This window comes from Lytechinus pictus, chromosome 7, assembly GCF_037042905.1.
Source record: "Lytechinus pictus isolate F3 Inbred chromosome 7, Lp3.0, whole genome shotgun sequence".
NCBI classification, from domain to species: domain Eukaryota; kingdom Metazoa; phylum Echinodermata; class Echinoidea; order Temnopleuroida; family Toxopneustidae; genus Lytechinus; species Lytechinus pictus.
In genome coordinates, this window is record NC_087251.1 from 12,651,046 (window position 1) to 12,723,134 (window position 72,089).

Consider the following 72,089-nt stretch of genomic DNA (forward strand, 5'->3'; position numbering starts at 1 on the left):
AGATCCTCGATGATATACTGACAATTAAGCCTGGTTTTACAGACTTTCTCATGAAATCAGTGTTTACTGCAACTACTGGAATTTCTCTTTAAAGACTTCCTCTAAAAGAATGCCTTCAAAGAAAATGAAAAAACAGAGGCAAGTAAAAAGATATCTGATCAGTCAACAAACCTCATGGTCATAATAAAGTGTAAAATTCTAATTAGTTGCAATAAGATGACTATCAAAATGGAAACATGATGGACTTTATTAATGCACAGAGAAATGAATGACCCAGGGCTTTTCTTCAAAATAAATCATGGCATAATGAAAATAAAGAGATCAACAACAAAATTGCAAAAGCTAGCCAATACAGTTTTAGAAAGAGTAAATTTTCCAAATGCTAAAAATAAACAGAAAATGAAAAAAAAAGAGAAAAGCTTAACTCTGCATAATTTAGACTTGTCATCCCAGCACACTGAAGATTATTAGTATTAAAAAATTTCTGTGCATATATTATTTTAAATACATAATAGTTTTTCAAGCAATATTGCTACTACTATTGATATCGCATTTGTAATATGATATATTCATACATTGTTGATTAAAATTAAAGTTCAATTATATACAGTACATAAATATAAAAAAGTTACATTGTATTCACTTCTCAGCAATCAAAATGTGAACTTTTCAAAGTTATAAAACCAACATGATGTGGTTCAGGGCCTGTTTAACAAACCTCACAGAACAATTTCCATTTCTATAACACATGTTTCTCCATGTATAGTAAACCATGATGATAGACTCCTAAAGAAATCATGGCCTAAGTCTAATAAGCACACATAAGGAGCTTTAACCTTTCCAAAATAAATCAAATCATGCCATCTTCAACATGATGACCTAACTTCTAAATCTGATTGTATGAAAGTATGATATTGACGTTTGTTTTGATTCTCATCTACAAGATGATAAATGCTTTGCTTTGACTCCCAGTGAGCATGACAAAAGGAAGACAGCACTCAGAGCTTTCACATGATAAAGCCTCATTCTGGTGCAGAGAATTAGATTTAAACTGATGCAGAATGGCTTCTGTCTGCTACTGGGTGTCCTACAGGTTCAAATACTGAACTGAAAAAAAAAATAATTCAGTAAAAATCAAAGGCATGAGTGCTGATACTTCATCAGTGGAATGTACAAGTACAGTAGTTGCAAAAGGCTCCATCCAAGAAAATGATACATCGTGATTTTACATTTTTCACACAAAGATCCTGTGGCATAATTAGAAAGTTGTATGAACTAGAAAATACCTCCAGAACATCACTTCCTATTGTCAATTCATTGTTATAGTATGTTTTCACAGAAACTAAATTCTACACATAAATACTGATGTCCAATGACTTTGCTCTAATGCTGTCAAATTATTTATAAAAAAAAAAACTCTTTACCCCAAGACCAGAAAGTCCTTGTAATATTATTTCCGAATGCTGTACTGATTCATTCATTCAGTCATTTAAATCGTTTCAATGTAGGACATACAATTTTTTTTTAAAGATGATTTGAGAATGTTTCATCTGAATGCAGATCTTTGCAAAGATATGCATTTGCATGTAAATGGTTGCTGTCAATCTGCCATACACCTATACATCATATCAATGCAGGATAAGTTGGTACACACCCTAAAACACTCGTGTGAAAAGGTTCGTTATGAACATCTCAGGGATAAGTGTAGCATCCAACCTCTTGTCACCTCCATTCTGTTGGCTTGATTGATGATAGTTCAAGAGCTTGCTCAGAAAGTGTTTGCATAGTGCTTTGGTGTCTGGAAAGTATATACTCCCTTCCAAAGAAAGTCGGCAATGACTAGGGTACACTGACAAGTACTTAGACAGAGTTGTTCAAACAAGAACTTAAACATTGACTTTAAAACATGTTTATTCACCTCAGAAAGATATGAAGGCCAGATACATGTATGAAGGACAGCAAAATGATATGCTTTCCAAATATTAATCATCCAAATAATTCAGGCTAAATAGATTTAAAATTAAGAGTACAGTTACATCTATGAGACCATAAATAGACTTAAAATTATATAAATTTAAAAAAACAAATTGAGCTTCTCCAAATTCAGACACTCTGTCCAAAAAATATTTTGAAATAGGCCTATACAGAACAGACTGCACTGACTGTATAGAATTCATCCTCAGATAATCCAATATTTAATAAAGAAATATCATTGCTCATTCATGAATGAGCTATCATATGGCATCAAAATAAAATGATGAAGTCTTCTCAATATATGTGGATAAGAACCAGACATATGGCTACTGAGATAACTAATCAGAGATTACTTCATTAACCGATAATAACTGGATTTATTGTAATATCAGATGGATTAAAAAGGATAAGCAATGATCCTCTTACTTGAGACAGTTTTTCTCAACCAGATTCTCCATGCCATATGGCAAGTGGCCACATGGATAACTCCCATTAAATCAAAATACAAATTGGTCTGGCAAAATATAACAAAAATGTATCTTGGGGAGGAGATTAAAAAAGATTTTTCTTTCATTCATAATACAAGTATATCAGACAAAGTATAATATAGACTGTATCTTTGAATCCCGGGGGGCCACTTACATTGACGAGTGGATACCATGCGCGACCAAAAAAACACGTAAAAAGGATGTCCTTTTCACGATATGGCACGTTACGTACGTAACGTGATAAGGGTGTCAAAAACACAAAAATAATGAAAAAAGGGTGTCTATTTCGCTAGGAAAATTACGTGTTTAGGGTCGAATTTGCGGGAATGTTAAAACAAAATTAAAATGTTTTATAAAGGATGTTCATTTTGCCCCAACACTTCGTGTTTAGAGTCCGATTTGCGCGAGGTGAAGAAGGTGGGGTCGTACTAAACCAAATAAGGTAAAGCCGACGACCGAAGGACCCGTAACAATAAAACATTCCTGTACTTGTTTAGGGGTTCATTTCAGGGAATATTTGCCAAGAGTATCGTTTTGTTTCCAATACTTGTTAAGGGTAGGGTTTCACACGCCATTACTTGTTAAGGGGTGCATTTTCAGAATATGGAAATTACGTGTTTAGGGTGCTTTTCGAGACCCCATAGTCGCGCATGGTATCCACTCGTGAATGGAAGTGGCCCCCCCGGGCTTTGAATAAAAAGTAATAAATTTACATGGGCAAGTATCTCATAGAAGATTGTCTTTTTTTTATCTATACATATATCATAGGAAAAAAAAGAAGAACATTCGTACACAAATGTTAAACCCTTTCCTACATTGTAAGTGTTGGTTAAAAATCAATAATATGTACATGTATTGTGTGAAGTATTTTTACTTTCTCTTTAACTTTCAAATTATGTTAAAAATGTTGTAGCTCTAGTACATTTTTATTGACTTATTCTATTTGAACACTAGATTCTAAATGAAATTTAGATTTGCAAGAAACCAATTTTGGTTTTAATGGAGTATTCTAGCTATCTTCCTTTTGCTTTTAAGTGAGGATATGATACAAGATTCCTTGCATGAATCAATTATAAAAAATTCAGCCATTTTGTGGAAGATTGATTATGTTTGGAGGGAGTATCTTTACCTCACTGCTTTTGATTACTCCAACAGACTCTTTTCAACCAGAACTCTTCTAACAAATTACCTCCACCTTACTTAGGCCTCCCAGTCAAGTTCAAATATAGACTATTAAGTGACCTCTTTCAAGCAAATTAAAACACCATCCTCCTCCCTACAGCATCTACAGACATGCTAGCCCTGTTCCATCCTTCATTCATTTTCAATTTTGTCCTTTTTTCGAGCAACGTTATTCCTTTCCAAAGATACAAACAGAAAAAAATAGATTTGGGTCAAGTTTCTATGTGGATTGTGTATATCAACTCTGAGTGCAATATTATTGGTGAAAATGAGAAAGAAAAATGTAATAATCTTAGAAGCAAGGCTAATAAGGAATCCAAGCACACCCAATCATTGCAACCTCCTAGCCTAGGGGCCATTGTTGTACTTAAACTCTGCTCCCTGCTCGGCACCACATTTGCAAATATGATTAGTTTACCGTCGTGTATTTTTGCCTAATGCCCGGGACAGATGATTTAATTTTCAGATCATAATACGTGATTGGATTTCCACACACTTGAGGTTTCGGTTGGACTGACGGTCGGTCGGTCAAACGATGGCTTGGTTGTGGGGGGGAAATGATAGCCTGCTTGGCTAAATGAATGGTGGATGGTCAGAACTGGAGTCTGAAGATGGGAATAATTGTTTTGGTGACAACTAACTCATTTTGAAATGAAAATCATTTGTTTCTGTTATTCTTACTCATCAGTGCTATCTATATCTTCTCGTTTACAGATATTTGTCACATGCTTTTTTTTCTCTGTCTCCATGTCTTCATCTTCCTTCCTTCTTCCTTCCTCTCTTCCTCCTCCCCCCCCCCCCCCGATTCTCTCTCTCTCTCTCTCTCTCTCTCTCTATTATATATCTGTCTATATATCTGCCTATCTCTACCCCTCTACATCTATACCTACTTCCCTCCTCCCATCCCCCTCTCTATCTCTCTCTTTCTGTCTTTCTCTGTCTCTCTCACTTACAGCCACCCCCCCCTCACTCATATCAAGACTGCCTACCATCCTTATTTTTTATATAGTAGATCTCTATCTTATATTCTATCCCAATCTCTATCTCTCGCCCATCCATTTGTATTTTCTGTACTATCAAATTCAATTAAGAAGAGGACAACAAACATGGCAAATATCTATCTCATCATCACCTACAGAGAAAAAAAGTTTCATGGCTCATCGGCTACGTAGCTCACATAACATGCAGAGAGGCAGATGGGTGGACAGATGGATGGTGGCAAATAACTGATTTTCCTTCCAGTCTGCATGTGGGGGAGATGTATTTACATGAAAACTAACTGATATGAAACTTAAATCATACTAGAGGTTTACAATTGGGTTACCTGATTACCACTGCTCAGTGCCCACACAAAAACTTTCAAGTTCGCTGCTGAAACTGAGAGTTCAACCTCTTGATATTTCTAACTGATGATTTCATTAGTCAAATTTGGAAGAAGAAATCATGGAGAGGGTTCTAAATTAGGCAGCTATTTTTATTTTAAAACTCAAAGAAGTCCTCACAACTTGAGCAGCTATATTCCATACTTACATGTAAGCCTTTAAAACCTGAAAGTTTTTTTTACTAATGCAGGTTTTAATTTTCTTGTCATCCATGTATGTTTACATACTAGGTAAAGATGTTTCATGATTTCTATAAAACATTGCTCACCAAATGAAAGCAATACATTGGAACATACTTTGATATAAATACAATATAATAATTATCTCATTTCCAACATGCCTTAAGTCTTTTTAAGGAATATAATTTCTATATCCACCAGTTTCATACCAATCCTTGAACTCATCTCATCCACCCACGTTTAAGTATTCTTCTTATAATACATGTAGTTGGTCCTTATTATCACATTAGTTTGTGTTTGCTAAATTCAAGCAACACGAAACAATGTGATTTTTAATAAGTCATATTAAAGAGTACATTAGTAACATTTTCAGACTTAAAGGTAAAAGAATGTAGTTGCAGCAAACAATTATTTCATGAGAAAGTCTTTGAAATTAAGTGTAAATTGTCACCAATATATCATATATCTAGATCTGGTATCTTAATGTAAACTTATCTTTGTGAAATTAAGATAATGTTGATGAACACTAACACAGAAAAGCATATGTGGGACAGTGTATTAATATTGCTTGGAAATAGTACACTGTCCCACATTTGATGGAATTCCGTGCTTATTTTACACATTTCTCAGCAATTACACATTTTCTTTCAGAGCCATGTGCCACATATTCTTTATTTATACATACAAACACTTAGGACTAATTTTCTTGGATTCTGTTCAAACTCATTTTAAGATTGTTTCAACAACTGGTATTTATCTTCAAGTAATTGTTTTGTCAAGTGTGTTGATTATATAAATTACATGTATAATGGATGGTATATGATGTGGTTTAATAGAAAAAGACACATAAAATAATAAGTATTAATGACTTTAGAGTTATAGTTTCACTTTCACGTTTTCTATCACATGTCATACATGTACCTGTCATCTAGATAATTCTGTCCTCTGTAACTTGACAACTTAGTCTTAAATTATGTCATTTAGCATCTGGCAGAGTGCAAAGGTGGTTAGTGGGTAATTTATCCAGATTTGTGTCATACTCTTGACAATGCTACAAGGATTTTCAATTCTTGTTTCATTTCGTTTATTGTTTCTGCAACTTTTTTTATAAAATATTCAACAACGATAAAAAAAAATGAGAACAAGGTTGTATTTTCTATAACAAAAATATTTCAAAATGTTGCAGGGGTTGCCACTTTATGACAAAGTCTGACCAAATTCCATTCCAAAACAAAATGATGAAGACTAACTACAGTATATGGGAAAAAAGAAGAAGGAAAGAATGCATGTTACTTAACTTCAAGTTTACATACATGTATAGAGAAAGTTTACCATTTTTTTTATTTGAATTTGGGGCAGTTCCACGGTTATGGAGTGACATTCAGAAACAAGTTTTTAGCATTCAAACAAAGATATCACCCATATTTAAAAAGTTATTTGCAAAGAAATGGTACCTGACAGGAGTTGCTTAAACCCACTTTTCAAATAATAATATTTTTTATTTTGATCCACTGAATTAATGAGATATGAATATTCATAATCATGGTTACGGAGTGACGTAAAATGGACATGCATATTTGAGGAGAAAACTTATTGCTCAAACTCTGTGAACTTTAAATGGCTATCACAATGTTGAGTTATTGATTGGATTCTATGTTGTTCTAGCTTTAATATGCTGCATTACATTAAAAAATTTGTGTATTTTTTCATTAATTACAACTTAAAAACATAAACCAATACCCGGTTACGGAGTGACGGTTACGGAATGACATCTGAAATATTCACACACAGGCAACGTAAAATGAACTTATATTTTAAAATTTTCTTTTTGATGTGATGTAAAATGATGACCTTCAGATTATCCAAAAGAAAACTTGACAAAAAAAGCAAAAGTTTTCCGTTAAATTAAAATAAAGTAAAAAACAATATATGTAGTCCCATGTATAGAATTTTTTGTATTGTTTGGATTCACCTATAAGGAGATGCATAAGAAAAAAATTGTGGCTAACTATGTTTCCCTTTTGTATCTATGAAAACACATATGGGTTTTAAGAGAAAATTTTGATCCAGATTTAAAATAGAGCCAATATAAATTTTTGGAAAATGTCCACTTTTGCTTGGAATTGCCCTTTGCCTATTCCTAAATCCAACAATACCAGAGGTATCCAAAGATTTAAAGTAGCAAAATTTGTATACTAAAGTCAGGACCTACAGGTAAGCCTGTAAAGGTCTTGCCTATGTACCTATCTGATTGGATCTTGGAGTTGTGGTAGTCCATGACATGGTTGGAAGAAATCTCAATACAAGTACTGTTCCAATCAAAATTACTAAATATTGAAAAGAAGGCAAATGGCAATTATCTCTACTGGACTTGCAGCATCCTTATCTGCAGTGTACTTAATAACCCTTGTCCAAGAGAGCCTTTGAACTTGAAGAGGACTGGGTCAGAGACACTTGTACCTGTGAAAGAATAAAAATTGCATGAGAGCAAGAAATGCTACATGCAATTTTTCATTTTTTTTTTATTTGAGTGTAAGAGATACCAAAGGTCTTACCTTTCCAAGTAGACTGGCCTTGCTGCATCTTTGCCTGTTCCCCGATCCAAGCGGGTCTTGGAACTATTGGAGTGCCACAGGCATTCTATGATGTGCGGGTGAAAGCGTTTAGACTGAAGCCGTGAGAGAGTCAGGGCCTCGGTCTTCCACTGCTGGTAGTGGTCCGGATGGAACGTCTGCAGGAGACCTCTGCGAGGGGATCCGTTACTGGTCTGCCATTCTACTATGCCAAAGTTCTAAAAAACAAACAAATTTGTAAATATTAAGCTACAGTAGGATGAATAGAAACAAGCAGCAAGATAACAGATATATGTCATTCTGATAATGGTGGAAGCAGAGGGAAGACTGAGGAGAAGAGGATAGGGAGAGACAAGGTGGATGAAAAGAATATGAAGAAAAGAGGAGCAAGGGGAACAAAATGTTGATGATAATGAGGAGGAGGATTATAATAATGATGATGATGTTGATGATTATGATGATGATGATGATGATGATGACGATAATGATGATGATTATGATGATGATGATGATGTTGACGAAAGAAAAAAAAGGAGAGGAGAATAAGGAAAAGGGGAAAAGAGAAGAACAAATGAGGACAATGAAGGCAAGAAGTAGAAAAATCTGAAATTTAAGAAAAATAAGAAGTAGAAAAAAATATACCGGGGGAATGACTTATGTTGACATGCAAAAAATTTACTTGGGATTAAGATAGCAAAACCTAATTCCTGCATGTATTGGGAACATGGTCTAGTTTTACTTCCACTGGGTAATCACAAAACAGATGTAAATCTACCTTAGCAACCCACTTGTTGTCCTTGACAACAGGAAAGTGGAAAATTGTTGGCAAATCATGTGGCAACATCCTGCAGGAAACCTAGATACAGAGAATTATCACTGTTGAAAGAATTAACTAAAAAAATCAGGAGCACTTAGGACCCAGCAAATTGGCATACTGAGAGGTAATTCTTTCTTCAACATTACCAATAACATGAGCACATAAACATAGAAATTCATTAATAAAAAAAAAGACAGAAACAGAGAGAAATTGTTTAAGACCTGCTCAGAGATCGGTCCTCCAAGCAAAGTGAGGGATTACAAGAATATTATCACATTATGGTTAAAATTGAGAAAGGAAGCAAATAAAATTAGAAAAGGAAATCAAGAAAAGAAAAGGAACAAAAATTTTAAAAAAGGCAAGCAAAAAAGTTTGAAGACTATAGACTTAGATAAAAGAGATAGTGAGGAAATAACAAGGAAAAAAGCATAAAAATATAATTTAATATAAAAAAGTTTTACAAACATTTCATATCAAAGAAATACAAATGCTATTATTAGCAGAGAAGAAAAATGAAAAACTTTAATGTAAAAAAAAAAACAATTAGACACATGGAAATACTTTTGATAAGACTTAAAAAATTAAATATAAGAGTATGAGAACCAACATTTGTATTCCTGTAAATAAATTAGTCTTTTGAATAAAGAAAAAAGGTCGGACTAATATCAAATATTATTACTCCTAGGGCTCTCATCATAGGAATAAGTTGTCTGGCCTATATGCATGATGTATTATGCAATCATTATTAAACCAATTAGCCCAATCAATTATCGGTACTGATGACATACATAATGCACACAGAATGTAACCAAAGTACATTTTGCTCAACATTACCATGTACATGTACATGAACAGTTAAAACCCAAAAGGGATTATTGTGTAAATCATTATCCTCAAAAGGTCCAAATGCCATTTATGTAATTTTCAGGAAAGTATTTGTTGGTGGTTTCAATTAAATTGGCTGAAAGGCTGATATTTTTTTTCACATAAAACAAATAAGAGAAGGGTTTCTAAAATACATGTTTATCATGGATAAGTCGATTTGAAATTCATGAATACAATTTCCAACTGTCAAAATATCTAACTGTAAAGTTATTGAACTTTCATCAGTCATCATTCTCTTTTTCTAGCATGCAATGGATGCCAATGTATCAGACTGCTCCTCCTATTTTTTTTTAATGAGAAAAATTCCTTACCTCTGGTCTTGCTTGCATGAGGACATGCTCTACCCACGATGCTTCACCCGGGGCGCGGTTGCTACCCCTCGGCAAGGTATCATGAGTATGCGGCCCCATCCCGTTGGCTAGGGCTCCCTCTAAGTCTGTTCCCTTTCCATGGCCAGAAGCTCTAGAGGGTGGGACTGTACGAGCAAGCTGACCAAGCCCGACACGTAAAGCACTGCCACCTTTCACAGCTGAAAATAAAAAAGTAGTAACTGAAAATGAGCTGAAATTTGTGAAAACTGATGAGCACTGGTGAAGTGTAATATATTCCAAGATCATTCTTAACTACTTTCATGAGGACTTTACAAATAGGAAATCATGAAGGAATTTTCTTAAAACTTTCATTTAATTTCAGATCTGAACTAAATACAGGCCTTAAATTCCATTGCAACACAAGTGCATGATTCAAAAGGAACACGATCCTAAAATTCATTTCAGATTTTGAAATGAAAAAAGTCATCTTTCAGCTTAAATCTTTTGAAATTTAACCTGTGAAACTATGAAATCCCTCTGAGGTCAAAAGGCTTTCCATTCAGAGTTGACAGTGAGAACATTCCAAGACCTTTAGGTCATTCAACCACCCCATTAAATTTTGATGTTGTTCCACTTTTTCTTTCATTCTTGATGTTTTGTAGACACCCATTCTTGACAAACTCTTTGGGTGATCATTTTACACTTTGGTTTCCATTCCTACAACATGTCTGATATAAGTGATAATATTTCAATCCCATGAAAATCATAGAGGGGCGTACATGATTGTAAGAAGAAGCACATGCTGTTTACGTGAAGTTAAAATACATTTGGAGATGTACTGTACGGTCATTCATTTTTCATAACAGTGAACATCTTTCTAAAAAGACATGAAAGAGCAAATTCTTTCTTTTTTAGATTATCTTTCATGAACATGTACAGGTCTGCTACTGATTTTCTTTGAATCTCTTTTTAACATGACTTTTTTTTTATTCATTTTCATTTTATGATATAAATTAAGCCTATACTAGTATTATATAGTTCCAGGGATGGTGCCAGAGTTTTTTTAGAGTGGGGAGGGAGCATGACGTGAAAGTATAGGGAGTAAGCCTATAGTTCTACAACACTTCCTATAATTTTCAATTATTTGTCTTCTCAATCCCCCAATTTATGCACACTGAAAATCATAGCTCAGTCACCCCCCCCCCCCCCCAACAAACCCACTTTGTGGTGCCACTTACATGTATGTAGTTCACTTTGCTTTATGGAATATTTACTATACATGGAATGATTAAAATATCCACACCTGAAACATTTCTACAGGTTTTATTCATGTTTAAAAGCAATTCTAAGGATTGGTGATTTGGTATGCCAACTGATTTGTTCTGTTTTCTCTTAAACAATTAAAATGTAGTATCCACATTTGTGTACTCTAGCCTGTACAAGGTGAGGTCATAGTACCAACATTCCCAATTTTTATTTTCCAAATTTATATGGGTCTGCAATATGTGAGTTGTCTCAATAGCATTTATGGTCAGTTTAAAACAGCAGGGCACATGTCAGCAACCTCGGTATTTGATTTTAGAAAGACAATAGGCCCATTGACTACCAGAAAAACCACAAAAAACCTGTAGATTACTCAGTCAGGTCTGTGGAATCTACAGACAACCAGAATATTCAATGAGTCACACTCCAAGTCTAGATCATCAAAATCTGCATTCACCTTCTCTCATCAATAGTTTCCCTGATTTATAAGTTGTGTGTCATTATCGACAACTTCCTGCGTAATGTTCAAAATTATACAGGTATTGCGGTCAACCATCATACTATGACATAACCAAGAAGCTATCACATAAACCTAGATGTGAAGGGGCACCCTTCTTGAAGTCTCAAGTGCCTGTTAACTTGAGGATAAGTGTCGGATCAGGGAGTTGTTCCAACCTTAGGAATGAAATGAAGAAGATACATACAATATGTCTCTTCATTCATAACACAGTGACATTCACCTCTGAGACACTTGGTTATGATAGATCCAGATAAGGATTTTTAATTTCAAGGAGATCATAACAAAGTTCCTTCATTGATCTGGTTGGAAACATTTTGGATCTATAAGTTTGACCAACTTTGTTATGGGGAAAAAGGTTGATAATAAAAATAAGATTCATATTTGAGTAATCCTACAGTGCATTGTCACAGTCAAACAGCATGCAATTACAATGTACAGTGTACATGTACAGGTATGCTACAGTATCTTTGGTAATGACTGCAACAGATCTTGAAACTACATCGTTCTTGTCTACCTTTCTTTCTTTACAAAGGGCACCCAGTAGGCCTAAAGGCAGTATTACCAGGTATATGATACTCCCTGATATCACTGTCACACTCTAAACAAATGCACATCAGATTCAAAATCTATTACATACATTCTTTCTAATCAGTGAAATTTATAGGGAATACACACTTAATAGAATGATACAGAAACATACATGTACATGTAATGAAATTTTAAATAAAGTTTTGCAAGGAATCAATAGTGGATAAGCTCCATTTCACACAAGTAATTTCAACAATTACTCAAATATTGATATTAGAATGAAGACCATGTGAAAGAGCTCTCAATCTTATAAGATCAGCTAAAGGCCTCAAATCTTTTCTTCTTTGATCAAAGCACATGGTGGTTCATGTGACTTTTAGCAAAGCAAACCCTGGATACCCTTTTTTACATGGCCATGCATGTGGACCTGATCATCTAGATACTGGTTGGGCAATGAAATAGATACTTTGAAGAACAGTGTCTACTAATTTATGTAATATATACAATATATACTGGTAGAAATTTGTTAGCCCCTTATTGTGCTAATGATTTACAATCCTCTCCATTAAAGAACTATCGAAAGTCTAATCTAAAGTTTGTAGTAAAAATGATGGTTATCAACTCAGTGCTTAAAATATGATTTTTAAAAATGTGCTTCACATTTCTACATTATACTATTTAAAAAAGTCTGAATGGCCTTCTGTCCACAACAAACTGAAGACACCTTGTGACCTCTCATATCAAATTGTCTATGATATCCAAATGTAAACAAGCCTCTTCAAGATATTTGTAAGGGGTTCACTTGTCAAAACTAAGGTTCTTGTAAAGACAAATTGGGTAAAAATTAATTTCAGTATATTCTGTAATTAAAGAACTGTAAATACTCTCTACTTCATACAAACCCATTCACCTATCACGTACATGTATGGAATAACAAGGATGTTACTGTTGGTTTTGCCAACTTTTTGCATGAACAGAGCAAGATGATAAGAATTTTCAATGTACTGTGATCTACAAGGTATGTACAGTGTATGTAAAACAAATTGGCATAGATCACAGCTGAAATGGGCCTTTACTCCTCCATGATAATATATTATAAATAATTCAAATCATACAGAATGGACCACAAGAACTGAAATCCACAAAAAAATAGAGTTGATATTTAAACTAAACCATTCATGAAATCCATCACAAATATTGGCTCACCTTTCTTCCTGCAGGTATGCCAACAGGCTTCAAGAGTGGTGTCCTCCAGACCAGCATAGAAGACGTAGATGACTGGTCCGATGATCCCACTGAAAGGAAGCACTATCCCGAAAACCCACTGGAAAACCACCGTTGGAATACTCACATTGAGATTAGCACCAAAGATGGCTACCACTCCAGGGAAGCGGAAGGCAACAGTGCTGAGCATCATGAGGCCAACACGTTTGACCAGAGCTGCATTCTTCTGGATGACTCTTGCTTCCATGGGTGTTACCCCTACAGTGTTGCGCTGTTGCTTGTGGAGCTGGCAGGCGGTGACGACGATGAGCATGAGCAGGATGATGATAGACAGACCATCCATGGAAGCCAGGACTAATGTGTAGATCCACATTGGTTGTTTCTCTAGCATGGTATGAAGTGGGAGACAGAGATAAACCTTGGATGTCTGTTGGGCTTCAGCAAACACAGGGAACGGTATCAGAGGCACTACAGCGAAGAGACCAACCAACACCCACTCTGCAATAAGAACGATCCTCAAGGCATTGAGGTACGACTTAAGGTTCTTGAATCGCCTTGGCAACAGGAGACGGAGAAGGAAGCTACTGGCTAAGGTCACCATGGTCCACATGCACATGGTGGACGTGGCAACACCTACGAAGCTTGCAAAGCTACATAGAGCCTTGATGACAGTTTCATCTTGATGATGGCTTAGAACAATGTTTGTGGTGAGGATAACATAAGGATGGAGGCAGAGAAGGAGGTAACAGAAGAGTAAATTGTGAATAAGGAAAGCATCTACAGGTATCTCTCGCTTCCGGACCACACCCAAGATGAGGATAATGATGTTGACTACAAGTACAGCTGTTGCCACTGTCCACATGACAAAGGGAAGGACCTCATCTTGGGTCAAAGAATTGATTTCCTCTTGAGGTTCTTCCATGGTTATCCTTTTAATACTACTATAATTGAGAAAAAAATAACACTCTACACTATGATGTTCTTCAAGAACAGGAGTACTGTCTAGTTAAATTGGGTTCATGAATAACATTGTTTCTAAATCCTTGGATCCAATATGCTGGAGCCTCAAGGTCTCCTTTAATGAAACAGCTACCATCCCATGTCAATGTTTGATGCAGTTGCTTTCTTCACAGTAATATCACAATATCAGCAGCACACATCACATTGTATGTGCAATCTTCCCTCTTTATACAAATGTTCTCCACAGCTCATTTAAACCAGAGTAAATCCATTTCAAAATCTGTGCCTCTTCTTTGTGAATCCATTCACATTATAACTTCCTGAGAGGGTTTCCTTTCATGGTTACTCTTTGGTTCTCTCCTCAACCATCTGTATTTTAGTTTGCATCAGGTTAAATTTCAGATAAAACAATCCAGCTAAATCTTCCCTATGGTATAAGCCACTGCATCATACAATCCAACAAATTTACCAAGCAAGATCCTAGGGGGATAAAAGGAGAAAACACATAAATGCAATAAAAAATAGACCATTTACATGTATATCATACAAATCAATTTCAACATCACAGATTTATGGTTTCAAAAGACCAAGTCTAAAAACAACACTTTAGAAGTCATAGTTGTAACAAATATTTGTTCAAACAAAACAACAGCAAAAATATATTTTGCCATTATAATGTGTATCATATTTAAATAACTTCCATTACACTGATCCTTTTATTCTGGCTGTAGGCAATAATACCTTACAAATTAAAGATACATGAAAAAAAGTCACATCATATATCTGCTCAGAAAAACAGCATGAAAGTATATACCGGTATATTAAATGGTATTAACTTTTATGAGATAAGCCTTTCCCTAAACTGCAGTTAAAAATAATCACTGACCTTTGAGGTACCATCATAAATATATTCCTTTCTCAATCAATTGTACATTTCTTCATCATCAGTACCAAACACTCACATGTTAATCGAATTATTACATTAACAGAATAATAGGAATATTAAAACTCTAAATTCAAAATTACAATGAACAGTGTCAATGAACTGACTGAAGTTTGATAATAACCAGCAACAGTTTCTTATGAAGATCTGCTTTACCGCTTCTTCTAAGCGAAAGACAAAATTATGCCTGCCAGCAAGAAAATATTGTTCATTACTGAAGATTCTAGTGGAAAATATTACAAATTGCCAAACATATTAAAATTAAATCACATACATGTATCTTAAAAACATTCCAAGTGATGATGATCCCGGGATGATCATGTACATGTAGCAAGAAAGGCCAAGGATGCCGGGCAAGGATGGATGTTCTTTAGGATGAAAAAGTTATACCACACTCACCTAATAAACTCCCCGAAGGTACCGGGGGAACATTTCTTAGACGTGCAGGGCGATGCGAATCAATGCAACTTTGCAAGTGGTTCTCAACAAAACTGGTAGCCGGTAGCTCTCTTGATGATAAAGAATATCCAGTCCACGTCTGTTTTAGTAACCAACAGTGAACAGATTTCAATAGTTGTGAATCAATACTTGGCGCAGAATGAACTTAATTGTTATTTTAACACTTAACAGTGATGATAAATTCCAACAAAAATGCGAATGGTTACGCCTCCCCGAGCTCAGCTAGCGGCACACGCACCTCTCGTTCGATCGGCCAGCTGATTAACGGTGCGAAGCCCATTTCATGAATGAGCGTTGTGTGTACGGTGTCTACGGTACGTCTTCGCGTGGGGATTCCTCATAATAGGTCACACGCGAATCGCACGTGTGTGTATTAAATTCACAACAATACATGTATTCTTGCCCAGAACAGAAAGTAAACATACAAACAGACATAAGTATTGTGTAGCATTGTATACTTGGTAGGTATTTCTTCAATATTTCACTATAGCGACCTATCTATGTGTAAAATGTATGACACTGTGATAGGTATTAAAGCAACTTCATCATTTTTTTTTACAAAAAGGATTCATTTTCTTCAACAAAATATTAACGGAGTATTAGATATGTCGGATTTCTCCTCCACTTCTCCAATTCATTTCGCAGACCATTTTTCACAAATACATTCTTATTCTACTTTGATTCCACATCATAATTGCATCTTTTTATTTGTCATCAAAGTTTATTCTTTACATTGAAGTGCTCCTTTAATCTTTTTACTAGAGATAAATGATTTAAAATCATAATTATGCCTACTTATATTTCTCATCATATATCAATTATCACAAGTCCCTTGATGCTTTAGAATAATTTATGGAATTCCGTGCACATCAAATATTTCATATAGTTTTCTTCCGGAGTTTTCTCTAGGGCCAAATCACAATCCCGGTCACAGTCATCATTCCTCCTTCCTTTTTTGTCGTCGTCGTCGTCTGCTACCGCTGTGATATTGATAAGCCGTTTCATAGTGCATCGACAGAGGGCGATATACCTAAGTATAAAAAAGTTCACATAGATCTAAAGTACTGTGTGGACAATGTTATTACGAAACCTGTAACCCTACCGTTATTAATATACTACTACTACTACTACTACTACTACTACTACTACTACTACTACTACTACTACTACTACTACTACTACTACTACTACTACTAATAATAATAATAATAATAATAATAATAATAATGACGATAATGACAATAATAATAATAATAATATTTCTACGACTATTTTCATTCTTTAACTTCCCCTCTTCTTCTTCCTCTTATTCTTTTTCTTCATTATCATTTTTTCTTTTTCTCACTTTTATAGCGTTTCCAACTGAAACCGTTTTTATATTATGTCTTATTTCAACTACCACAACTACTACACATACTCGATTATTCTTTTTCCTTTTCCCCTCTTCCCTTTCTCCCTATTGGATCTTGTGACTCCTTGTTTCATCCTTTCCAGGGGCGGATCCAGCTTTCGCCAATAGGGGGGGGGGGGCTGAATTTTTCCACTTATTTTTTCACCGATCGGCCGCTCAAAGTTGATTTTTTTTTTTCTTTTAAGGGGTAGTCCTAACAGTTACTTCTTATTTTCCTTTAAAACGGCATAAATATGTACATGTATTAATCTATAAGCCTTTTTTAATATTGCTTGCGCGAGCTAAAATTTTTGGAAATTTTGTGTATTTTGTCTTGAAAATTGAACATTATGCTGGGCAGTGTTTGTGATCCTGAACAAGATGTGTATGTAACACTGCAAGCTCAAAGCGCGAGCAGAAATTTTTAATGTACGTTCTGGCCTGATCAACATGTGAAGGACTGTTTGCAGTGAGCCATGAAGACGATACATATTACAATAATGAAACAATGTGAGCGCTAAGCGTGAGCTAAAAGGTTTGGACATTCCGACCTAAAATAATTGATATTCTAGGCACTTTTAGTAATCATGAACGGGATAGGTATATGTTTTGTAAATCATGAAAAGGATGGGTAACTGGGTATCTTCATATAAGTCCTAAATTAATAATAACAAACATAACATAACAAAATAAAGAGTATTACAAGACATTATTATCATGTATATCATATTTACGCTTATACACAGTAAAAACGCTGTTTAAAATGTTATACAACGCTGTTTACTATATGAACCTTACAGTATTTGTTTAACCGTTTAAACAATCATGTTTCATTTTTTGAAGATTAGATATTAAAAATCAAACTTTGTTGCTTAAGATTTAAACACTTGTTTAAACTGTTAAAAAGGTTATTGTAAGGTTCATATAGTAAACAGCGTTGTATAATTATTTTTTACTGTGTAGATTTGATAAACACACACAAAAAACGCTGCCTCAGATTATTTTTTAAGAGTAAAACGGAGGGGCTTGCCGAAAAAAAGCTTGTATAAAAGGCAAGCCCCTAACCTTACTTTCATTACCTTATTTACACACAAATAAAAAAATAAGTTCGTAATAATAATAATAGTAATAACTACGTATGTGCACTTTGCAAAACAATCTGAAAAAGCCTAAAAAAATAAATCATGGAAAACAATGCGAGGGCTAAGCGCGAGCTGAAAATATTTGATATTCCAATCTGAAAAAGGGTTAATTTAAGCATTATTTCAAACACTGTGTAGGAAATATTATTATTGTTATTATTATTATTATTATTATTATTATCATCATTATTATCTTACTTATTAATCTAATAAGCCTAATGGGATCGTGAAATTTGTTGATATTATGGCCAGGAAACTGGACATTACGGCACTTTTGTAACTATGAACAGCTAGGATGCATGTTTTGATATATTTCAGCAATTAATGCGAGCGCGAAGCGCGAGCGAAAATTTTATATAGTAACATGATTTTTTCCCCAAGTTTTCCCCTCATTATTTTATTCACTCGGAATCCTACTCTTATTTTTCATCTTTTTTTTCTCCTCCTCTCTTCCCTAATTTTCTGTTTTTCTATCCCTTTTTTCTTTTGTTTCCTTCGCCAATGGGGGGGGGGGGGGGGGGGGCTTTCTCAGTTCACATGTATTAATTTTTTTCCTTAATCTCATTTTTCACCGAAATGTCTAACCCCCCCCCCCTTTATTTTAATTTGCATGAAATCCATTTTACCCCCATTATGTATAAAGCAGCACAATTTTCTAATTTAATCTGTTCCCTTGTCTGTGAAATTGAGGCAAAGCGATCTAAATTTGGAATGTTGTGACGTCATTCATGTCGTTAGCACCACACATCACCAATTATACAATTAAAATGTTTGGCACTCAGTCGATGTGAACTATGTATTGGGTCCGAAAATATAATTATGTTAGAATTAAATGCGCGTTCTGGTGATACCTCTTTCTTTACTGAAAATCGCATTATGAGTTATACAAAAAATAAAAGAAAATATACCATTTTCTGGTGTAGCCACCCTCAAAAATAATCAACTTGTGTTTTAGTCCATTCAAACTGTTTAAATGGCAAACTGTATACAAGCTTGTATGACGCTTTATACCATATTTTTCTGTAAAATGTTATTCCAGTGAAAAACCATTTAGAAATTCTATTTGTACATTATGAAACTTTTAAATATTGCTTGATTAAATCCAGCTTTTAAGATAAAGTTTAGAAATAATAAAAACAAAAATATGATAAACAATATATCCTCTCCCAACTGTGGACCTATCTGTAATAGGTCCTGCTTTCTCTCTTTCCTTTCACACTACCTATTTTCCCCTTTGATTTTTTTTGTTGGGGGCATGCACTGGCAAATAATAGGAAAGGGGGATATTCACCCCCATATGGTGTATAATACTCCGTACTTAAAGTGTCATGTATGCCTACATTTCCGCGTCACCCCCACCCCTTTCTCCCTCTTCTACTATCTCCCCTTTTCCAACCTCATTTTGGAGCCCTTTCTGTTTCAGATTTCCCCCCTTTCCCAACCCGCCTCTTTTAAATTATTTTGTCACTATGATATCATACGAAAGTGGGACCATTGGGTATCAGGACAACTACCCCCTGGACAATCACCCCCCGGACAACTACCCCCGGACAATTACCCCCCGAGGACAATTACCCCCCGGACAATAACCCCCCGGACAATTACCCCCTGAGGACAACTACCCCCCGAGGACAATTACCCCCCGGACAATTACCCCCCGAGGACAATTACCCCCCGGACAATAACCCCCCGGACAATTACCCCCCGAGGACAATTACCCCCCGGACAATAACCCCCCGGACAATTACCCCCGGACAACTACCCCCCGGAAAACTACCCCCCGGACAACTACCCCCCGGACAATTACCCCCCGGACAACTACCCCCGGACAATTACCCCCCGGACAACTACCCCCCGGACAACTACCCCCCGGACAATTACCCCCCGGACAACTACCCCCCCGGACAACTACCCCCTGGACAACTACCCCCCGGACAATTACCCCCCGGACAATTACCCCCCGGACAACTACCCCCGGACAATTACCCCCCCGGACAACTACCCCCCGGACAATTACACAGAGTCATACGTCGGCCGTACGTTTGACGTAAGAAGTACTCAAGGCATTCTCGAGTATCTTGGAATCAAACATACGCCGTAAGAAAGCTGTAAAATTTAGCTCCATCCATAGGCGGATCCAGGGGGCCGAGGGGCCCGCCCCCCCCCCCTATCGGCAGAGCAAAAAAAATGAAGAAAAAAAGGGGGAAAGAAAGAAAAAACGAAAAAATAAGAGGAGGGAGACGAGTGCAAAAAAAAAAGGTCAGGGGATGACTTGGAAAATGATTTAAAAATATATTTCATGTCACTATATTAATATTTTCGCACGCGCTTCACGCTCGCATAGCCTGTTCGATGAGATACACATTTTGCTAAATAGGCTGATATGTAGCTTAAAATGTCAAGTTTTGAAGACGATATTACAAAGCATATTTCAGCTCGGACATTATTCATAATTTTGTTTGATTTACAAACTGATTTTTAAGTGCTCTGTTTAATGTCTGTTTTATGGTGTGAATATAACTTGCAGCTTGCGCTATGCGCTCGCATTATTTGATTTGCCAAATTAAATATAAAAATAAATTCTTAAAACCCCCCTTTTATGACAGTTTACCAAAAATTTCGTCTCACGATTTGCGCTCGCATTTTTGTTAAAAATATATCAACTCACAAATCCTATTCATGATTACAAAAGTGCTTAAAATATCCAGTTTTCAGGCCTCAGTGTCAACACATTTTACTCACTCATTTAGGCTTATTACATTAATAAATATGATAATAAAATTTTCATGAATTCTTAATGACTAAATTGTCCCTTTTCAGAAAAGAATATCGACAATATCACAGTTTCATATGTTTCATATCGCGCTCAGGAAGAGGAATAAGAAAGTTGTCATCATTTTTATATGATGACAAAATGTCCTTAGACCTAGAATGTCCAGGTCCTCGGTCAAAATAATAATGAAGATATCAGCTCGCGCTTCACACTCGCATAATTTATTAAGTGCTTTCCACATCCACTTCACAATTACCATACACAATGCTTTAGATAGTGCTCAAATTCACCATTTTCATACCGGAATATCAAGTATTTTCCGCTCGCGCTTCGCGCCCGCATTGCTTTTTCAATGAGATTAATATCTTGCTCAATATAGGCTGATATGGAGCTTAAAATATCAAGTTTCGAAGTCAATATACAAAACATATTTCATCTCGGATATCGAGCTTTCATTATTTTTAAATTTACAAATTGATTTTTCAAGTGCTCTGTAAAATGTCAGTTTTATGGTCTAAATATTAATATTTTCAGCTCACGGTGCTTGGTCGCTATATTTGATTTGCATAGGCCTACTTCTTTATAAATTCTTACAAACCGTCCTTAAAATGCACCTTAAACGAATTGTATACTATCATGATTGCCAATTTGTATAGAAAAAACACTGTATTTGATTATGTCATATTGTTTACTATTTAGTAAATTTGGTACTTAATTACCTACTTTAATGTTTAATTACTTTCACCCAAGAATAATACACACAAAAACACTTTGTAATTTACAAGGTGTTCTTGTGGGTGCCGGGTAAAAATGGCAGAGGTAAAAATGGCAGAGGTAATAATGGCAGAGGTAAAAATGGCAAAGGTAAAAATGGCAGAGGTAAAAAATGGCAGAGGTAAAAATGGCAAAGGTAAAAATGGCAAAGGTAAAAATGGCAGAGGTAAAAATGGCAAAGGTAAAAATGGCAGAGGTAAAAATGGCAGAGGTAATAATGGCAGAGGTAAAAATGGCAAAGGTAAAAATGGCAGAGGTAAAAATGGCAGAGGTAAAAATGGCAAAGGTAAAAATGGCAAAGGTAAAAATGGCAGAGGTAAAAATGGCAAAGGTAAAAATGGCAGAGGTAAAAATGGCAAAGGTAAAAATGGCACAGGAAAAAATGGCACAGGTAATAATGGCAAAGGTAAAAATGATAGAGGTATAAATGGTCAGTTTTAAACCCCCATGCCAAAAAACCGAAAAGCCCCTCCAGGTACAGTAGATTAAATATGAAAGGTTCTGAGAAGAAATTTGGAATTATAATGTTTGACTAATGGAAAGGGTAACATTTTCAAATGATGCTGTAGATCTTCTGCACCAAATTGATAACACTTGAGTTGGTATTTCTTATTTTTTCCTAAACTTACATGCACGGTCTTCTCATGTCAAATCGCTCTTCTAATATTAAAATTTGAAGCACACTTTGGATCCCAAGTATTATACTTCATTCATTACAGGGGAAATTCACACTGACATAAAGATTATTGTAGAAATAGCAGAAAATAATTAAAATGATACTGGTGGGGGTTTTAGGGAATCCATCAAAGATTTAAAAAGCTGTTAGAATTTTACATTTTAACGGTGACGTCATTTGCGAGCAGTTTTTGGTGTAATAAAAAATATCAATGAAATGTCAATTAAAAAAAAAAATGAAAATGGCTTTTATTGTAACATACAAATCATTTCACATCCGCACCTGAAAGATTTTTTTTAGCAATCATGAACCACTGATTAAAATATTGAAAAGTATACATTTTGGTGCATTAAATACGGGGCAGCTGCTAGTATATGACGTCACAGATCATAAAAACTCAAACTTCTAATAACTATCTTAATCTTTGATGGGCTTGCCGCAAACTTTCACCAATATATTTTTCTGCTAATTTTACAGTAAACCATTTGTCAGGGTGAATTTCCCCATCAAAACAGGTCGATTTTTCCCAAAGTAATGTAATTCAGAACTTAATATGTAAATGTGTTTATTAATTTCTCTTTGTATATATGTTTAATCGTTTTATGATTTCTGTATACAGTGTATACTGAATCATTTATTTTTATTATTATTTATTTATTTTTATTTTTATTTGTTTACTTTTTATTCATTTTATATATATATATATATATATTGTTTATTTCTTTATTTTATCTTATTTTTTATTCATAAAATTTACTTATAAAAGGGGGCCTTCACCCTACAAGCTCTGCTTTTTAGTTGGTCTCCTTCCCTTTCGATTTCATGGTATTATTGTATTATAAAAAATGATATAAATGTTATATTTTGTAAATATGTGTATTGAACTATCATTGTAAATGTAAAAAGATTGAAAGAGAAAATAAATGAATTGAATTGAAATTGAATTGAATTGAATGGTACCTAAGAAACACCTAAAAATTCAAATCCCTGATTCGCTACACATTTCAAAATTAATGCGGTAACCGTTACCATAGAAACTAGGGTAGGAACCTGACATCCACTTGGACTAGGTGCAATGAGGTATTGCTCTGAGAAACTGAACACTAGTTGCTATTATTATATCATTTACATTAAATTAATACGTATCATATCAATATCTATTCGGATCCATTATGATGTTGAAATATGAAAAATTGCTTTTATTGCAGAACGTTTTGTTATTTTTCTGTTATCCAAGTTATGCCAGTGGTTCAAAGAAATCCCGAACTTGTCTATTTCAGTGTGTTAATGGTAGCGCACATTGGTCTTTACATTAAAATTTGTTTGTTATGTATGGGATGAAGTGCTGTTCTACTATACGAACTGGCCAAGATAAATACTTTCATCAATCACTAATTGAAATTATTTTGGCATGAAATAGTTTGAGTTTGATCATATCAACGATAAAGTATAGACCTAAAATGATGAAAGAAAAATCCATATAATATCTAATCAGTTCATAATACTCCTTTCGTCGAGAGGAGTCCATTCAAGTTCAATAACTATGACTGATATTAACCGAAAAGGTTCTGTTTTTTTCCTTGTTGATGTCGCATATCATGATCTTTACCTCTGCCAGTTTTACCTCTGCCATTTTTACCTCTGCCATTTTTACCTTTGCCATTTTTACCTCTGCCATTTTTACCTCTGCCATTTTTACCTTTGCCATTTTTACCTCTGCCATTTTTACCTCTGCCATTTTTACCTCTGCCATTTTTACCTTTGCCATTTTTACCTCTGCCATTTTTACCTTTGCCATTTTTACCTCTGCCATTTTTACCTCTGCCATTTTTACGTTTGCCATTTTTACCTCTGCCATTTTTACCTCTGCCATTTTTACCTCTGCCATTTTTACCTCTGCCATTTTTACCTCTGCCATTTTTACCTTTGCCATTTTTACCTCTGCCATTTTTACCTCTGCCATTTTTACCTCTGCCATTTTTACCTTTGCCATTTTTACCTCTGCCATTTTTACCTTTGCCATTTTTACCTCTGCCATTTTTACCTCTGCCATTTTTACACCGAGCCTCTCTTGTGTGTATTATCTTTGCATAAAGTTTTTTAGCTTACTGTATTAAGTTATAAAGCCACATCTTAATCTGGAATGTGCACCAATTGTTTAATAATTCTTAGCTTCTTGTTGGTTGAACTGTTTTAAAATAACAGATTTATAGGTCTAATTGACAGTGTTAGTGTTGATAGTTGCGTTATCGACTTTCAATATTTCTACCTATAAAGGTGTCTTTTTTACGTTTTATCTATTTGCCTGATTTCTTACCTGAAATTAAACCCAAAATGAATATTTTAAAAACTCAGATCAGTTGGAATCAGAGATATTCAGCATTTGTGATTATTATGACTAATCGTGTTCAATTGTTCTATGAAAACTTAGAATGAGGACCAGTTTACAAATTTTCTGATGTATATATGCATAGCCAAACGGGAGGTTTCGGGTGCAAGCCCCCCCCCCCCATTTTTCATGATGCAGAAGGCGCCGCTAAACAAAAACAAAAAAGGAAAAAAGAAGAAAGTGAGAGAACAGGAGAAAGAGCAATATAAAAGAGAAAGAAAAAGTTATTAACGTAAGATAAAGAAGAAAATATTTCGGAAACCTGTGCCACCGACCAAAACTTACAATGGGTCCCGCTTAATTCTAACATTGATGCTGGAGAGAAGGGGGGACTTTCTGAAGGTAATTGTCTGGGGGGTAGTTGTCCGGGGGGGTAGTTGTCCGGGGGGTAGTTGTCCGGGGGGTAGTTGTCCGGGGGTAGTTGTCCGGGGGGTAATTGTCCGGGGGGTAATTGTCCTCGGGGGGGGGGGGGGGGTAGTTGTCCTTGGGGGGGTAATTGTCCGGGGGGGTAATTGTCCTCGGGGGGTAATTGTCCGGGGGGTAGTTGTTAGGGGGGTGATTGTCCAGGGGGTAGTTGTCCTAGAACCGGACCATTGCCCCCTGCCCATGACACTATATGTGGCTAATACTGTTTACATATTTGCATATTTTTCGTGTCTTTCCCCTATCTTTCTTCATCTTTCACTCTCTGTCCTCTTCCAATCTCCATTCTGGTGTCTGATTTCTCTCCCCTCTTCGCTCTCTCTCTCTGTAGTTCTCCTCCGATCTCTTACTTTTTCTCCCCTTCTCTTGTCCAAGTGCAAATTGCTCCCTCTCAAAATCTCCTCCCTTTATCTCACTCCATCCATTCTCCCTTTTGATCTCTATAAAATTTGCATTCCTTGTAGAAGATGGGGGGGGGGGAGGGAGTCGATTCATTGATGGCAAATTTAGGTGTCTTAAGCCTATTTTTTTTTAGTCATCTAGAATTTCACTCAGGCCTCCACGTTTTTTTTATACTTCTATTCATCACTCAAAGATGAGGAGGCTTCAAATCTTGTGCATGGATCCAGACTTTAGCATAAGGATATTTTCTGGTAACTTGAACTCTCAGACTTTGTTTATCACTCCTCATTGTCCATTGTCACCCCCCCCCCCCCGTAAAGACATTACCTAGATTTGTTATCATATTGAATTTATAATCTATGTCTTTCATCAACATGTGCAATAAGTTGATTATCAAGCAGAGACTAGTAATCAAAAACAGAATCATAAAATTGTTATTTGCATGTTTTTTCCTTCTTTTTTTAAATGTATTCTTTATTGGCATGACCATTGTTTGTGGTTATGGATACAAAAACACATTTTAATTCCCATTTCAGAACCAATATTAATATTATCAAAAGAAAATAAAAGGAATACCAAGAAAACAAAGTGATGGAAAGAAATATACATACTTAAATCAATTAGAACACTTTGTGTAACAAGGCATCATTTTCTTTCCTTTTTTCAATGTGTGATAATAATAGTGTAACATATCTCCATAACTATATATATATATATTTCGATATAAACATGATAAATACACATGAAAATCATTTCCTATGTGACACTTCCCTTGCTGTTAACGTGTTGAACAAAAATTAACTTTTCTATATAAAAACTACACTAAGAACAGCAAGTGAGTGATAAGGCATGTTCGATATAAAAGACACTACTTCAAAGAGATGCTATAGAAAGCATTATTTAGCTTGGTACACACACAAACAAATGATTATGTGCATTAATGAGCATTCTAGAAAATATCTGTCTAATAAATGAGAATAACAGAATGATATAATACATTATAGATTACTGTATAACCCCCCAAATCTATCAATCTTTGAATCAATGAAATATAATAGACAGATGAACTTTTATTTCATCAGAAATGCCACTGATTTTGAGGGAAAAGGAATGCATTATCCATACCAGAGTAAAGATAAATCAACTTTCTGATTTTGTTCCTCAACACCTGAATAAGAAGTTTAAAATAAAAGAAATTGCATGCATACTCACCAAGGGATATACACTTCAATGAGATGTCTTAAAACTTCTGATATTTTAAAGAAACAAGCAAAACTTGTTATTATATGTGGATTATCTACTGTTCTATTTGGTTTGGCCATTCTAAATGACATATAATTGAATTCAAAGTTTTTTGTTCTCCAATATAATACATGACAGTGATTACACTTTTCTTTTTTAATTTGAGATCTTACTTTTGCTTAACTTTGGAGTTCACTTCCAAAACAAATATTTCACGTCACAGGTGGCCAAAATTTACAACTCAAAATATGAAGAAAATAAAGTTTATATCTTATTTTGGCACATAGGTGAAAAACATTTATTCTGCATATCATGCACTGTTGCTGGATACCAAGTGATCCTGTTATAAATGCATGTTGCAGCATTATGCATTCATGATTTATACAATTATATGCCATCCTACTGGCGAAACCATGCAAATTTAAGAGTGATTGCAAAAACAGACCATAGATGGTTCTCATTCAGCCCTGTTGAAAGAGAGAGGGGAAAGAGACAGAAGGAGAAAAGGAGAGACAGACAGAGAGAGAGAGAGAGAGAGAGAGAGAGGAGGAAGGGAGAGAGAAAAGAGGAGAGAGATATATATATAGAGAAAGAGTGAGAAATCAAATAAACTAAAAACCTTGATATGAAAGCCTAATTTCTCCAAGGTTCAATGCATTTTTTGTTTGCACCAAATGATGAACACTGCATCTTGCCACGTAAGCAATTTTGTAATACATACAGACATATGATAGCAGCATGAATAAGACACCAAGACCAACCTTGATTATTCTTTCCTATATTGGATATTCAACCTAAGAGGCACGTAGGCTTAGGCTATTTTGAGACCATTAATAATTACAGCATAACTATACAGAAAGAGCATAGGGCATCGACAAGGCTTTTCAAGCTATAAGAAAAAATTATGTATTGAATTTTGAAGAATATCTAAGCAAGGCCATATTGCCTGTGTCTACTCTCACATCACTTTAATATTCTACATTCTAAAATACTTCTCATTGACTGTTTAAAATCAATAAGTAGCTGTAATTTTCTTGTTTTAAGGGTTAGGATGCTAATCTAACTTTTTTTTGCTGATATCTGAGAGGGTAAAAATACATGGTATCTTCAAACAGACATTTAAAAATGGAATGCCTGCAAATAAACATTGTCAATGCAGACAAAAGTCCCATTCAGTCAATTGGCATTCAAATATTACAATAGAAATCTTGAAAGACTTAAAAAAAATCATAAGATGTGATAAGAATGTTGAGGATTTGGGGAATGTAGGAATGGAAATACACATCATATATGAAAGATATGGATGCCCGGTAAAGAAATGAAAGGAAGTAATGGAATATGATATTTAGAATTGGATATTGGTGATGATGACAAAGTCAACCAATTTAGTGTAGTTTTGTAGCTTTTAATCTTGCAATGTGTGAACTGATCTTTTGTAATAGGTTTAATTTGAAAAAAATAAATTCTAAATGTAATCAGACTTTACAATGTTTAGTGTAAACTTCATGCTGCATATTTAAACAAAACCAAGGTTATAGTCTCTACACCATTTTTCTAAAAGTAGCACAATATTTGGGGATAAGTTTTATGTCATACAATTACATTATCATAATCACAGCAAGAAAGACATTTTCCACATACAAGAAATAATTTCAAAATAAAGAATTGGTATGACATATGGTTATGATAGCAAAATGACATGGTATGAATGCAGAAATGATGAAGGACCTACCAACATCACTATTGGACAGTGTTGCCAAGATTTAGAAATTAAAATTATGAGCATCTGTTCTGATATACACCATAGACAAATCTATAAAAAAAAAATGGCAGTTTTTTTTCCCTATGAAATATGAATCAAATGCTCAATGTTTCCTCAGGTTTTTGCATATTCATAACTTTACACGAGACACTGAAATTAATTTAAATAGCCACATAAGCTCTGTTTTAAGTTCCAACAATACGTTATGCAGCTGAAGAATATACAGCATTATACCTCTTCCCATAAGATTATGGTTTACATGCATTAAATAGCAGGTTATTCCTCTGTCCCATTTTAAAGGGTTATTCCATGCACTTGAATATACAGGTACAGTCCCATAACAAAAAACTTTGCAATTGTTTGTCAATTGATTGCAGTGATCCACATGTACAATTAATTTTACAAATCAACTGTGCAACCAATCACTAACCTTGAGTTTATTTAGGGGTATAGACAAGGACTACAATTCTGCAAATTTGTTCTATTATTATTTTTATCTTGAGAAAATATGGAATATAATATACATTTTGTTGCCTTAATTTTGGAGGGGATTTGCAAAAAAAGTTAAGTCAAAGAATATTGTAACATTTGACTTGATCACATATTTGTTGGTACCTAAGTCTATGATTGAATTGTCAAAACAATAGGACATGATGATGAGGAAGAGGAATATCAATTTTTTTAATGATGTCAAAGTCAAATACATGGTATGAGAGCAATGCATTGCAAGGGTGGTGGCATTACTTCTAAGTTGATTTGAAAACTGTTGTTCTTATCTTATTCAAAGTTCTGATTGAAGTCTAAGAACAAAATACAATTTCAAAAATATGTTAATAATATCAGAAGCTAGAATATAAAAATCAAAATATAATATAAAACAGTATAATTGGGAAATGAAATGAGTTGCATTGCTCTGCAAGATTAAAAAAAAAAACCTTGAAACTATATTAATACATCAATATTAACCACAAGAACTGTGCACAGTCATAATACAGATGGCATTAGCTTAAAAAATATATATATAGAACTAAACATCGAAAGATTTAAAACTGCATTTGCCAAAGCTATCATTTTAAGTGCAGCAAAAGATTATGTAGAATGTTTAACTGTCTACAATACATCGTTTGATATTAAAAGATTCTGTGATCATGCCAAGTCTTATTGTACTGCATTTTGCAGACGTCTACAAACCCATATTATTCCTTGAGTAAATATCTATTAATAAAGTTGCTATGGTAACAGTGAAAATGTACATTCTATAATTTACCACAATGCTGATGAGAGCAATATCATTATATACAAATTCAATTAATAAACAATCATATAATTACACTGAGATTTTTATTACTTAAAAATTATGAATGGTCAGAGAGATAGAGAGAGAGAGAGGAGGAAGGGGAGGGGCAGAATTTGAAGTGTGATTCGCGTAAACATATAATAAGAACATGAATTGCAGCAAAAGCGCCTGAAGGCTCGGTACATATTCAAATCAGGCAAAATAACTCCTTTTTTCAGGTAAAGATCATAAAGAAGCCTCTGATGTCAATTTACATTGAAAGGTAAAAAAATATCCCAAGTTTTATAAATAAGGCATTGACTAAGAAAAAAAAATTAAACATAAAAATTTGGTACCAAAGAATAGCACGATAAGACATTACATTACTGTTCTGAGCTAGCCATGTTATATATTAAACAGAGATCTTTTTTAAAGGTGATACACAACTGATCTCTTCCGTTTGTCCATCTTTAAAGGGGAATCCAACCCAAATAAAAACTTATTTTTATAAGAAAAAGAAAAATCAGGTTAGTTGATAGGTGAAAGTTTGAACAATATTGGACAAACAACAAGAAAGCTATGAATTTTTAAAAGTTGTAAATATTGGTAATCACTAAACTCATGGAGACTTCAAATTGGCCACATATGGGATGTCATAGTGATGTAAGGCAAGGACTACTCTTCCATGTACTCCAATACATATTATGGCTAAAATGTCATTTTTCCCAAAAGTTTTATTTCAAATTACATTTATCTTTCATGAGGACATTAAACAATATACTACCTGGGTAATATTCAGATTACTGCCCCAGGGGAATGGGTACTTAAAAGAAAACCACAAATCCCTGATAATAAAGTACATGGCCTATGGGAAAGTTGTCCTTGCCCCTTGTCATAATTTACTTACCCAGTTGCCAATTTGAAATCTACATACTATTAGTGATCTCAAATTTAAAGCAGCTGTAACTTTCTTATTGCTTGTCCGATTTCTTTCAAACCTTTAGCATTCTGTTTAATTTATTTTTCTCCATCCCAACACAACATTTTATGGCCAAGGCTGGATTCCCCTTTAAATACTTAGAAAAATGAATATTGAATTTGTATCAAATCCCTAAAAAATGAAATAAGCTTTGAATATACTGGTTTACTAAAGTAATATCTTAGTGGATGCCCAAGTTCATTTACAAGTAGTAACAATATAATACCTTACCACTAAGTTTGCAAGAATAAACTGAAATGAATTAGTAAACAAGAAACCTGTCACCACCAGTAGATGGAGTATGAGACAATTGGGATATATTACATTTGATGAGTATTCTCATTGATGTATACAGAGTAGCATGGGTCACCTGAGAATGATATGACTTATGCAGTGATGTTATATATATCTCACATTCCCGGGAATTGAAGGGCAATTTTACATCATTAATATCTGCCATCTTTTATGAAACTCTCCCAGTCAGGGTAAATTGACAGTATTGTTCTTTTTTTATCAATTTAATTGTTAAGGAAGTGGTTTCTTTTCCAGTTAACAATATTCAAATCATTCAAGTCGACTTAAGAATTTATGACGTCAATCTCTCCCTCTTTAGCATCCATGTTGTGTACAAAGACTTCCAAATTTAGAATTTAGAAAAATCATTTATCCTGAACTTGGTTCTTGCATAGTTGCAAAACAGTAAAGACAACAAGATTTGAAAGAGGGAATACACCACATGCAGCCTGAAGGACTGCAATAGAATCAGAATGACCTAGGGATGTTTCACAAAGGTTAAGTTTGACCAAAAGTCACCTTGTGTATAATTCCATTGATTATTACACACTAGAGCACATTCCATAAAGTGATCTGGCCAAAGCAAGTGGGAATTTAAGTTTGATTTTAGAAAAGACTTGATTTTTGCGAAACACACGCCCCCAACAAAAAAAAATTGAGTTCACGTTTTACTCTGAATTGGAAAGGCCACTTTACATTCAAAGGCCACTGAAGTATTTTTGGCAAATCAATCCCATAAGAGGTATATCAAAGGGCTCAATAAAAAAATTCCATCTAAACAAAATGAATGTGATCTCATGTAATACAAATGACATCAGTCAAATAAATAAAATAAATGTCACTATAAAGTTACTGAAACTATCTGCATTCAAACTTTGATTAATCACTTCCTGGCTTTATAACATGTAATTTATAAGTCTATAGAAAACCATGTACCAAAAATGACATTTGATTACAAATATTGGTTTAATATGTTAGTGTTGAACAGCGCTGTGTTTGAATTTATTTCATTAAATAGGAGGCCATCTTTAACTGTTAATTAAAAAGATTTGATCAAGAAACCCTTTGAAGTTACTGAAGTAGGATTTGTGATTTAAGTGTGAACACTCTTAAGAAAAGTAATGCAGGTGAGATTACATTGCAGGATATGCATTTCAGTCCTTGTGCGGACTAAAATAACCTAATAAATGTCGTTCAACTTAACAAAAAGGTCCTCTGACAAATCTCACCACATAAAATCTTAGATCTGGAGAAGAGGCAGATATAAGCACCTTATAACAACCTCTAAAGATTATCTTCAGGGTTGCATGTGAACATTGGACAATGATAAGGGTGCTGTTTATTAATTCTTACAATGGTTAACCCTTTGCTTACTGGAACTGGGTGATCTTTGTACAAAGCCTATGGAAATTACAGGCTTTAGTTGTCGAAAGGTTAACCCACTGCTTAACAGATTTGGGCAATCTCTGTACAAAGCCTTTGGGAAATGGTTAGATATATATTCCTGCATATAACTCTTGGCAAATAAAAAAAGGAGAAACTTAATTCCTCTTCGCCATCTCTAATCCTGAGATTCAGTTTGACACTTAACTAATGATGAAGAAGAAACTCAAATTCCATGTCGTTCACGTTTTTGTCAACATCCCATAATGCTGAATGCTGTCTGCAATGTGTTGGATGATTTAATCTCCTTCGATGCCATCATTGTCGTCTTCTCATGGAATGATTTTATATGATGTTGAGCAGGAAGGATCGCATCCATCGCTATCCCTCTCTCTCTTTCTTTCTTCAGCTGACTGTAATCAGTTCAACATTACACCACACTACAACTATAGAGGGCAGCATGGACTATGACGCTGGTTTGGTGGGTTGTAAATCAGTCCAGACTTGGATCATCTGATCAAGACCATAGAGATAACCATCCTCATGATTGCCCTCCACCCATGGCGTCCGGTGGTCGTTCGTGCAGTTGTCAGGGAGGGGTGTGGTCTTTCCGAAGTCAATCATCCAAACGCACGCTTTGCCCGTCCTATCGTGAACAAACAGGAGCGAACTGCCAATGACCTGCAAGAGAAATGAATAAAAGATAAGAATAATAGTACAAATAAATGAAAGAATCATTTTGACCTAATTTTGCTTTCATTGTCTAAATGGTCATATTTTCCATAAAATGGTCCAATTTCAATTTCCTTATTAACCTAAAGCCAGGAATAAACACATAAAACATTGGGCATTGGCTGCCCATAACATGGAAGACACCAAGGGCACTTTTCCTTTAAAAAGATAAGAAAATTCAAAACTAGATCACAAAAGCCAATGAGCAATTAGAGTTCAATATAGCAACCCAATAACTATGGTGATGCTCACATTTTCTTATTTTTGTTTTAAAATGCTTATTTCTTTCACAGGAAACAAACACATGATTACTCTAATTGCTCTAGGCTATAATTAGTTTGTAGGCTCTAACTACCAACTGCAACAAAGGAATGAAATTTGTCTTTTTTTAGTACTCTACTATACAGTGCGTCCCAAAAAAACTATACACTTTTGGAATGGCTGCCAAATAAAAAATAAAGCACTTTGGGGGAATTAACTTATAGATATGGAAAGCCAATAAAGTCAACTTTCAAGTGACACCAAAAAGTTGGAAAACTATTCATGCTTGAGCGAGCACTGCCCACTGAAACATAGGGTATGAAAATAAGGGTGGGCCGGAATTAGCCTTCCAATTTCTTTCAGGTTTTTTGTTTGGTACTTGCAAAGTTGAGGATTATTTGGTAAATTAAAGATCAAAATGATCAGTTAGTTGTTTTTGAAAATTTAATGCGTTATTAAATTGATTTTTATTACATTAAAATTTAATGCATGAGTGATCGTGAATTGCAATTTTAGTGCAGCATTTTGTCTTTATCATGTGGATCTCAACAATGTGTTTATGAAAGTCAGGAGAAGAGGGGGTAATATGACTTAGGTAGGTGAAGTACGTTGATGGGATAAAGGTCAACAGAACATTTAGCAACCCCTCCCTCCATCTCAACCCCCCCCCCCCCGCTTCTCTCCTCCTCAGATACTAAGCTAGGCTAGGCTGGGCAGGAATTAGCCTTACAGTTTTTTTGAGTGGTTAGTCCTTTGGAACTTGATAAGCTAAATTAATGAGTAAGAAAAGTTTTGGTTTCTTAGGCAAATTTCATGAGTTACTAAATTGAAATTTAATGCATGAGTGAACAGGAATTGAAATTTTAGTATAGCATATTCATCTTGTGGACCTCAGAAGTGTGTTCGTGAGAGTCAGAGTAATGTGATGGTACCTGTTACAAGCAAGAGGGCGAGATATGCTAAGACTTGGTTAAAAGGGCATTCCTCTTCTTTTAGTCCTTTTACAAATTAAAAGTCATATGAACCCTCCCTCTCCACCCCCATTTCCCAGCCCCCCCCCCCTCTCTGTCTCACTTCCTGGATTGTAGCCTATTCAAAACTTAGCTGCCAAGTGACCGGTGGCTGATGGTCACTTTTTTATTGAATTATTACCAAGAAATGTAATGATTATGATGATTAATGAAATAATTTATTGAAAAAAAAACTGAATGTTTGATCACATTGAATGAGTTGATTTACTGATGAATTGTTGATGAAATGATTGATAGGAAAAAGTTGATGCCCCAATTCAGAATTAATCATTAAATCAACATTCTGCTCTGGACTTCACGCGTACATGACAATAGCCATCAGTCTCTCAACAGGAGGGGAGGGCGGGAAAGAGGGAGGGGGCTGAATGTTATGTTGACCCTTATTCCATCGACCTACTTTTCCCACTTAAGTCCTATCTCACCCCCTATTCTCCCGACTCCCATGAACACATTGCTGAGATCCACATGATAAAGTTGAAATGCTGCCCAAAAAGTGTAATTTGTGTTCACTCATGCATTAAAGTTCAATTTAATAATTTACAAAATTTGCATAAGCAACCAAAACTGGTCACGGTTGATCATTAATTTATTGCAACGCCCTTAACTTTGCAAGTTCGAAAGGATTTGCCTATTAAAAACTGACATAAATTGGAAGGCTAATTCCAGCCCACCCTAATTTTCATACCCTTTGTTTCAGTGGGCAGTGCTCGCTCAAGCATGAACAGTTTTCCAACTTTTTTGGTGTCATTTGAAAGTTGACTTTATTGGCTTTTCATATATGTAAGTTATTTCCCCCAAAATGCTATATTTTTTATTTGGCAGCCATTTCAAAAGTGTATAGTTTTTTTTGGGACGCACTGTAGTTTCCGGTGTTAAGGCAAAAAGTAAGGTTGAATCCCAAGGTCTATCCTTAAATTATATCTTACAGAAGAAATTATCTGTTGCTGTCATTTGCGTGTTAGTAAGTTGGATTATATGATTATGATAATATATGATCATTTCTTTCAGATTGAACTGAAAATGCTATAACATACGCTGTTGCATCACAGATATGACTTATGGTAAAAATCAACTCCATTGTGATCAAGACTCATTATCTACTGATTCACTTTTCTAACATGCCTTTATTAATTTCATTTTTTGTATCATTTGAATTTTTGACCTTCAATAAAATTTCTCATATAATTTTTACTTCAAACTGATTTTGTATGAATTTATGTTGAAAAGAGAAAACTTTGTGTGAATTGAAGAAAATAAATATTTATCTGAATAAATACATAGAAAACTCATGAAAACAATAGTAAGTCTTCCACAAATGTCACAAGTGCTAGAATTTTTGGATAACATTAAAATATCACAAATCAATCTGTATATATTCTAAGAGTCAATGAATGATAAAAACATTTTTGCAGGTTCATTTTGTTTCTAATTATTTCCTTTAAAAATCTGAACCCGTTTTAGTTGATATTCTGAACTTTCACATAATTCAGAAGTTGATTTACCAACTGTCACATATTATACATTTTTTTACCAGACTAAGTGAAGTACATTACAATCTAACTATATCACATCAACTAGAAATTGAATTTCAACAACACTTTTCTTTGACCAAAGACTAAAAATATTTGCTATGTCATTCACAAGTACTCTGCTTTAGGCTTTACGACAGATGTAACTGTAAGTGCTACGGTTGATGTACTTATCCTATTAATAAAACCTTGGTTAATATTACTATTCTTTTCAGATGTGATTCAAGTATCATTTTGATCTTACGGAAGTGTAGTGGCATTTTTTTTTTCCAGTTCATTCTTTGCGAAAATTTGAGGCCTGATTTTTGTTCATATCTATATAGAACACTCTCTCTGGAATGTTTCTATTTTTCTCCAAAAAGGGTTCTTTAAGCCCTTGTCTTACATATCTCGTGATTGAATATCAGAAATTTAGACAAAGATTATATCCTGAACTTTCCTTGCTTGAAAAAGCAGTTTAACCTAAAAAAAAAAGCAGCTATTTTGTTTTAATCAGGTATCCTATCAATAAACTTTTCATGTCCAATCACAAAATTCATCCAATAAAATACATGTTTATATTATATTCTTAACACTCCAACATAATAAATGTATAAAGGCATAAAACATTCTAGTAATGCACTGGAAAAGTTACATGATTTTTTTTTAAATTCATTTACTTTTAGTTTATTTATTCATTTTATTTTATTTTATGTTCCTTTTTTTTTTAATTGTTTTTTGTTTTTTTTTGGGGGGGAGCCGGGGTTACCAAAACTTTAAATAGGCATGAATAATTTGACGCACCTCGTGATTGCTAAAGAATGGTGATGCTTCTAACGTTGCTCGGATTGCCTTGAGTCTTCTGATATATCTAGCTTGGACTTCTGAATCACCGTCTAAGAAGAAGTTGAAGCTCTCACTAATCTGATCTCTCGTCTTTGTTGTCTTGAAGTCACGACTGGAGTGACCATCGCCTTTCTGCAGTGGATATAATTCAGTTAAGGTTGAAATATGTGGAAGTCAGTATTCTGTAAGATTATATTTTATTTTATACAGAGCATAAATGTACATGAAAGTAACAGGAAAATTCAAAATTCAGACTGAGAATTAAAGAAAATGTTTTTAAAAAGTAAAAATAATTCGTGAACTATGTGAACTGCATCAAGCAATAAATCAGAATGAAATAAAAGACAAAACTCCTGAGCTTTGCTAAGGCAACTTTGTCAAGAAATCAGGGCCCTGTATCATAAAGGTTTGGTGTGGATTTCAAATATGAAAGAACAATTTTAATTGGGTCCTGGTCACTAGCGTGAATAAAAAATACACATGCAACAATGATCTTGATTGGTTATTGCCATTTAGCCATTGATTTCATTCCTTTGGGCTACATACATGTAGCTCAGATTGCATCAACTTGTCTTGATGAAGACAGGAATCTGGATTTTTTTTTTCTCTCTCTTTTTTTTTTAAGTCGGGTCTGGGGCTTCTCGACCTGACTTATAAATTTGATGAGACAGAGTTTCTTCTTTTCTTCCTAACTCACTTTCATCTTCTAGTTTGCCTTTTCAAATGTAAGCACTTTTAATTTTTCAAAAACTCAAGTTTTATTAATCTACTAAGCCTTATTGGGGTTTAGGAAAAATATGTATTTCACTTATGTCAACTACTGTTCAATGGATAAATACAGATATGATTGAATTATAAAAAAAAGAAATTGTATCTGCTAAAAAGGGAAATCCATGTTATTCAGAAACATAGAGGGTAAAAGGGAGGAAAGAGAAAGAAGATAAAAAGGAGAAACAAGTGGAACGCCTCTGGCAGTCTCGCCTGCATTACGCAATTTAATATAGCAGCAGTGCTAACTTTGAAAACTACTATAAAATAAACATTCACAAAAACATCATTCATATAATGACATAATACCACGTTCATTGACCATAAATGACATTTGAACGGAGACTTAAGACTGTCAACTACACCCATATCCACATTTCATTCACTCTATCCATAAACTTTCAAAGTTATGATGGCACTTCAACAATTACCCCAACATGGCCTAAGTTTATTGACCTTAACTGACCTTTGACTTGGTTTTGTGACCTGAAACTCACAGTGGATGTTCAGTGATGCTTGATTACTCTTATATCCCAGGTTTTATGAACTAGATCCATAAACTTTCACAGTTAGGATGGTAATTCAACAAATACCCCCAACACGGCCAAAGTTCATTGACCTTTAATGACCTTTGACCATGGTCATGTGACCTGAAACTCATACAGGATGTTCAGTGATACTTGATTACTCTTATGTCCAAGTTTTATGAACTAGATCCATAAACTTTCAGAGCTAGGATGGTAATTTAACATATACCCCCAACACGGCCAAAGTTCATTGACCTTAAATGACCATTGACCATGGTCATGTGACCTGAAACTCGCACAGGATATTCAGTGGTACTTGATTAACCTAATGTCCAAGTTTCATGAACTAAATCCATAAATTTTCAAAGTTATGATGGTAATTCAACAAATACCCCAAACTTGGCCAAAGTTCATTGACCCTAAATGACCTTTGACCTTGGTCATGTGACCTGAAACTCAGGCAGGATGTTCACTAATACTTGATTAACCTTATGTCCAAGTTTCATGGACTAGATCCATAAATTTTCAAAGTTATGATAGTAATTCAACAAATACCCCCAACTTGACCAAAGTTCATTGACCCTAAATGACCTTTGACCTTGGTCACGTGACCTGAAACTCGAGCAGGATGTTCACTAATACTTGATTAACCTTATGCCCAAGTTTCATGAACTAGGTCCATATATTTTCTAAGTTATGATGTCATTTCAAAAACTTAACCTTAGGTTAAGATTTGATGTTGACGCCGCCGCCGCCGCCGCCGTCGGAAAAGCGGCGCCTATAGTCTCGCTCTGCTATGCAGGCGAGACAAAAAAAACTGAAAAAAGAAAAGAGAAAGAAAGCGGGAGAAAGTAGAGAAAAAGAAAGAACAAATAGAATACAAGGAGAGTGAGATCAAGTAATGCAAGATCTAATTTGACAGGTTTTGATCCATTGCGTGAGAATGACTCCTCATTTAAATTGAAAGGAACATCAAGTGATGATGCTCTCCACACTGTAACTAAACCAGGAGCTGTCAGTTCTACAAAAGATGTCATTTAACGAACTACTTGATATATGACAGTTTGTAAATCAGATTTTCTCAAGAGTTTCTTTCATCTATAGACTATGGTTTAGAAGCCACATGTGATGCTCATATGGAGATCATCACACCCCTTCCCTACAGAATACTTCACCCCCCCCCCAAAAAAAAGGAAAAAGAAAAACCCCTCCTGCCATGTAATGATGCGCTGTTCAATGCTGTCAAAGCAAAATTAATTTAACAATCCACAAATGCATAAAAAAGCATGACATAATTCAAACCAAAATTTAACTGATTTGATTCAAAATTGAAATTAAAATGTACCTTCTTCCTAATAAGGACCCGATCAATTTGCATCAGCTACACATTGTGAAAGATTGTTATCAAAGTGATAGAATGTACATGACCCCCCCCCCCTCTTTATAATCTCAACAAAAAAAAGTTTCATTACCTTTATGCCTTCTATCCTAAAGCCTAGAGTTGCCGAAGAGCTGACATATTCCCTCCATTGCATGTAGCGTGGTTTGATGACGGCTTGTCTATTGTTCTCTTCTTCAGTTGGCTCGTTAGGATCGATCTCAATCATCTTCTGGTACATGTCCTGAAAAGATTGAAGAAAAATAAAACATATATATATATAATCAAACCTCCTTATTCTTAAAGGGGGTTTGTCCGTCAATGATGTCATTTGCACAGTGTGAGTCCTCTAATAGATAAAGTGAATGCATGAATGTTGAATGTTGTTATACAGTAGAGTTGAACTCAGTTGACAAATGTTATAATTCTATTGGGTATATCACTGAGACTACATCATCAAACCAATGCATTCTGGGTAATGTAACAGGAACTATTTGAGCAGTTCAGGACTCTAGGAAATGCTGTTCAATGTGGCTGTGATACACTGCCTTTTTAATTAACTTAATCAGAATTAAGTGCTCTATGATAATGCAGTGAAAATTTATCCATTGATTAATTTCCTTTCATGCAATTTCATTTCATATTTCTTTTGATAAGACAAACAAATGAATAACTTTCATTATGCTGAACATTAATATAATGATGTAATAACTCAATGCCAACACATTCAGTACAATTTATAAAGACAGATTTTATATCATATTTTGTCGTCATGAAAAGGAACACTATAGTTTTAACCATTTCTGTATTTTCTATTGTCAGACATATCATGTCAAAGGAGAATTAATGCTGGTGTTAACGTACATGATGCGCCATCTTTTTAATTGACACTCAGCAAATAAAATACTGACATGCAGTTAATCTATTTGGAATTTCTTGTCTCTAAATATGCAATTTTTTCTGTTATTCATCACTGATGAATATATTTCTGCATAAAAATAAATTCATAAATGACTCCAAAAGCATGGCATGTCTAAAGAACCACAGCCAGTACTTACTTTGATATATTACATTAAATATTGCAAGACCAACCTTCCCTTAGCAGAAAATGAAATAATGCAATAGGCCGCAAAGAAATTGCTCTCCATATTGCAAAATCTTGATGGATCCCCTTTTCAACTTGTTACCATGGCAACCAAACTAAAAGCTTTAGATGTGTGAACAATGGGGATTGCTGCCTCCATTAAAACGAGAGTGACAGGTAATGTATGGATTGTCCATTTTCATTACCACAACATATTCTATATATTCCTTTTGATGTTATCAATTCATGATCTCTTGCAATATACTGATGATATACGGCATTATTTTCCCAGCTGACGTTGGAACGCATTTGTATGAATTATGTGCATTAAAGTGATAAAAAAAGTGTTTGCATTATTCATTGCATTAGGTGTATAGCACTCAAAAACATGTTACGAAACGTGCAAATATTTTCACCTGCGTAATATGGTCATGTGAGATCGAATGGTTTACTTTAGGAAAAAAAAAGAGTCTGGCGCAAGTCCTGAAATAAAGTTTTCTTTTCACCTCGTCTTTTGTGCCCCCTGAATGAAGGGCCCGGGCACATACCCCTTGCCCACCCAAAACTAATATATAGGGAGTGATGTGTAAAATATATAGTCAAACATTGACCCTAGTGCAAACTTTCTCTTGAAAATTTTTCAAATTTTTTGTTTAACAGAGCTATGATTCCTTTTTAAAAATAATATATTTAAGAAATAATCAAATAAGTCTTTAGGAGAGAATATGAAAGCTTATCCTAGAATGAAAATTCACCCCTCTACAGGTATGCAATCTTGCATTACATGGGAAAAGTAATATATAATCTTGCATATGTAATTAAGAAATCTGTGACAGACTAGCTCATCTTTTTACCATTTCAAATGGGATGTTCCAGTGCTTATACAAGATATTTTTGATGAATTGATTCCATCTTAATCCGTAGATTAACTCATGTTTAAAGTGATGAAAAGTTACAAGAATATTCATTACCCAGCTGACACACATATGACTACGTTAATAGTCACAAATGACCATGTTTTGTGATTAGGTGACAATAGGACAAAAATAACATGATTCTTTATCAGATTTAACTTGACTGCAAATTATGATATGAAAATATGTTCTTATTTCAAAAACTCACAAATTTAGTGTTCCGAACCACTTTAACTAATTTCTTTAAAATCAGCTAAAAATATCACTTTCACACTTTGAAATAAGAAAGTGATGAAAAAAAGTGAGAAATAAGTCAATCTATATATACAGAAAGAAAATTGAAAAATGTTTACATTTGGTAAATTATAAATAGTTTAAGATGCTAAAATAGGGAAGTAGTTCTCTGTATTCCATTTGTAATTTTCTAATTCAGTGAAATATATTAATTTTTATTTCACCTGAAATTCTCCTTGATCTACTGTCCAAAATGCAATTTCTTGCAGTGAAGAAAACGTATCAAGGACATAAAATATAGATTGCAATTTAGGATGGAGTATTTGATATTCTCACAGTAGGGGGTTTTAAAGTGTATTCTCCATGGGTATAGTTGATTTTGGACCTTGAAAGATACGAGAAGGAGCAGGGATATTTGCCATTCTCAAGCTAGCTATAAGGAATGGGTACCTGGTATCATACTATTCGACTTGAAGCAGTAACTTTGGGATTACTTTTGTTTAGTTCAGCAGATATGTACTGCTGTGAAGTTGCAAAACCTACCGATTTTTAAGGATTGTTTCAAAATAAAAATACTTAAGTTTTTATCAAAAAATTCCTTTGTATAACGCACTTTTGGAATAATAAGCATGAAGAAGAGTAAACAATTTCCCATGGATAGGTATTCATTCAAGCCTTATCCAATATTAAAGGGATGGTCAGGCTGAAAATATCTATATCCCAACAAATAGAGTAAAATTCACAGAGCAAAATGCTGAAAATTTCATCAAAATCGGATAACAAATAACAAAGTTATTGAATTTTAAAGTTTATCAATATTTTGTGAAAGTAGTTATATGCACGTCGTCATGAATATTCATTAGGTGGGCTGATGATGTCACATCCCAATTTCCTTTTTCTTATGTTATTACATGAAACAATAAATGTTTCATTTTTTCATTGAGATAAAAATATCTCCAGCCTGGACCATCCCTTTAAGGGACTTAGAGATAAAAACACAACTCTCTAGCTGTACATTCCTGCATACCCTGTTACATGTGTACCATTGTGAAGTATGGGAATACCCCCCTCCCCTACATACACACACCCTTTGTGGCTCAATATCTCAGAAATATCTATCTTTTTGAGAAAGCATTAATATTTTGTCCTCCCATAATACCTCTAGAAAAAAATCAAATTGCCATGATAGACATTAAATCTTCATCTAAATTTTCTTCTAAGTATCACCTTGCTTTTATCAACATCTTTATAGAGAAAACTAGACGATACCTCCCCCACATAAAAAATACAAACCTTTCTGAGTTTTGGCTTTTCCCTTGCTTTCATGAGTTCTTCTTCCAGATATGTTCTATCAAACACAAAATGAAAAGAAAAATACATAAGCATTTAGCAATATTGTAGCTTATCCTTCATTACATCCTTCACTTATCTGTCCTGATTACTGTTAAAGTCACTGTGAAAGTTGAAAGCAAGAATTAACAACCAGCATAATAAAAGAAAGATTGCCATCAGAGGCATGAATATTCATATTGTTTTAGAAAATCTAGGGATACACTTATCTTTTCACCATCATTTTGGGATTATTAGATCATGGTAATCTCATGAATTACAGACTCTGGGCTCGAGCCTGCATGAATAAGTAGCCCCTTGTAAACAAGATACTTAAACATGAAACCAAAGCTGCTGAGATGAGAATGGTTTCGTTTTGCTGACGTAGGTTATCAATGTAATGTTCTGAATGAAACCGTTAAGATAGCGAGTTTGGCGACTTTGTCTTTTGTCTACTTACATCAAGGAAATGGACAATGATCGGTTAATTTCCTTATCATCCTTTCACTTTTTATTTGTTTTAAACTCGCACTTGATTTCAAACATTCAAAGATTAGGAGATAATGGCATTTGAACTTTTGAGGAAAAGAACAATGCTCTTTAGTTTGATATCACACACAAAAGAAACAACAGAGACAGAAAATAACAGAAGAGGAGCAGGGGTAGTCAACAGAGAGATCAATAAACATAGAAAAGAGAAAAGATAATAAAGAGGACTGAGGTTAGAAGAGGAAGAAAAAGAAAGAATAAAAAAAGCCCCCCCCAAAAAAAAAAAAAAATGGAAACACCCCCACATTTAACCCAGTTACATGCAATATATAGGCCAGTTTGCACTGACCACTCACCTCGTTCCCATCTTGCAGTCCATGACAGAGGGGTTGTCAAATTCACCTAGAAGATCTTGCATCTGAACATATTCTGATAAAAACAGAAGGATGGTTAAGGAAATTATCTGCATAAACATTTGGCGAAATTTATTTCATCTCATAGATGCACCTGTAAATACCATGTTTTTGAGCAGGAATCTTGCTTTTAAGGTGTTCTGCGTTTTTTCTTCACAGCAGCTAAGTTTTCCTGTATTGTTCATTGTTTTGTTTTGTTGATTATGAAATGCGAGGATGAGCAATGAAGTCTCCGGACTTTGAACCACAAGGTCTGGGGTTCAAATCCCACCACAGCGCTTGTGTACTTTGGCAAGGCATTATCTACATTTGCCACCCTCCACCCAGGTGTAATAAATGGGTACCCGGAAAGAAGGAATTCCTTGAATGCTTGAGCGTCCAATCAGGATAGCAGTGCTTAAACCGGGGTAATAGTATGCAGCACTTAGAAATTTGTATTAAGTGCTATAAAAATGTTGCAAATTATCATTATTATCAATGAACAGATGATTGCAGGGTTCTTGTATAAAAGATGAGGTTCCAATGTTTGGTGCCAAAATTGCAAAGAAATATAACATGAAATAAATAATTCAAATAGATTACAAATAAACTGTTGTCCGCATGACCAAAATTTAACATGAAGAAATAAAAGCAAGTGACTGAAATCAAGATCTAATCCATGTGTACAGTTAATTAACAAATTATTTCATACATTTTGTGAAGCAAAGTACAATGTAGAAAGAAAATTAAACCAGAAAACAGTACATGCTTATCATTAAATGCCTGTACGACTGAAAATTCTGTTTTTAACAGGATTTGACTTGAAATCAATCACTTGAAAATGTACACTTTTACACTTCTCAATTTTGTCATTAAAGGATACTTTCTGAATTCCTCTCTACAATTCCTTTGTATTCTGGTATATACGGTCTTAGAACGTCTGACATTAATGAACTCAACGCAGTCTGTTCCTTAGGGCAGTATTTCTTGAGGATTGTACCATATTCACCAGCTTTAAAGTTACCTGCAGAATGATTAAAAAATAGAAAAAAATAAGTTAAGATCTTTGATGAATACATCCAGGCCTGTAAGAAATAATTTTAGGGAATGTCTAGGGTTTTACTCCTAAACCCTTACTAGGCTGAGTGTGCAGTTTGTACCTTGGCCAGTGTTTAACTAGCATGTTAAAGGGACAGTTTGGGCTAAAAAATATTTATATCTAAATAAATAAGAGTAAAATTCACAGAGCAAAATGCTGAAGATTTCATCAAAATCGGATAACAAATACCAAAGTTATTGAATTTTAAAGTTTATCAATATTTTGTGAAACAGTTATATGCACATAGTCATGAATATACATTAGGTGGGCTGATGTCACACATTCCCACTTTCCTTTTTCTTATGTTATTACATGAAATCATAAATGTTTCATTTTTTCATACATGTGTATTAAATGATGAGTCTCCATTATGATGTAATAAGTTGCGGCAATAAATAACTAATGCACTTAATCAGTAGTCAATCCAATTGTTTTAGTTCTTGGTAGAAAAGTTTTGAATAAACTTAATCTAATTTCATATGATACAATACAAAAGAACAAGTGGGGATATGACATCATCAGCCCACCTAATGAATATTCATGCAGACATGCCTAGAACTGTTTCACCGGAATAATGCAAATCTTTAAAATTCAATAACTTTGTTATTTGTTATCAGATTTTGATCAAATTTTCATCATTTTGCTCTGTAAATCTTACTCTATTTATTGAGATATAAATATCTCCAGCCTGGACCATCCCTCTAAGGTCTTAAGAATACTGACCCAGTATACTAAGATATTTTTTAATTCACTAATATGATTTCTCTTCATAGGGGACTATAAACAATAAATTTGTAAGATTGAATATACACTTGGATCCTAATGTTAATGTTGCTATTTCAGTCAATTATCTGTATTTTTTAACATCACCTTACACTTTTCTTATAATACATCATGTTCTGAGTTTGGTATATAATACTATAGATAAATTTGGATGTATTAAATCAAATAAATCCAATCAAATTTCAAGTGAAGTTTTCAGTGTTTTCAATCACAAAATTCTATTGAAAAAGAATATCAGAGAACCAACCTAACAGACTTAGGCTGCGTTTATGCGACCTCAAGCCAGAATCATGATTTGAATCATGATTTGAATCATGATTCAAAACACAAACATGAATCACAATATCACAGAATCAGCGTTTAGACGACCTTCATTCCAATGCTGTTTCTCCTCGGATTCGGACCATTCCAGTGCGCATCACTAGTGCGCAGTTTGACAGAGGAAGTTTTTCGCACATGTTTCGGCTCTCGAAAAATCTTTTGCTTCCAGAATTCAGTCTATACCTCATTTTGTTTACTTCTATCATATAGGGTCCATATGCTTCTATTCATCTTGTTAGTTTATCCAAAATGGTGTTCGGAAGTGAATTTCAGCGTAGATCCAATTTAGTATTGATACTGTATACTCAACAACTGAGATCATTGTGTGTCCAGTTAATTCATTTACTAGAACTTGAAGTTGAAGACATGACCAAAAAATGAAAAGTAGTGGACGATGCGATGACCAACACAGAGCTTGAACATGACAAGAAATGCATGCGTAGTACATATTCATGAACATACTGCGCCTTGAACTAGGCAAGAGTCAAACCGAAAGTAGCCCGACACAACAGTGAGGTCATAGAATCATGATTCAAATCACGATATCGTTTATTCGAACATTTTCGTACGTGATTCTGCAGAAACGTCTTTCCAAACGCCCCTTTTTTCGTGTTTCATGTTTGTGATTCTAATCATGATTATATTCAATTTCGACTAAACGCAATCGTGATTCTGCAGAATCATGATTTGAATCATGATTCAGATCATGATTCTAGGGTAAAAAAGTGGCGGATAAACGCACCCTGAAAAAGGTCCATACACTTTGCCTGAAAAGAGCCAAAAGAGCTTAGTAGTTACTATTTTACTTAAAGGGCAATAGTAATTGATATCACACTTCTACCAAAGAACATTTTGACTCTGCAACAGACATTGAAGAATAAACTGCACCTTGCAATTTTGATAATAGGCTCTCTGAGCAGTCATTATAATGGATAGATACACTAATGCTTCCTAATCAGCAAAAATGTCAGAAAATAATTGAGTTTGGAATACAAGGATACATAGATGCACAAATCTTTCAGAAAATTGGAAAGGGAACAGAGTTATCTGAATACAGTACTAGGGATTTACGTTAACTGGCATTGGAAAAGGTTGCTTGGATACATTATACTGTCATATCATAAACAGACTGACTGATAGTGATACAGAGCATTCAATATTGATCAGCAAAATGCTTTGGAAAATGTCAATCATTTACAAAGAAGATAATTATGTAATTCCAGTCCACATTGCTCTAATTCAGTACGCTGCTTATTGATTTCTTCATCAAAAAAAAAAAAAAATCTTGGTTCATGATAATATCAGTGAATTTCTCACAAAAAAATGCAATGGTGGTACTATAATTCTACAGAATATTTTTCCAGGTAAACTGCAAAGATAGTGGCATGGATTTGGAAGGGGAAAAAATAAATCTGCTTCAGGGACTGTAATTACCATCAAGCATAGTACATGACAATACAGCAGATGATCATTGCCTTGAGAAAGCAATTACGAAGCTGTCTATATTTCTCTGTATCTTCTTTGAGTTCTTTTCTCAAAGCGAAGATTACGATGGATCTAATGAGTCTTCGTAATGATATTTTACATCCCACCCGTAATGCAAATAAACCACCTTAATATCCTAGCCAAAAGGGAAGCAAAAAGAGCAGGGAAAATTGAGGCAGGCGAGATGGGGTATTTACACCATCCCTATCACGAAATATACCTGTAATTTTTTTAATCTGGAATACATTTCCAAACTGTCAATGCATATATTTAGCCTACTTGAAAAGTAAGTACTTGTAATATCCCCAAGAAAATACTTGCCTAACAGTAGGAGCTTTCCAAAATTAGTGAATTTTCACAGGATTTTTCTAAGGGCACCAGTTTTCAAAAACAAATTTCAAGAACTTTTATCACATCAGAGAGATGAGACAGGATGAACATAATTCTTCTTTGTAGAAATATGATTCTGGTATGGGCAGGTGTCGATGTGCAAAATAATTATCAGGTACATTATTTTGAGGTCTATTAAAAACTCTTGTAATTTACAGATATTTTTTAAGATTAAGTCGGTGTGAATACACTTTCTAATGGCTTTCGATAATGGCAGTTTTGATGTCTCTATCAAGCAATTTTCCGCCATGTTTGAGGTTTTTAATGCATATTTCCTTCAGGCAAGGATGTGTTTTGAAAGAATAATAAAAAAAATCACCAAACTTGCTTGAGAATAAAGGGGGAAATCTTACAAAAAGAAAAGTTTGAAAAACCATTGAATAATTGATGAAGATATGGAGAAAAAGGGAAAAATGTAGGGGGTAAAATGCATTTACATTTGCATTAAGGTCTGTCAAGCTAACAATATTAACCAAATCTGAATGGCTCGTGCTTACTCAGAAGTTTGTATGTGTAGAAATCGTCAAAAAAGATAAAAAAATATAATTACTTAAAATAACAATTCAGTTACCACTATTTTTCCAACTGAAATTAGTTAAAAACTGATGAAACACATTATGACAGAGAATGCAAATCACAAAAAGAATATGCTGTTTCACTCAAATCAATTAAAGATAATTTTCTTTGTAGAATTATTGCCATCATTCAGGTAGTAATTTTAGCAATGTCCCTAATTTTGGCTTGTATGCGGTTAGGCCTATTAGGATCGGATGATAACTCGCTATTTTAAGGGACTTTAATCGCTGGGCCAGGACCTCCAGGTTTGGTGTTCACTTGCGGGTCCAGGATGACGTCAAAGCCTACAGGGCGATGACAGTAGTAACGTCACCACAGCGAGCAGTGCACCCCTTCATGTGTGACAGGTGGCTAACAATAACCCCATTCACACTACTGAGGGAAATAAGGTAAACCATGAAATATTAAATGAGCATTAATGTTCAATTTAATAAAACAAATGTTTATAGTAGTTGCAATTTGAATGTTAGATAGTCAATATAGTACAGAAAAATAAAGTAGGTCTATGAGAGTGATAATTCATTCTCGCTATTTGTCTTTTTGAGTGGAAAACTACAATATCCCTAAAAGATCCATAAAGTTTGGTGCAAAAAAAGTGTTACCTTTATCAAAGAGCCATGTTCACACAGTACTGAAGGATGTTGCTTGTTACTTGACTGAGTATTAATTAGAAACTGGTTTATTCTGACCTTAATTCAACTATATAAGTATAGCATAAGCAGGTAGTCATTAAAAAAAAGTTGTGGATAAAATATACAGAAATACATTCAGATTTTTTTTTTATTCTATCAAGTAATCTTTTCTTGATTTATTGAATTATGTAACCCCCCCCAAAAAAAAACCTAGGGAACTTTACCAGGTAAGAGAGGCAAAACAATGGTAAGTCTTTCATTTCTTTTTTTTTACAATCATCACTTAAGCCTATTTAGACCTGAAACTTTTATTTTCATATATCAAAATAGCTTCAATGGTAACTGCTTGACTTGTTTTAAGAAAATATAAATTTCATCCCTGCTGGGTTGGATACATATTCAGGCACAAGATCAAAATCTCAAAGACATTCAAGCTTCTCCTTTCTTTTTTTTTTGAGCTATAAACTATTACCGTCAAAGACAAGATTCTTGTCGCCTTTTCTACGTTTTAATCCATTCCTTACGTCAGCAAGTCATAAAACATTTATCGTCATGCTTTGTCTTTGGGTCCACTAACTGAGAGTGACAATGAAGCTTGCAAATTGAGGAAGGAATTATTTCCAACACACTGAACAAATTGCATGGAAGAAATTGCAATGGCAGGAAGCACTCTTTCCAAGTTCTTGTGGGAATTCATCAATATCATACTGCTTTAAAAGGTCTGAAATAATCTTTGGTGTAGAGGCTCAATATGTTTGAAGACTCTTTTCTCTCATGCGACAACTGAATCGACAACTGAATTGTTTTCTTGAAACACGATATTTGAGAGGTCCATTTTGAATTGGCATGTGCAAACAAGTACATATGCCAATTCTCATTGCAGTTTGATAGATAATGCTTTTTTTACATTAAAACTGGGCATACCCATGGTTCAGTGGTTCTAACACCTGCAAGGTTGCCTCATAAACAGTGGGTCCTAGATTCAATTGCTGACGAACTTGCACCAAACACTAAGCATGGGACCTTCTGCCTTCCAACCCGATACTTATTCGAATGAAAAAAGGGTTAATTATTAATAATGTTGGTCAAAGATGAGCTAATAAAAAGGTTTACTAGTAATTCTGTTAATTAATAAGTTAATAATAATAATCCGTTTTTTATATAGCGCTTAATACATCGGAACGACGTGTCTAAGCGCTTTACAGATATATTATTACCCCGGTCATCGGATTCAATCAGTCATTCCCGCACACAATGTGTGCACATCCTCCACTCCCTGGGGAGTATTCCAGTCAGTCGCCGGTGAGGCGCACACAGTACTGGACAAGCTACAATGACTTTCACATCCTACCGGGTACCCATTTAGCACCTGGGTCGAGAGTGGCAAAGTGTGGATTAACGCCTTGCCAAAGGACGCCAGACCACGGTGGGATTCGAACACACGACCCTCTGTTTACAAGGCGAGAGTCAGAACCACTACACCACGGCTCCTCCACGTTATAGTATGTGCCTGTGTTTTTTATTCCTGTTTTCTGCCATTTGTTATTTCTGTTTGTCATTATTCATGTAGTAATAATACCTAATTAATAACCTACTTATTACCATTAATTATTGCTGCAGTTTTATTGTATCATGATACAATAAATTTCAGAACAGTACTATGTCATTGCTTCTTTATGTCAATTTATGTTGTGTTCACTGCTCTTAACTTTTAGAATCATAACACATTCTGACAGCACTAACTATCACTAATGTAAAGATTACAAACCAAAGAATAAAAGCACCAACTTTAGCAGACAAACACGATCAGAGTCCTAGATGCCATATTGATTGTGTCCTTTTCCAAACTCTTGAACTCTGATTTGTTTCGGATTTGCAGCAGCCCCCATAGCTGCTGTGAAAATGACGTCAAGACACCAGGGATGGGATAGAAGAAGGTCATATAACAATTCTCTTTTGACTCATACTTAAAGAGCATGTCAACAAGTCCTCAAAAGATCAGATGAAGGAGTGAGCTATGTCTCCGGAAATATGTAACTCTATAAAGTTCTGTAAATTTACAAACCTGTATACAAACATGTTTAAAAATCAAAATATTTTTTCTCATTCGATAGTTTTTATTCACTCTACTTCAATTTAAAATGTACATAATAAAGCAAAGTTTAAAAGATATTTAACATCATTCACTTGACCAGTATTGGAAGAAATCTTCGGTTCTACGATATTTCCAGTTCCAACCATGGATCCTAATAGAACAAATTGTAAAATGGTGTTTAATAATGGTTCAATGTAAATTTCATAACCCAACAAACCTTTACTGCTTCTCTTTTAATTAAAAAAAAATTCCCTTGAAGTAAAAACAGATCCAGAGAAAATCATTTCCTTCATACACCATTACAATATTTTTAATTTAGATCTTAAAAAATTCTATGATCTAACATTTCTTATTAAAAATGGTATCTTTTTATAGATAAAGTTACTAATGCATTCTGTAACCGTTTTAAAATGTTATGGATCACCGAGGCTCGAGTGCTCGGGTAGGAAAGGTAACTTCCGTTTGGAAGAAATGTCACATCCGACAGGCTTCTTTCCCCCAAATAACTTAGCACTTACATTTTTTGAAAACTAAAATAGTTAATGCAATAAGGAGTTTCAAAATACTTTCTGTCATTTAAAGATTGATACTATACCCACATTTTCAAGAGATGTCAGTTTCTATTTCATCAAAATATTCCTAACATCTTGAACTTTTAAAATCAGTGCATAACTTTCCAATAACTTTCAAACTATTGAGAGTGGACACACCTTATTAGGGTGGTTCTAATGTCAATGAAAACTTTTTCAAAGGGCAGGCAGGAAGCCCAAGTGTGAATGCGTCATAATGATGACATTTAACTTTCCTTAATGTCTTGTCATATTGTCAGGATCGATATCATCCTGCATTGTAGAAAGAGACAATTTTGATATCTATTCATTGATATGTAAAATTGGAATATAAAAAACATCTGGGACATCTTTTAAACTATTCTACAAATCAAATAAAAAACATCACTTAAACTTGTAAAGTAAAATTGAAAATGGTATCATCAGAATGCTTTCTCCTTCACTCTCATAACTATGAGTTATCAAAAAAAGCATATTACAACAGCTTCTGGAAAGGGAAAATACATTCCACTCAACAGGGAGATCTAATTTTTTAATGAAATACATCATTTTTTATAATTCATTTGATCTTCTTCACTAAAAAAAGGGCATGATGATTAAGCCCGCAATTTAACAAATGTTTAAACTTTTATAAACAACTTGTTTCAAGGTTTAGCAAGCTTATTTAAAAGTTAAACATAATAGTTGTTGGAGTGACAGGATTAATCAATGTGCTTAAAATTAAACAATTTTTTTTACAGTGTTGTGTGAATGACACTCTGAAATTGTCTTTTTTTTTTTAACTAATAAATAACATTGTAAGAAAAAAGATTTTTGAGCAAATTGAAATTTGTGAATGAAATTTTTAAAGCAAACTTACACAAAAATATGCAATTTTGAAAGCAAACTGACACAAAAATATGCAATGATGTGAATGACCACTTGAAAGTTTGTGCTGACTTATGTGTGCCCCTGTCTGTCTGTGTCTGATCTGCATGCCCTAACGCAACCCTGCTTCCATGATCATACTGGATCAACATCAATCAACTATCTTAGGAACATGATATGACAAGACATCAAAACAAAAATTACAGGCGTTGAACGTTACTGTATCTATGTTTATTCAATGTTACAATGCTGATATACTATGTGCATGATGAAACACATGGATACACAGTTTAATGATAAAAACATTCTCACAAGAGTTCAGAGTTTTACTTATGTATTTTCTGGTAAAAGTTATCATTTCCAAAATTTATGCAAATCATGAATCAAGTCTAACTCTAAACAGATGAAGTTTCGCTCTGATGAAAGAATTTTCATTAATTAGATAAAAAGGAAACACATTTTCATTCAAGAGGGACAGCTGTACTGGTTTCCTTAAAAAGGTTGTAAACAAATTAAAGTTTAATCACTGATATAAAAAAATAGTCTTTATCCTGTTTCCCAATTACACAAATAACATTTTAACAGCTGGTTCTTTTCAAATGTTAATTCGGAGGAGGGGTTATGGAGATGGGTACTTGTGGAAATGAATGAATTATTTCATTGTGTTGCTGCATGTAAGGCTCATCTGCAAGCACAATTTGTTTACAGAGGGGTTTTCTCATTCTTGTAAATGAAATAAAATGTTAATTTATAATTTATTCATAAAATGTTCATAATTGATTTTAATGTTATTGCCTATCTGAATACATTGTACCTGTGTAGACTGTGCTTGTTGATATGTAGTGAAATGTGAATAATTTTACCAAAACATCTATTACATGAGTTTGAGTTATGTTAAATGCTGTTTATGAGTATGTAATCGTTAAATTCAGACAATATAAGACCTATTTAATCAATAAGCCAATCATCCTGAAGCTATCCCTGCTCATCATAGTATCCAATGAACATCATTGTCTCTTTAGAAGTCTGAGGGCTGTAATATTAACCAATGTCTTTCAGTTCACTGCAAGACCTCATTTCTAAAGCATGAATACTAAAGCCTGCCCAGTTGTATTAATTGCCATAATATGTTCAGATGCACAGAAAGGTAAGTTGCTATTGATTCATATGGCAAAGTAATGCTCTGTCATTAGCTTTGTTATATTACATTTCACTACTCAGCGTTCAGATACATTTTGAATATCCATTAAATAGCTATACATCGTTAGGTATAAGATATGTTTTTAGTCTGAACAGAGGGCTAGGGAAACAACAAGCTAATCAAGTAAGTGTGCATGGTTACTCTCAGAATAGCAGTCAAGATGTCAATGATGGAGAGAGATAGAGGGAAGATGTAATTAATTGGTTTGTTAGAGGAGACTTGTTTTGTTGCAGTTCTTACAAAATGGTTCTGATTAATGAAGACTAGGGCCCCTCATCAGGTAACAATATTGGGTAAATACTTCTGATATATTGTAATTCCGATGAAAATAATTAATAATTAAAGATTAAGAAAGTTATTAGAATTTTTAAGTTTTGGATTTGTGATGTCACAAATGAGCAGCTGCCCCAAATGAATATGTAATATAAAATGCATGAATTTCATTATTTCAATGGTTCCTGATGATTTATTTTATTTTTTTCATGATCGGATGTGAAATGATTTGTCTATTGATATACAAAGGACCGAAAGGTACAGTAAAAACCATTTTCTATTTTCTGAGAAAATGACATTTCATTGATTTATTACCATACAATACGTAGGAATGCTGCTCGCATACGACGTCACAAATTAAATGTTCTAATAACTTTTTTATTCTTTGATGGATTTTCTCAAACCTTCGCCAATATTTTAATTATTTTTTCTGCTATTTGTACAATAAAGTTTTTGTCAGGGAGAACTTCCCCTTTAATTCTTTGAGAATGAGGTAAGCATTGAACATGTCTTTAAATCAATTTTTAAGTCGTAATATTTCATCAGCTATCACTCTCTGTGTCCTATATCAGCACTTATGCACGGGTCAAACACTGCAAAATCTGAGGTGTTGAAAATGACACCAGATGGTGACTATAGCAAACTATACCCTATGACACAAGTTGGTTTCTACAGAGAACAATACCCTAAGGTGTAATAATTACAAATAGAGTTTAAACACAACATCAAGAGTGTACAAAGGTTTTAGTATCACACCAGTGTGTTGAACTTACACCATGAATTTGGTGTAAACTGATTACTGTGGGGATGTTGGCCCTCGTATGCACACGGATTAACACCAGTTTTTATTGTGTAGTGTCGAGTCCAAGTATGCCTTCAATACTATCCTCAAGAAAAGCACTTTTCAGTAGGTCACCCACTCAAAATAGCTCACCTATATACCAATCAGGATCTATGTCATAGGGATATATTTATACATCATTTATCTTGAGGTCTAAGCCCGCAGGGGCCAAGAGTTTCCTTGCTAACTTTTGGCACATTGCGGTCACTTGTTTCCTATATCACAGCAACGCAACAGCTGCATGAGGAAGATTTTTTTAAACGAAAAATGATACGATTTTACAGGAAAAGGGGACTGCTTGTCTACGTCATTATGAAAGAAAATAACTTGAAACCTTAGTCCATCCCCTCATAACAACAAATAAAACCAAAACAAAACAGGGTGGAAAATTGCATGATTATCAAGACCATTAACTTTAAGCTATAAGCCATCATTTTCCAAATTAACAAACAAGAACAAGGTAAGGTGCTACATTCAAATTATAAAATGTAAGATGTCATCAATTTTAGTACTCATTAAGGTATGGAATGTGTCAGCTTTCAAAATAAATAAATGAAAATTAAAAAGAAAAATGTTAATTTAAAAATGTCTACAAAAAAGAGAATTATGTAAGACTTATTTTTAACAAAGCAATCGATTTTCTTGTTTTGTTTAGTTCCAATTGTAATTCTTAGCACAATAGCACTAATGAGCATCATCATTTATCACTATTTTTTTTAAAAGAACCCTGTAGAAGTACAGAAATACGAGAGGTATCTTTCTTATTTTGAAATAACCAGCCAAAAAGTTTACTTCCAAATACATTTGAAAGCTTTGACATTTAAACAGGATCATGAAAAAGCTCTGATTTCACTTTCTCCGCATCTCCCTTCCCGCCTCCTCAATAACCCTTTTTTTTTCAAGTCGTGTTTTCAGAATGACCAACTTATTTTCGGTTTTGGAACATTAGCCCACTCGTGATTATGCAGATTACAAATAGCTCAAGCTTTTTCACTATATTAGAAATAGCTCACCATTTACCTCTTGGGGGTGTAACTCCCTGGAGAATACAACCGTTAACCCACTGAATACTGAATTCTTCTGCAATATTGCTCCTCTTTTCAATCATTTTCCCTCAAATCAAATCACATAAGACCTCTAGTCTACAGCCAAATATTTGAATACAAACAATGTTGGAGGAGTCAATACCTTTGAAAGCCTTAAACCAGGGGTTCAAAACACAAAGTTTGCAATATATTAGTCAGCAGGCACATACCCTTGGTTCTCGCAATTCACAAAGTGCATTAAACAGTCTGAAGTAGTGAGACTAGATTTGCTGTCACTGGCTCTCACAGACAGAGCCTTTGGCATCTAGTCTTCAAAGTATACAAATTATTGGTTAAAGTGTCTAATATATGAGTCTGTGATTGCAGAAGAGCAATAAATCGCTAAATGATAATGACCAATTAAGATCATTGTTACATGCAAATTTTGTTCACAGCACTGACCAGAAACCAATCAGAAGGGTTCTTTCATATTTGCAACCCATCCATCGCAAACCTTTGTGTTATATACTCCAGATACAGGAAGAGAGGATATATTTGTTTTGGTCTGGTAGCAAAATAATTCCACATTGCCAAAAAGAAGTCATGATTACATACAACAATATGAATTGGATGGGGGTTTTCTAATTATTTTTTTGTTTAACCTAAGCTGTAACATGTTCTTTATTATTCTTTACATGAAATTGAGTTTATTAATGTTGCGCTAACGCTTCCCAAGAAACCATGTTTTCAGAAAACATTAAAAATGCTTATTGTTGCCCAATTTTAAAATATGAACATATACTTAGACAGCTAAATTGTAATGAGAACTTACCTTGATGACCCGCTAATTGAACCCAGGGATATTTCTTCTTGAAGGATTGGACAAAGGGTGACCAGTGAACCATGTTGCGGATTTTTCTCCAAGAACTTGCCTGTAAGAACAAATAAAACAAGAGAAGTACACGTCAAGATACCAAATAAATATTAACCATTAATTTCATTAATTTTATTGATATCCTACAATCACCTCAGTCCACATAATGACCAATAAAATGAACTGAAGGGGAAAAACATGGAAGCTAAAAATACCTTGGTACTTTAAAACAGAAAAAAGCAATAAATGTTATCAACCTGAATGATATCCATTAATCTGGCTGATAATAACAAATCCTGTAGAACTGTGACAGAAAAATCTGCTTCAATGAATTTGGCAAGCAGCATTTGCCTTCAGCGCAAAGAAAAGATGAAGCCTCATTTCCACTTGCAAATACAAATACATGTATAAACCATTCAAACTTTAGTGAGAATCAAACTTTCATGATCAAGACAACGATCAATGCATGAGATTGAATGTTATGTGTATAAACAAGGGAATAAATCTGCAAAGAAATCAAAATGAAATCAGAGCTAACGAAGAGGTTGGTTTTACAGATGAATGCTATGGTTACAAGTTTACAACGGCTAAGGAAACGGTTGTTGCTACTACATGGTTATCATATATATTTAATGACAAGTCAATTGAACTCCTCAAAAAAAAATACTCAAGAGCTTACATTACTGTCTATATTCTACATATGTTTTTAGAATCCAAACACAAAACAATATCAAAATTAGCAAACCTACGCAATGAAAACCAAAACTAGTCGCCCCCAGGAAGATTTTTATACTTCCGGCTATTAACCCCTCAATCCAGGACATAAACAACTCAGTTTCATGCAAAGTTGGAAATGGCGCTTAGTTTCACTTGTAAGAGTATTTTTTTTAATCATATGTACGTAATGAATTAATATTCAGTATCATTTAATGGTGGTAAATAATACGACCCTGGTATTAAAAACTATTTCAATCTATTCTCATCCCATACACAAATGGTGGGAGATGAAATTATGTATATTGCTTTGCAGTAGTTTCCTTTACCTTTATCAAGAACTGTAAAAATCAAATGATTTTTAACAAATCACAACCATGTATTTTGGACCTGTGATTGATACCTTAAGTGATGTCTTGAAGCAAACCTTTTTGCAACAGGCCCAGGATCTAGTAGACAGGTTTCAGATGCTAGAAAAGCCACATGGACTAAAGAAATATATAATCAACTCTATAACTTTAAGAAAATTACAGACAAAGAAGTTATGTGTTAATGAGAGTTGGGGCTGGACTTCCTCCCAAACAACGGAAGACACTGAAACCCAGTATGAAATAATTAGGAAGACCAATTATGAAAACTTAAATTTGCCCTTATTAAGCATTCCACTAGCATGATTTGTAGAGGAAGTGGTTCTTAACAGAGGGGGAGGGGGCAACTTTGTAAAGAGGCTAGTTTACTTCAAATAACTTATAACATAATTTCAATTTGCACTATAACAATTTAAACAGATGTACACAGGCTGTTTTGCAACTTGAGGGATCTTTTTTCAAATTTTGGGGTGACTTTCCCTTGTTCCATATGTTATGACTGGTCCTTATCATGCATCAATATTTCACTAATCGGGACTATAAATTTGGGACTGAAATATGTGATTGACACAATAAATTGATATCCTTTTGTCTCTCGAATGTATCCAAACAGGGGAAAAAATCAATCAGAGTACAATTTTTCTTGGTGAGCTTGCAGCTATTTTCAACATTTCTTTCTCATTATTGAACAAACATATACCCCTTTCATAAACCCAATAAAACCTATCCTCCAATTAGCCGCCTAAGAGTAATGCGGATAATTCAATAAAAATTGCGTTCACAAACTCCGAAAATTATCCGCATTATCTTTACGAGCGCCCGTCCTGAAAAAGGCGGATAATCGTCATGACAACTGGACACGACCCCTCCAATGCGGCTGTGTTGGAAAAGGGTGACCTTGTGACCGCACCATGGCAATTATCCGCATTATTTGGAAATACGTTCATAAACTCAAAATCTTGTCCCGATGCCGCTATTATGCGGATAATAGCAGCATCAGAATAATGCGGATAATAGCAGCATCAGAATAATGCGGATAACTCTTGTCCTCCTCTGATTTTACGACCAAATTATGCTGCTATTAGCCGCATAATTGGGTTTTATTGGGTTTATGAAAGGGGTATAAGGAAATGGAAGTTTGACATGAATACATATCCTTGGCTCAATGACATGCACAGGAAGTTACATCAATTGAATAAAAAGGTAAATATCAATTTTATCATGTCATGCATTTTTAAAATAACAATCTCATGAAAATGCTACATGCAAAAAAATACCAGAGTTGAGATCCACATGAAGTTTAAATACTAAAAGGGAATAAAATTTGACAAAATTGAACAAATCTTATTTTGTCTAATAGAAGCCCCTTGAAGTGTGTAACCTGTGTCACTTGTGGGTGGGGAGGGGCAGGGAAAGAGATGATTCAATGTATCATGCAGTAGTCTGGTATACTGCTATGTCAGAAGACATCTTTCTTTCACATAATCTTTACAAAGATATTAGATTTAAAAAAAACACACAATGACAATTTGTTAGATGGCTCAAAACTAAACCATATTTGCTACTTAAAAACAGTAGTCTCTCAAACATTGCAAGCAATGTACAACCAAAATAAAACAAATCAACACTCTAATTATCAAAGATGTCAAATCTTGGAAATCTTGCAAAAAGACAAAATAAATCATAAAAAACAAGCAAAAGTGCATAAAAGCAATATGTTGGACGCAACGTAGAGTTATAATTCATACAGTCCAAGGCCTGAAGTAAACAACACTGAATATTTCTTTAAAAATGATAACCTACCAGTATGAAGACAACACATCCAACAAGTATCTCAACATAGACTTCTGAGGAGAATGAGAGACTTTTCATGGCTGCCACATTAGAAATGAACGAGGTAGATGAAGGAGGGACTGTTTCAGGTCCAGTGAAAGTCCTGGATGGCATAATGAAGAGTTACCAAGAGAAACACAAGAGCTAATCTTCAAACCCAAAGGCACCCCTATAGGTCAACCTTGCATCGGTACGTTGTTCAATTCTCTGATGGAACAATGCAGTTGACTGAACTGGAAGTCTCTGACAAGTGGTGGAAGTAAGACAGGTGCTCAATTAATGTGATGGACAGACTGCAGCAATGGATGGCAGAGTGATAAATGCAGAGCAACTTTAAGGTTTTGAAGTACAACTGATGGACTATCAGTTGACCAATGACGCTACTCTCTGTCAAGTTGTAGAGTAATGTGGGCAAACTTTCAGCAAGTCAGGGCTATCAATGATTCGGCAGGCACTTTCTAGCTCTTGGCTCTGACGACATCATCAGGGGGAAGGAAATCTCTTGCACTGGGTTGCTAAGCGTTGCTAAGTGACGTCTGTCACTTCCAACCAGCCATTCACACTCTGGTTCTGTATCTCCGTTTGATGAAACAGTGTGTTTCTTGAGCTTGGCTTTGTGCACAGAGCAAGCATGTGTGCCTCGATGAGTGAGGAAGAGAGGAAGTTTTCACTTATATACCAGAAAAAAACTGTTACTCTCTGGATTCTGTTAGTGAAGCCAAGCGAATGCAAGGCAGGGAAAGCAATCAAGCTATCTGAGAAAATATGAACTACACCCTCTACAGTTTGCTGCCTTACAGTTCATTCACTGGAAATACAATTGGTCACAGAAAATACTTTTCATGTTGATTTAAGTGTTATTTTTTCCAAAGATGAAATTGCATGTCTATATAGAACCAATTAGTAAAATATTGCTTCAGCATTTATGGTAATACTCCATTAAAACAGGTGGATCCAAAACACATTTATATAATGCCAATTGTTTTAGGGCACAAAATTAACAAAAATCCCTTTCGATCATTTACCATCTGAGACATAATGATATATCCTATCCCATTTTAATTTTCAATGAATGAATGAAATCTTTGAAATTGTTACAACTTATTGATGCAACAAACAATATACTGTATATGACAATGTGTCTTGAACTCGCAACAATTGTGTTGCATCACAAAAAGCTGGGGGTTTCAGTTACAAAAAAAATGTATTATTTACCATTAAAAGTTTTATTTACATTTCTTGTCAAGCAGTGGAAGTAGTAGAAGTAGCAGCAATAGTAGTAGTAGAAGTAGTAGTAGTAGTAGAAGTAGTAGAAGTAGTAGTAGTAGTAGAAGTAGTAGTAGTAGTAGTAGTAGTAGTAGTAGTAGTAGTAGTAGTAGTAGTAGTAGTAGTAGTAGTAGTAGTAGTAGTAGTAGTAGTAGTAGTAGTAGTAGTAGTAGAAGTAGTAGAGTAGTAGTAGAATTAGTAGAGTAGTAGTAGTAGTAGTAGTAGTAGTAGTGGTAGTAGTAGTAGTAGTAGCAGCAGCAACAGTAGTAGTAGTAGTAGTATCACTGACAATTTGTCGGCGTTCTTCTGAACCGTAGTATCAGTCAATTTGGGGGGGGGGTTTAAATCAATATTGAGATTTTTGCAGAAAATGAAATTATTCTGTTCATAACTAAATTTCTAGGTACCAACTTATTTTAGTTTCTGAGATATGAAACTAAAATAAGTTGAAACTGACAAATTTATCATCATTATGGTAAGAACTGTTGTTATCCATATGGATGTCAAATTATCGCTACCATTATTATCATATTCATAAAACAGGTTAGGTTTTTTTTAGTAAAGTAAATGAAATTTATTAATTTCAAGAAATGTGTGGCCAAGAATGGAAAATCCTAAACCTAAACAATATGTAAAATATCTACTTCAAGTTAAGAATTTTCTAGAGCAAAATGATACAACTTTATTCCAATATCTTATTTCTCCTTTCATAATTCAAAAAAAATAATTCTAAAATGAAATATGATGGGAAATCTCAAGAAAAAGATTATTTAGCAAAATGATACACCATATTTCAAAATCATACTACTCCTTTCATCATTCCAAAGAAATTATTACAAAGTGAAATGATATAGAAAATCTGTGCATTTATGGCATGAATACTCTTCACAAAACCACAATGACTAAGAGAAAATTAATGAAAATTCTGGACATCTACTGTATCCATCTTCCCTAAATCTCAGAGATTCCAATTGCAAACAATAAAGATGGTTGCCATGGTAATATCTATGTAAGAAGGTAAGTGTTGCCTGGCAACAGGGTTGCCATGGCAGTGGCATCGGGAAGGAGAAAAGGACCAAGGAGTAAGAAGACATTTCTTATCACTATGAAGCATAGGGAATATGTTAAGGTAACAATTAAAAATCAAATTAGGAAAACATTCAGATAGAGATTAAAAGGGATTAAATGCCTTCAAGGGAGATTGAAGTGATCGGTATAAATCATACAAACTCATGAAATTCTGTCTCTCTATATACGGGACCACTTGGTCACACTTAAGAAGCGATACTATGATAGGAAAGAAAAAAGAAATACTTCAAAAGAATTCATCTAAGGTTCTAAAGAACAGATATTGCCAACATTGTGATACTAGTTTATTTTGTAAGATCTCCTTATTCAGCAGCTCTCTGATATCCACATAAATTCAGAAAACACAGTACAGGCTATTTAGGGCCTACATTTAAGTGCTCAAAATGCCATTTTTCAAGAAAATAAAAGTCACAGACAGACCCCCCCCCCATCCCCCACCTAACCACCCCATTCTCCCAAAAAAGTAATAAATAAACCCTAAAATACAAATAAAATACCAATAAAACTGTAACTAATAATTAAGGTCTCAAGTTCTCCAGATGAGTCTTTTGCAGACTTTCTTAAAGCACCCTCCATGCGAAAAAAAAAACTGAAAACCAAGATCATCAACAAAAGAAAAAAATTCCAGAATGTAATCAGTAATACACAAACAATAAGATTTCAAATTATTATCTGCATGATCTTCCCTGAATTATTGTCTTGGAAAATTGTATAATCTATGTCCATTAACCACCTACAAGATCCCATTGTATGACCCTGAGTTTCATATCAGCGAAAAATGAGAAAACATATAAAGTTTCAAATTTATTTTGCAATACTTACGGTGCGTTTATGCGCCACTTTTTTACCCTAGAATCATGATCTGAATCATGATTCAAATCATAATTCTGCAGAATCACGATTGCGTTTAGTCAAAAGTGAAAATAAACGTCTTTCAAATCACAAACGTGAAACACGGAAAAAGGGGTGTTTGGAAAGACGTATCTGTAGAATCACGAACGAAAAAGGATGTATAAACGCAATCGTGATTTGAATCATGATTCTATGACGTCACTGTGTTGGGCTACGTTCGGTTTGACTCTTGCCAAGCTCAAGGCGCTCTATATGCTCAGTGTATGTACATAATTATGTGCTATATGCATGCATTTCTTATCATGTTCAAGTTCTGTGTGGGTCATCACATCGTCCACTACTTTTCATTTTTTGGTCATGTCTTCAACTTCAAGTTCTAGTAAATGAATTAACTGGACAGACAAAGATCTCAGTTGTTGTTGATTTGGATCTACGCTGAAATTCACTTCCGAACACAATTTTCGATGAACCGACAAGATGAATAGAAGCATGGATCCTATGATATAAGTTAACAAAATGAGGTATAAAAGACTGAATTCTGGAAGCAAAACATTTTTCGAGAGCAGAAACACTTGCGAAAACTTTCCTCTGTCAAACCAAGGAGATATCGCCTCTAACTGCGTACTAGTGATGCGCACTGGATTGGCCCGAAATTGAAGAGAAACGGCATTGGAATGAAGGTCGTCTAAACGCTGATATTGTGATTCATGTTTGTGTTTTGAATCATGATTCAAATCATGATTTTGGCTTGAGGTCGCATAAACGCAGCCTTAAACTAACTGAGCTTGACATAAAAGATAAAGGTGGACTGGTACAGAAATGAGCTGAGATGAAATTCTGTAAACTTATTCAGTGATATGAAAAGGGTAATCCCTTTTCTTTTATATCACATCACTTGACTTGATGCCATTTTGCAAATCGATATTAGCCATATATGGGAATAATTATGTTTAATTTTAATGAATGTTTCATGTACTGTTTAAATGATTTCATATGAATGAAGGAATGACTGTTTGAACAATACCCCCCCCCCAAAAAAAAAAAGGGGGGAAGAGATACTGTCATTATGACATTTGAATTTGAGCATCCACCCTTAAACAAATTTAAGAGGTATATTGAAATCAGGAACAGTTTCATAAAAACTGTTCATAAGATTTAAGCAAGATTGTAAAAATGACTGGGATGTGAAATTTCATAATCCGAGTTCAAAATATGTCCATAAATTTGTAAAAATATGAACATTAAGAAAATTATCAAGCTTGAATATTGCTATAAATACAGTCTAATCTGAAATTCATCTTGTGAATTATTCAAGTGCACAGACCAATTTACTACAGAAAGCATACTGTAGGAGGTTTACAAGCAATTCTGATTGGTGATTGGTCAGTCGTTTGTACATGTATCCAACAATAATTCTGAATGGCTATTGCATTCTTACTCAATATGATCCATTTTTAATTTAATGTTAAAAATCTAACCAATACAGGAATAAAAGATATCAGCCCCCATCCCCCCACCCCTCTCGACCCCTTTTACATTTGCATACACATCCGGCAACATGCCACCATCGTTACACTTAAACGAGTGTAAAATGATTGTAATTTCACTATTATTCATCCTCTTGTGTGAAAGTTCTCATGCCCATTACCTCTTCATATGCAATATAAAGAGAGCACGTTTGTTCATCACCCATAGGCTATGTATGAACCCAGCGGAGTTCGCCATTTTGTAATCGTATGAGGACAAGTATACAACTAACCAATTGATGCGAGCGCGAAGCACGTGCGGAAAAATCGAGATTTACACCTAAAAATGGGACACTGTTAATTTTTGTAAATCATGAAAATGATAATTGGAAAAATGAAAAATGTTTGATATATTGGATGATTTAAATAGAGAACAAGCTGTGTATCTGAATAAACATGCGCGATCTAGAATCTGGGCATTCTAAATACCTTTTTTTAATCATGAAAATCAATAAAGCGATCGCGAAGCGCAAGCTTAAAATATTTTGATATTCCGATCTGAAAAAGGGACAATTTAAGCTCTGTATTTCAAGCACTTTGTAGGAAAATTGTGAGGTGGATATGGATCAAAGTTTCAAAAAAGCTGATATGTTTCAATATTATTCCTTTGAGTTTTGACATAGGACCGGGACATCCTAAGAACATTATGTCATCAAATGAAAATGATGACTATCTTCCTATTTCTCTTCCTAAGCGCGAAATAGAACTTGTCGATATTCCATTCTGAAAAAAAGGACATAGTGATTATTAAATTAATATCTTATTTATTAATCTAATAAGCCTAATGACAGCGCAAAATCTGTTAATATTATGGCTTGAAAACTGGACCTTTAAAGCACTTTTGTAATTATGATGCACGAGTTAATATATTTTCAACAATCAATGCGAGCGCAAATCGCAAGCCAAAATTTTTGATAAACTGTCATGAAATGGGGATTTTAAGTAGTTTGTTATAGAATTAATATTGAGATACTGTATATATACATAATTCACCAGGTTTATTGGAAAGAGAGGGGGAAAGGAACACCCCCCTTCTCCCGATCTGCTTGAGACAACATCATACCTCCAACTTTCTTCTTCTTTCTCTTTTTTATATATTTCTTGTACATACCATCTCAAGATCTTATTTATTTTTAATAGTAATTCCTATTGATTTTTATAGCGTAAACAGATTTTACCTTTTATAATTACAATTCTATACGTGTTGAGGACCCCGCTGGAAATAAGCTTTCAAACTATCCTGTTAAAGATTACTGACTTTTATTTTTATTTAATTTCATTTCATATTCTGCGGCTCGCGTGCTAGGAATGAACTTGATTTTTCTCTCAATCACGAAAATCATTGTGGAAAAGGTTATCCAACATGCATTGATATACTTGTAAAATTGATTGTCATGTATCATTTACACACAAAAAATAGAATATAACCCTTCTTTTGGAGAACTATTATTAAGTAGTTCGAATCTAACAATTTTCTTTTAAAAATATATCTGATTTCAAATGCCTGCCATTTCTAAAAAAAACTGGAATTAATAATCCACCGCCATTATCAGTTATGAAAAATTCTAGGAAATGTACAAAGATACTTTTGAAAAAATTAAAATTTAAGGGGATTTGAAAATAAGGATTTTGCAATGCTATAACAAATTTCTGTTATATTTTCATCAATTTTGGGATTGCATCGAAATGACTGATAATTCGAAGTCTTACCCACACTTGCTTTTAAATTTGGTATATGTTGGTACACTGATAGTCAACGTAAATGATAAACATTCATAGCCTCACTAAAATTCAACGATTTCATTGTTTTTAGGATTTTAATGTCGCAGACATTTTAGAGAGTGAGCAAAGTGAAGCTAACGAACGTCGCTAACAATATTGTAAGGCGAGAAGGCCTTTCAATGGTGCGCTCCGCTGAGTTGAGGCCATGAACATACGTGAGAGATACTCAGAGATCAATGTACGTCAAGCAATAATCCACATGGAATCTCCATATAAATCAGTCAGTCCGCAAGCCCTGAAAAAGTAGCTTCTTTTATCCAAGTGATATTCATGACAAGAGGGTTTTTGCATAGTTAATGAGCTTGGTGCGAACCAAAACACCTCTTTTTATTCGGCCATTGCTGCTCTAAATATTGACCAAATTTCATGTTTTTGGTATCTTTGTAAAGAAGAAGAATCATTCTTTTAGGTCATGTGTTTGGATTTTTAAAAGAATGTTGTAATATAGGAAAAACTGTAGATCTAAAACATGAAACAAAATATTTTTTTTACATGCAACAAAAGTTGTTGTTTTCACACTTAATTTCTGTTTAGGCACAAATGATTTTTAAATCATGATAAAGCTGAAGATCTAAGCTTTAATATGATATAATTTTTATAAGAAGATGTATTTTAGATGGGTCAGCAGCCAGCTTTTCATGGGCCAAGTACATTTTGCAGCTCAAAAACAAGAATACTGCGCTCTGATTGGTCATAGACCACACACCCACGCAAATTCCAATGTTCCCCACACTGGGCCTCTGCAAGGTCACACTCACCATGTGGTAATCTCTTCAAATTACCCGCGCCTGTTTGTTTTGAAAACAGTATTCAGCCAATCAGAACTCTGGATTTTATGTTACTCAGAAATTTCAGAAATCTCGTCTTGCATCTTGATGGATATAACTGGCTGCTGACCCATCTAAAAGATGCCACATATCAAGAGTGACATTGTAAGAAAGTATAGAGTTTGAGCTTTCTGATGATATAAATAATGTTGGTGCCTAAAACACAAAATGTTGCACAATTTGCAAGTGAAAACACAGGAAGAAAATTCTGTTTGATGCATCTTTTCAGGTAAAAAATTCACTTATTTATCAAAATATTTCATTCAAAAGAAATGACCAATATAAAAGGGTAACATTTACTCTTGCCCATGGTACAAAAATAATCAATATTACTCAAGGAGAAAGTGGTTAAATTCTTTGAGAAAGAAAGTCTCACAATTCACGAGATTTTGCAGGGACATGAATTCAGCCACGAGATGACTTGGATAAATCTTGCTCATTTGCTCATTAACACAGGGGCTTGCGGACTGACTGAAATCCAATTATTTTTCAACTGCCACAAACCAATAACCATAAGTATGCGGGGGAAAATCCCTGTATTATTATCAACTGCCTTTATGAACAGCAAATTGTATTCTTCAATTACTCTCCTTGCAATACATGAATAATCTCATGGCCAATGAACAAGTTTTCTTTAAAAAAAATTGAAGTGTTAGTACAAATGTGTAATTTAATGATTACAAAAGTAATGATTTTTGTGATCTTTTATATCAGCAATTGAGGAATATAATGGGTGTAGAGGTCCAATATTATAGTTATTACAGAATATCCTGTTCCATATCTGAATAAACAAGTCCAAATTACTATCTCAATTCAATTTTATCCAAAGTAATTTCAAAGTCATATGAGACAAACAACTTTATCAAGAAACAAATACACACAAGAATGGACTTCAACATGAGCCTATTATACATGTATATACATCTTATTGGAAACATTATTTTATTCATTCAGAAATGAACCAAATGATTTTTTTGTCTGTTTTACCATCAAATGTCTCAATACACACATGTTAAGAAATATTCAAATAAGATATTGCATCTTCTGTTGTTGTGACTGTTGAGTGTTGAAGCCTCTACGGAATTTTTTTTGAGAAATTAAAATCAAACGAATTGCTGCCCTCTTAAGTTCAACTTCTTATATTCACAGATTCACTACAATGGCACACAATTCATTAATTTGCATAGACTGTGCCTGTGTATGTTATTTTCTAAATTACTGAATTACTAAATGAAATTATATATATATATTTTATTTTCAGCCAAAACAACATTTTTTCAACACTCAGGTCTTGTAAAGGCTGTTTCTATTTCCATGCTGTCTATACATGAAATATTTTATTGCATATTACTGTATACACATTGCTGTGTCCATCCATCACCATTTATGAACTCCTTCCAGTGGCTCATTTCATTCATCATCCCTGTATAGCATCCCGTATGAGCTGCCAAAGGGGTTACTTCATTGAAGTATAAAAGCATCAAGTAATTGTTGGTGATTTTTTTTTTTTGCTCATTGTTTCTGTAACCTGAAAATCATATTCTAAAATGACATATGTATATGCTCAAAATTGTATCGTCTATGGTGGGGAGTATCTTAAAATAGTAAAAATTGAAGATGACATACATGTAGGAATCTGGACTTAATATTCTGGTTTTATGAATATGGGCCCAGGTTCTTGTAATGGGCCTTTTGAATATTTCTCTTGGTGAGAAAGTAGGCCTATTTACTAAGAATCTCTGTCTGTAATCATCAAACACACTTCATTCAAATTTTATTTGGTATCAAGGTTGGGTTTTTTCTTCTTCTTGTAGTTGTAGTGAATATAAAGCTGAATAACCTCACAATATTCCCTAAAAATTCACTGATGTTCACTCCCTTTAATAAAAAAGTAACTGTTTTTATTTTTCCTTTTTTATTTAAAGGTGGCAAGCATTTAACCAGGGTACACAATGTGAAATCTTGAGTAAACAATACATGACGTCAATAGGTCTCTCCTTCAATAATTATACGAGCACTATTAGTACAAAACCATTCTGAATGAAAGGTTGAGAAATCAGTTTGCATACATTGCATTAGTGGGGTTTTTATCAAAGGACACATATTGACAGAGCAATAGGCAAATACAGGTTAGTATATATCATGAACCTCATCGATAAGAGAGAAATTAACCCTAATATTAGACATGGGTAGGATTGACGCTCATGATATGCCACTAGACAGGTAGTGGAACAATCTGTTGCAAGATATCTTATGGTGCATTCTAACAAAGATTATTTCAAGCCCTCTTGATCGCCAATATACCTGTGAATTTATGATAACTTGTTCAGACGGCAGAATCGGGCGATTTTTTTTTTTCGGGGGCTACTTTTTACAATTTACTGCCTAAATATAGATCATTGGATAAGCTTTTACATTGCAATGAATGGGGATTTTCCAGGGCTCCTTTTTTTTTCTTAGTTTCCAGTGCTCTTTTGAGCATTTCGGGGGCCAAATCAGCCTGAGCCCCCATGTTAGTTTTACCTGACCAAAATATGGATTTTCTATATTCATATTTACCCAAACCAGACCCTGTTTCTTTTCATCTAAAAAAAAAGTGAATGCATAATGTTACGGTAATACTCATGCATTGAATATCATCGGATAAGATAATTCTCAGATGGAGAAAAAAAAACACCTAAATTTATCATTATTACAAGTTCTACCTTAAAAAAAAAACGTTGTTAAAGGGGAAGTTCACCCTGACAAAAAGTTTATTGTGAAAACTGAAGAAAAATAATAAAAATATTGCCAAAGGTTTGAGAAAAATCCATCAAAGAATAAAAAAGTTATTAGAATTTTAATTATTTGATTTGTGACGTCATATGCGAGCAGCTTTCCTACATATTGTATGGTAACAAATCAATGAAATGTCATTCTCTCAGAAAATTAAAGTGATTGGCTAACATTGATTCGACTTTCAAAAAATCTGAGCTAGAAGGTCATACTTGTCACCTGTGTCTGTGATATGTTACAGAAATGCAGCCCGGAAATCATTATTTAGTGCTTCAAAAAGTGAAATATAAAGTGACCGGAAACACCATCTTAATTTCATACCATACACTTGTGTTCTATTTAAGCATCTTTAAGACGCCTAATTACAAAATTGGATTTTGCCTTGTATTTTTAGCTTTTCATTCTCAATAATGGTTGTTTTCAGGGTTTTTTAGTTTAAATACATGTACTTGTACACATGTTTCATCTTGGTTTGAGAATTTTTTTAATCGGCTGCTCACAAAGTTAAATAATACCTTTAAAAGTAATGTTTACTCTACCTTCAGTATAACAATAGACAAATCATTTTACACCCATGCCTGAAGGGAAAAAAGTCATCATGAACCATAACAAAATTGAAATTTATGCATTTTATATTACATTACATATGAACAGCTGCTCGATTACGTCGTCACAAATCCAAAACTTAAAATTCTAATAACTTTCTTAATCTTAGATGGATTTTCTTCAAACAATATTTTAAAATATTTTTCTGCTATTTTTATAACAAAACTTTTCTTCAGGGTGAACTTCCCCTTTAAATAAATCAACAGAGAAAAGTTTTCCTATTAAAAGGAACTTTCAATAGACATGATTTCAAAGTGATACAAAACCACAACGATGTATTCCTCAGCTAACAAAATGACAGTTTAATATTTGACTATCTCCATACGGATGTATCAGAAAATGGAAGAAATTAAGAGAACTTGAACTTCTCAATAGGCATTGAGCCAGCTACCAATTGACAGGAATCATTATTGTAATGAACTGGAAACATGAAATAAAAAATTATGCCAATGTTGATGATGTTCACTATCACCCCTATGTGATACCATCATCCGGTTTGAAATTCAAGGAAATTCTACTTGCGTCACACGAAAGCATTGACATTTATGCAACTCTGAAATCTCGGTGTCCTCTTACACTTGAGGATAAAATTCAACCCATATTATTTTCATTGCTATTTTATTTCATGGATAGATTCTAACGAAGCTTACTGATCCTAGCAAAAGCATTTTCCTCTTTGGTAGTATGCCCCAAAATTTACTGGGGAAGATCCAATATTTCGTAGTAGGCAGGGGAATGCATGATATATAATGGAACTAGACTATGTTTGAATGTCAAATTACCTATTTGATTGGAATAATATTCTACTCCTAAATTCATATAGTTCGTATATGGAAATGGCATGTCTAGGAACTTTATAGATAGACGACAGTATCATTAGTTAGGATCCAGGAGGGTGGCAGAAATGTGGGCGCACAAGGCACAATTTTTGAAAACATAATGGTGCATCACGTAGTATATCCTTTATTCAAATTTTTGACTGATTTTTTTTTGCTTGTTCACTTTTTGGACAAATCAGCAACCCGTTAATGTCTGACTTTGGATCCAAACCTGTATTACCCTGATCATTGGAATCTGACTTGTTTGCATGTATGCACAATATCCACTCCATGGGGAGTATTGCAGCAACAATTCCTAAGCCAACAATAATGGTAAGCACATCTTAAAGGGTAACCATTTTAACACCAGGGTGGCCAGAGACAAAAGGGCCGTCTGCGCCAGCCCAAGTTTTCAAATAATCACGCCATTTCTGATCCGGCAAATTATCCCAATCTGAACGATCTTGAGATTATTTGTAATGGAGACGCAATCATCGCAATAGTTTGCTTGAATTC

The 72,089-nt window shown here is 34.3% G+C and overlaps 2 protein-coding genes across 2 annotated transcripts; both read right to left on the reverse strand.

Moving 5' to 3' along the window:
* Positions 1 to 6,710: 6,710 nt before the first annotated feature.
* On the reverse strand, positions 6,711 to 15,988 carry LOC129266000 (G-protein coupled receptor GRL101-like). The gene is made up of 4 exons (XM_064101413.1): positions 15,629 to 15,988; positions 13,309 to 14,766; positions 9,792 to 10,009; positions 6,711 to 7,996 (listed from the first exon to the last, which is right to left on the reverse strand). Exons 2-4 carry the CDS (start codon positions 14,246 to 14,248, stop codon positions 7,757 to 7,759), a joined length of 1,398 nt encoding a protein of 465 aa, XP_063957483.1. The 5' UTR covers positions 14,249 to 14,766; positions 15,629 to 15,988; the 3' UTR covers positions 6,711 to 7,756.
* A 10,100-nt stretch (positions 15,989 to 26,088) lies between these two features.
* LOC129265495 (inositol-trisphosphate 3-kinase B-like) lies at positions 26,089 to 60,146 on the reverse strand. The gene is made up of 8 exons (XM_064101367.1): positions 60,003 to 60,146; positions 57,076 to 57,175; positions 44,970 to 45,110; positions 44,051 to 44,123; positions 43,170 to 43,224; positions 39,739 to 39,888; positions 36,930 to 37,103; positions 26,089 to 33,274 (listed from the first exon to the last, which is right to left on the reverse strand). The coding sequence occupies exons 1-8, from the start codon at positions 60,144 to 60,146 to the stop codon at positions 33,059 to 33,061; spliced, it is 1,053 nt and encodes a 350-aa protein (XP_063957437.1). The 3' UTR covers positions 26,089 to 33,058.
* Between the last annotated feature and the right edge of the window lie 11,943 nt (positions 60,147 to 72,089).

Bases quoted from the DNA above. Each gene is read 5' to 3' on its own strand.
- LOC129266000 (XM_064101413.1), bottom strand. From the start codon at position 14,248: ATGGAAGAACCTCAAGAGGAAATCAATTCTTTGACCCAAGATGAGGTC. The intron at 10,010-13,308 runs GTGAGCCAATAT...TTTTATTTTCAG, and splicing joins GCATACCTGCAGGAAGAAAG to CTGTGAAAGGTGGCAGTGCT. The intron at 7,997-9,791 runs GTAAGGAATTTT...TTTGTTTTTTAG, and splicing joins TCATGCAAGCAAGACCAGAG to AACTTTGGCATAGTAGAATG.
- LOC129265495 (XM_064101367.1), bottom strand. From the start codon at position 60,146: ATGCCATCCAGGACTTTCACTGGACCTGAAACAGTCCCTCCTTCATCT. The intron at 39,889-43,169 runs GTTTGTATTTTT...CAATCTTTTCAG, and splicing joins AAAAGCCAAAACTCAGAAAG to GACATGTACCAGAAGATGAT. The intron at 33,275-36,929 runs GTGCGTCAAATT...TTTCTCTTGCAG, and splicing joins CATTCTTTAGCAATCACGAG to GTCATTGGCAGTTCGCTCCT.